Source organism: Mauremys reevesii, linkage group 2, assembly GCF_016161935.1.
Source record: "Mauremys reevesii isolate NIE-2019 linkage group 2, ASM1616193v1, whole genome shotgun sequence".
Lineage (NCBI taxonomy): Eukaryota > Metazoa > Chordata > Testudines > Geoemydidae > Mauremys > Mauremys reevesii.
The window spans coordinates 126,544,084-126,616,172 of record NC_052624.1 but is presented as its reverse complement, the minus strand read 5'-3'; positions in this window follow the sequence as shown (position 1 = coordinate 126,616,172).

Sequence of the window (72,089 nt, the reverse complement as noted above, 5' to 3'; positions counted from 1 at the left end):
GCCTCTCTGCTGTTCGCTGCTCAGCTGGTTCGCAGCTGACTGCCTTTTTATAACAGTCAGGCCCAGCTGGAACAAAGCACTCCCAAATCAAACTGGTCAAACAAGCAATCAAACAATCAAGCACACAGTCAAACTGCCAAACTGCACCCCCAACAGACACTCAGATACTCACCAGCGCAGTCCCCCATCTGCAGCACTTAGCGTACCTCTGCTCAGAGGGATCCCAGGCAAACTCCTTCTGTTTGCCTCTCTGCTGTTCGCTGCTCAGCTGGTTCGCAGCTGACTTAGTGAAAGAAGGTGCAGTAAAATGAACTCTGCAGAATAAGACAACCAGAAGCAACAAAATAAAACTGGTAATGAGTTACATGGCAGGCTAAATAAGCAATTGGCTGAGTAAATCAGATGACAGCAAAGGCTCAGTTATAGTTACCCCTAATTAAATAAGCCAATGCTTAAAAACAGTAAAACGTGGAACTAATCTGTTTGCAAAATCAATCCATTAAATGACAAATGGAATAATTAACTTAGCTCTGGTCTACACTACGAGATTAGGTCGAATTTAGCAGTCTTAGGTCGATTTAACCCTGCACCCGTCCAAACGATCAAGCCTGTTTTGTCAACTTAAAGGGCTCTTTAAATCAATTTCTTTACTCCACCTCCAGTGAGGGGATTAGCACTGAAATCAGCCTTGCTGGGTCGAATTTGGGGTAGTGTGGACGCAATTCAACGGTATTGGCCTCTGGGAACTATCCCAGCGTGCTCCATTGTGACCACTCTGGACAGTGCTCTCAACTCAGATGCACTGGTCAGGTAGACAGGAAAAGGCCTGCGAACTTTTGAATTTCATTTCCTGTTTGGCCAGCATGGCGAGCTGATCAGCACAGATGACCATGGAGTCCCAGAATCGCAAAAGAGCTCCAGCATGGACTGAATGGGAGGTACTGGATCTGATTGCTGTATGGGGAGAAGAATCCATGCAGGCAGAACTCCGTTCCAAATGATTAAACTAAAATCTCCAAGGGCATGATGGACAGAGGCTACAACAGGAACACACAGCAGTGATGCGTGAAAGTTAAGTAGCTCAGGCAAGCCTACCAAAAAACAAAGGATGCAAATGGTTGCTCTGGGTCAGAGCCCCATAATGCCGCTTCTATGATGAGCTCCATGCCATTCTAGGGGGGCCCCCTAACACTACCCCACCACTGTCTGTGGATACCTGCAAGGGGGTGTGGAGTCTCATGCAACAGGGATGAGGATTTTGTGGATGAGGAGGAGGATAGTGTACAGCAGGCAAATGGAGAATCCCTTCTCCCCAGCAGCCAGGAACTGTTCATCACCCTGGAGCCAATACCCTTCCAACCCTCCCAAGGCTGGCTCCCGGACCACGAAGCTGGAGAAGGCACCTCTGGTGAGTGTATCTTTGTAAATATAATATAGGGTTTAAAAGCAAGTGTGTTTAATGATTAATTTGCCCTGAAGACTTGGGATGCATTCGCGGCCAGTATAGCTACTGGAAAAGTCTGTTAACGTGTCTGGAGATGGAGTGGAAATCCTCCAGGAACATCTCCATGAAGCTCTCCTGGAGGTACTCTAAAAGACTTTGCAGGTTTCTGGGGAGGGCAGCCTTATTCCATCCTCCACGGTAGGACACTTTACCGTGCCAAGCCAGTAGCCAGTAGTCTGAAGTCATTGCAGAACAAAACATTGCAGCGAATGAGCCCGGGCTTTCATGGCATTCAAGCAACATCCGTTCATTATTTCTTTGTGTTAGCCTCAGGAGAGTGATATCATTCATGGTCACCTGGTTGAAATGGGGAAATTTGTTTAAGGGGACATTCTGAGGTGCCCGTTCCTGCTGGGCTGTTTGCCTTTGGCTGAAAAGAAATCATCCTCGCTGTTAGCCACGTGGTGGGGGGAGGCCCGTTCATGCTGAGCTGTTCGCATTTGACTGACAGGGATCTTCCCTGATACTAGCTATGTGGTGGGGGGGAGGGGGACTGAAGCGATCATCCCAGAGAAGTGGGTGGGTGGAGGGGTTAGATTGTGCTGCACATTCACCCTAAAACCACAGCCCCTCCTTTTAAACCACATGTTATGAAGGTTGAAGAAGCCAAAACCCTTTGCTTTACTATGGCTGCCTGCAAGCCGAATTCTGTTGCCCAGCCGAGCACGTGTAATGTCTCACACCAAACCGACAGGCACTCAGTATAAGAGGCAAAATGCAACCTTGTACCAAACGCACATGTGCTATGTAATGTGAATCGCTTGACTCAGTGTGAAATAGTCTTCCCTTTGTTCTCTAAAATGTATCTTTTTAAATAGTACTCTCCCTTTTTTCCTCCCACAGCTGCAAATGTTTCTACGCTCCTGCTTTGATCTCCGTCCCAGAGGCTAGTGCAGATTAGAAGGTGAAAAAAAACGCACTCGAGATTACATGTTCTCAGAGCTCATGTAGTCCTCCTGCACTGAAAGAGTTCAACAGAATGTATGGAGGCATACAATGGCAGAGTCCAGGAAAGCGTTAAATGAACATGATGAGAGGAGGGAGGAGCACACTGAGAGGAGGCAGGATGCAATGCTGAGGCTAATGGGGGAGCAAACTGACATGCTCAGGCATCTGGTGGAGCTGCAGGAAAGGCAGCAGGAGCACAGACTACCGCTGCAGCCCCTGTATAACCGCCTGCCCTCCTCCCCAAGTTTCATATCTTCCTCACCCAGATGCCCAAGAACTCGGGGGGGGGGGAGGAGGAGGCTACGGGCACCCAGCCACTCCACCCCAGAGGATTGTCCAAGCAACAGAAGGCTGGCATTCAATAAGTTTTGAACTGTAGTGTGGCCTTGTCCTTCCCTCCTCCCCTCATCCACCACCCCAACTGGTGCTACCCTCCTCACCCACCCCTCCCAGGCTACTTTGCAAGTTTTCCCCCTATTTGTGTGATGAATTAATAATGAATGCATGATTTTGAAACAATAATGACTTTATTGCCTCTGAAAGCGATGATCGAAGGGAGGAGGGCAGTTGGCTTACAGGGAAGTAGAGTCAACCAAGGGGGTGGGTTTTCATCAAGGAGAAACAAAGAGAACTGTCACACCGTAGCCTGGCCAGTCCTGAAACTGGTTTTCAAAGCTTCTCTGATGCGCAGGGTGCCCAGCTGTGCTCTTCTAATTGTCCTGGTGTCTGGCTGCATGTAATTAGCCTCCAGATGATTTGCCTCAACCTCCCACCCCACCATAAACGTCTCCCCCTTACTCTCATAGATATTGCTGCTTGCTGTGTGCTCCACAATAACAATGGGAATATTGGTTTCGCTGAGGTCTAACCTAGTTAGTAAACTGTGCCATTGAGCTTTTAAACATCCAAATGCACATTCTACCACCATTCTGCACTTGCTCAGCCTATAGTTGAACTGCTCCTTACTACTGTCCAGGGTGGCTGTGTATGGCTTCATGAGCCATGGCATTAAGGGGTAGCCTAGGTCCCCAAGGATAACTATAGGCATTTCAACATCCCCAACGGTAATTTTCTGGTCTGGGAAGTAAGTTCCTTCCTGCAGCTGTTCAAACAGACCAGAGTTCCTGAAGATACGAGCGTCATGCACCTTTCCAGCCATCCCAAGTTGATGTCGGTGAAACGTCCCTTGTGATCCACCAGTGCTTGCAGCACCATTGAAAAGTACCCCCTGCAGTTTATGTACTGGCTGCCAAGGTGGTCTGGTCCCAAGATAGAGATATGCCTTCTGTCTATCGCCCCACTACAGTTAGAGAACCCCATTGCAGCAAAGCCATCCACTATGACCTGCACATTTCCCAGAGTCACTACCCTTGATAGCATCAGCTCACTGATTGTGTTGTCTACTTGGATCACAACAGCCCCCACAGTAGATTCGCCCACTCCAAATTGATTACCGACTGACCGGTAGCTGTCTGGCATTGCAAGCATCCAGAGGGCTATCACCACCCGCTTTTCAGCTGTAAGGGCTGCTCTCATCTCGGTATTCTTGTGCTTCAGGGCAGGGGAAAGCAACTCATAAAGTTCCATGAAAGTGCCCTTACACATGTGAAAGTTTTGCAGCCACTGAGAATCATCCCAGACCCGCAACACTATGTGATCCCACCATTCTGTGCTTGTTTCCCAGGCCCAGAATAGCGTTCTATGGCATGAACCTGCCCTACTGCCACCAGGAAGTCCAAATTGTCAGGGCCCATGCTTTGAGAGAAGTCTGTGTCTATGTCCTCATCATTATCATGATTGCACTGTCATCGCCTCCTCACCTGCTTTTGCAGGTTCTGCACATACTGCAGGATAATGCACGAGGTGTTTACAATGCTCATGACAGCAGTGGTGAGCCGAGTGGGCTCCATGCTTGCCATGGTATGGCGTGAGAGGAGAGCAGAGTTGCAGCAGAAGTGGTGGATGAGGATGGATGCCATGAGAATAGATATTTATACAGAACGATGAGAGACCTGCAAGGTGGATTCATGGCACCAAGAGAGCAGGAGAGCAGAGTTGCAGCAGAAGCGGTGGAGGATGATGGTTAACACCACACACATTTCCCAAGGAAGAACACACGTTCCCGGAAGCACATGACAGACAACATGACAGACAAATTCACTATTGAGACAAAAGCAGCAGAGCAGAGTTGCAGCGGAAGCAGTGTATGACAATGTTTAGCAGTCCTATTTCACCGTCTGCTGATAGCAGCACCCAGGACACAATAGCGGCAGTCTCGGTGAGCTGAGCTGAGCAAAGTGGGCTGTATGCTTGCCATGGTATGGCATCTGCACAGAAAAAAGGTGCAAAATGATTGTCTGCCATTGCTTTCACGGAGGGAGGAGCGATTGGCGACATGTACCCAAACGCACCTGCGACAATGTTTTTGCCCCATCAGGCATTGGGAGGTCAACACAGCATTCCAATGGGCAATAGAGACTGTGGGAACTGTGGGATAGCTACGCACAGTGCAACACTCCGAAAGTCAATGCTAGCCACGGTACTGTGCACGCACTCCGCCGACTTAATGTGCTTAGTGGGGACACACACAATATAAAATCTGTATAAAATCGCTTCTTAAAAATCAACTTCTATAAATTCAACCTAATTTCATAGTGTAGACATACCCTTAGGAAGTAAAGGCACATTCCTAGCCATTGAAAGAGTTCTAAACTGTGCAAAGGTCAAAGAAAACTAGATGTGCTGAAGAATCTCTTTTACTGGTGAGCTGATCCAACAGTGGCGTAGTTGGCAGGATACTGTGACAATGCGGTTCTGGCGGGACCCAACTTAGAGTGCCAATTCAGGACCAATCGCTTAAACAGGGCAGTTACAGCCCTAGGCTGGGGTTTTTCATATGGTCTGTGCCTGTAGCGGGTCATGGGTAAGGGAGTGAGAGTTAGTTGCCACTGATACTGAGTGGCTGTGTGGTGATGTTTGTTGCTTGCATTTGCCCAGGTTTGAGACTTGCTGGGCCTTAAAACTGCTGAAAATACATGTTGCTAATTTAACAGGTATTAATAGCTTTATAGGTCGCCCTGTCCCATTCTGTGGCAAGAACTGCATGTATGGGGGAGAGACCTTTTCTGCACACCTTTAAAATGTGCACTTAAGAGGCTCTGCCTAAACCCTGTCCACAAGCAAACAAGGTGCTGTGTTATATTTAGCTATCATGTAATTTAAGATTCTGCAGCAAATATACTCAGCTGCACAGAGAAACTGATTAAAAATGAAACTTCTCCCATAAACATCAATTCAATAGTGATGCATATTGCCTTCAGCAGGCATCCACGGTACAGCATAAATCCTGGGGCTGTATTTCTTTTCTGTAACCTTTCAATAAGTAGAATAGCAATGAAAGGGGAAAAAGCACATGATGCCAGAAAAGCAGCATATATTGTATTTCATTATTCCTCATTAGGACTTACTTATATACCAACAATTCTGCAGCATGCTCACTTTAGATAGTACGGATACTAGTTTGTTTTATTTCAGTAGAAGTACAGCATATGCTTCATGAATCCATAACAGATGCCACAGTTTGTCAAGCCACACCAGTAGTCAGTGACCTCATCCTTTGTTTCACATACACTTGCTGCATCTCCATTTCAGTAAGGAATGGTAAGGCATACGAGCTTGCAACATAATATCCCAGCATGGTTTTCAGAACTAAAATCCTAAAAAACAATGGTATAAAAGCCATTGTACAATCCAACAAGCAGTAACTTTATAAATATAATTGTGGCTGCCACAGTTTCAGGCCCCACGTGGGTAGCTCCTATATGTTTCTTGGCAATACAAAATACACCACTAAAAGCTGCAATGGTATCAATTTTATTGCACAGACACCACTCCTTCTCAGACAATAATCCCTTGCTAGTATCTAATGCATGTGTTAATCCCAGTTGATTTCTGAATCATAGAATCATAGAATCATAGAATTCAAGATCAGAAGGGACCATTATGATCATCTAGTCTGACCTCCTGCAAGATGCAGGCCACATAAGCCGATCCACCCACTCCTTAGCAAGCGACCCCTGCCCCATGCTTCGGAGGAAGGCGAAAAACCTCCAGGGCCATTGCCAATCTTCCCTGGAGGAAAATTCCTTCCCGACCCCAAATATGGCGGTCAGCTGAACCCCGAGCATGCGGGCAAGACTCTCCAGCCAAACCCTCTGGAAAAGGTTATATCATACCATTGACCCATTGTACTATTTACCAGTGTGGCACTTAATTGACCTATTGACTAAGCCCGTTATCCTATCATACCATCCCCTCCATAAACTTATCTAGCTTAATCTTAAAGTCATGGAGGTCCTTCGCCCCCACTGTTTCCCTCGGTAGGCTGTTCCAGTATTGCACTCCCCTGATGGTTAGAAACCTTCGTCTAATTTCAAGCCTGAATTTCCTGACTGACAGTTTATATCCATTCGTCCTCGTGTCCACATTAGCACTGAGCTGAAATAATTCTTCTCCTCCCCTGGTATTTATCCCTCTGATATATTTAAAGAGTGTAATCATATCTCCTCTTATCCTTCTTTTGGTTAAGGAAAACAAACCGAGCTCCTCAAGTCTCCTTTCATACGAAAGGCCTTCCATTCCTCGGATCATTCTAGTGGCCCTTCTTTGTACCTGTTCTAGTTTGAATTCATCCTTCTTAAACATGGGAGACCAAAACTGCACACAATACTCCAAATGAGGTCTCACCAACGCCTTATATAACGGGACTAGCACCTCCTTATCACTACTAGAAATACCTCGCCTAATGCAACCCAAGACCGCATTAGCTTTTTTAACGGCCACATCACATTGCCTACTCATAGTCATCCTGCGATCAACCAGGACTCCTAGGTCCTTCTCCTCCTCCGTTACTTCCAACTGGTGCGTCCCCAGCTTATAACTAAAGTTCTTGTTAGACATCCCTAAATGCATAACCTTACACTTCTCACTATTGAATTTCATCCTGTTACTAATACTCCAGTTTACAAGGTCATCTAAATCTCCCTGGAGAATATCCCGATCTTCTTCCGAATTGACAATACCCCCCAACTTGGTGTCATCCGCAAACTTTATCAGCCCACTCCTACTCTTGGTTCCCAGGTCAGCAATAAATAGATTGAATAAAATCAGACCCAAAACCGAGCCTTGAGGAACTCCACTGGTAACCCCCCTCCAACCGGACAGTTCCCCCTTCAATACTACCCTCTGTAGTCTCCCCTTTAACCAGCTCCTTATCCACCTCTGGATTTTCATTTCGATCCCCATCTTTTCCAATTTAACCAGTAATTCTTCATGCGGTACCGTATCAAACGCCTTACTGAAATCCAGATATATTAGATCCACCGCATTTCCCTTGTCTAAAAAATCTGTTACTCTCTCAAAGAAGGAGATCAAGTTGGTTTGGCACGATCTACCTTTCGTAAATCCATGCTGTAATCTATCCCAGTTGCCATCGGCCTCATGCTCCGGAACCACTCTCTCTTTTAAGATTTTTTCCATGACTTTGCATACTACAGATGTTAGACTAACAGGCCTATAATTTCCCGGTTCACTATTTTACCCCTTCTTGAATATAGGAACGACATTAGCTAATCTCCAGTCAGTCGGTACAATCCCGAATTTAGGATTTATTAAAGATTATCGCTAACGGGCTAGCAATATCCTCGCCAAGTCCATTAATATTCTAGGATGAAGATTATCCGGGCCCCCCGATTTACTTCCGTTAAGCTGTTCAAGTTTGGCTTCTACCTCAGATACCGTAATGTCTACCCCCATATCTTCATTCCCATCTGTCCCTCTATCACTATTCCTTAGCCCTTCATTAGCCTCATTAAAGACTGAGGCAAAGTATTCGTTCAGATATTGTGCCATTCCAAGATTATCCCTAATCTCCACTCCGTTTAAAGTTTTAAGCGGTCCCACTTCTTCTTTCTTGGTTTTCTTCCTATTTATATGGCTAAAAAACCGTTTGCTATTGGTTTTAATCCCCTTCGCTAGGTCCATCTCCACTCGTCGCTTTGCCTTTCTCACAGCTTCCCTGCACCCTCTGACCTCAATAAGGTAGGTTTCCTTGCTGATCCCTCCCATTTTCCACTCCTGGTACGCTTTCTGTTTTTTCTTAATGACCCCTCTAAGACGCTTGCTCATCCAGCTCGGTCTAAAACTGCTACCTACGAGCCGTTTCCCCCTTCTCGGGATACATGCCTCTGACAACTCCTGCAACTTCAACCTGAAGTAACCCCAGGCGTCATCTGCCCTTAGATCCCTAAATATGTTAGCCCAGTCCACTTCCTAACTAGTCGCCTTAATTTAGTAAAATTAGCCCTTTTGAAATCATACACCCTAGTCTCAGATGCACTATTGATTATCCTCCCATTTATTTGGAAACGAATTAGCTCATGATCACTCGAGCCAAGGTTGTCCCCTACAACAATGTCCTCAACAAGGTCCTCGTTACTCACCAAAATCAAATCTAAAATGGCATCCCCCCTCATCGGTTCAGCAACCACTTGATGAAGGAATTCATTAGCTATCACGTCTAGGAAAAGCTGAGCCCTATTATTATTACTAGCATTTGTTTCCCAATCTATATCCGGGAAGTTAAAGTCCCCCATGATCAAGCAGTTCCTATTAGTGTTTACCTCCTTAAAAACATTAAAGAGCTCTCTATCCATCTCTAAGCTAGATCCTGGCGGTCTATAGCACACCCCAATCACTATCCCGGGTGAGGCTCTGGTAGTTTTCTTCCCCAATGTGACCATTGCCCAAACAGACTCTGTATTGTCCATTGCAGTGCTAGTTATCTCATTACATTTTACCTCATTATTGATATACAGTGCTACTCCCCCACCTTTACCTTTGCATCGGTCTTTCCTAAACAGCACATACCCTTCCATACCTGTACTCCAGTCATGGCTACCGTTCCACCATGTTTCTGTTATTCCTACGATATCTGGTTTCAATTCCCGGACCAGGAGCTCCAGTTCCTCCATTTTGTTACCTAAGCTTCTCGCATTGGTGAACAAACATCCTAATTTTTCCTGTTGGGCTCCTCTCACTCTTTTCACCCAACTCGGTAGGGACACAGTACTTCCAGTATGACTTGTAGATCTAGAATCTGTCCCCCCCCTCTTCCTTACACGTAACCGCCCCCCTCTGGCTATATCTGTTGTTATCTTGTTGTCCTCACTCCCAATGTGAAAATTTGGCGTGGAGAGCACTAGGACCTCTCCCGACCGTCTCCCCCTATGATTCTATGATTCTATGAATTTTCTTCAGAAAAAATGTAAACTAAAGCCCATTCTCACCATTTAAAGGTCTGTTCCAATGACACTTTTCAAAAAGAGTGAGAGAGAACTCCCAAGCCATAGTTAAGATTTCCTCTTAATAAAACTATATCAAAAGATATCTGTTAGCAGCTGCTGAGCACATAATGGATACTTTAATTACACAGCCACTGCACTATCAATGCATAGATCATCCTTTAAGAATAATTGTATTTACCTTAGAAGTAAAATTAGTATGGTTATCCATGCAGAATAAACACTGCAATCATAAAATGCCATAAATTACACGGAACAGACATAAAACATTATTGCATTGTATTAATGCTTATCTTATAGGTAGTGGCAACATTAGTTCCATTATGATCCTGTTTTCAGTTGCTTATAACTTTGCCAAACAAACAATTTCAGCTGAAATTTTCCATCCTGGGATCTGACTGAAGCTGAACCTTGGGGAAAAGCTTCAGCTAAAATGGTTCAGCTATTTCAGTGAATGAGGTTAGGGAAAATAGTTGGTGGTGGTTGTTTTTTGTTTATTTGGTTTTGGTTTTTTTGCCCATGTTAAAAGAACTCTTACAACTGTTTTCTTGAGAAGATCAAATGCCTTCATAATTTGGAGCAGAGACTTGAAATTTGATGGCAGGTGGCAATAGAGGGAAAGGTGTCTCCTTAGCATGAAGGAAGTGCCTTTTGCTATTGCTGTTAAAAATCATCCAAATTTGGTCAAGTCTATTTGTACATACTCCAGCAGAGACTTGTTAGAGTTTGGCAGTTCAGTTTTCTGAAGTTCCCATTTGTGTTGAACATGCTTCTTCCTCTCATCTCCTACATGTTGACCAGACTGTGTATGCTTGACTTTGCAAACTTAATGTTCTTTTAACATGTTTTATGTTCAATATCAATTACATAAAAACTAAGTGATATGGCTGATACAAGAGATCCCAACCGTATTAGATCACCAGTTTGGTAGAGGGTATCTATAGCAGAAAAAGCAATTATACTATAAATAAGTCTCTTTCCAGAGACCTGAAGTTTTTCCATTTTCTGTGTAACTGTATTTGGTTTTCTAGATCTCCAATTTACTATTTTCTGAGGATTTGGAGAGAGGGAGGGAGATGAATTGGAGGAGGATAGTGTGGAATAGCTGCCATTTTAGGGAAGTCTGTGATTTGAGGGGAGGGATAGGTCAGTGGTTTGAGCATTGGCCTGCAAAACCTAGGGTTGTGAGTTCAATCCATGAGGAGGCCATTTAAGGATCTGGGGCAAAAATTGGTCCTGCTAGTGAAGACAGGGGGCTGGACTCAATGACCTTGCAAGGTCCCTTCCAGTTCTAAGAGATTGGTATATGTCCAATTATTTTTTTTAATTTTAGCTTTTGGATATTTATCTAACTGATTACTGTATCACTTTTATTGTTGAAATCTGTACATGTGCTTAGAGTCCTGGATGGGTGGATTTAAAGCAAATTAAAACAGAGAAAATTAGTGGCTGGCCTAAGACAATACTGTAGTCAGTGTTGCCAATTCGCAGGTTTTAAATGATATTCTTGGAATATTTGGTGTTCTTCTTAATGCCCCCAGCTGCAAGAGTCATGTGATTTTCATGAGAATATCATAAAAGTATCAAGCCCTCATAGTTGCAGAGAAAAGCTGGAAAACATGAGCTCTAAAAGCTCCAAAATAAGAAGGCAAAAACTAACCCCCCAGCCAAAAAGTTATTAGTTAAACCTACCTCATAATATTTAAGCCAGTCTCATGATTTTTAAATGCTTGGGGTTGGCAGTAGTGTGTAGCACTTGGGTATTGGGTGGACAGGCTGAGTCATTAGTGTTCCATAGCTGAGTATTCTTGGACTGCTTAAGCAAAAGATTGCAGCCATCCCAAGCAAATCTTAAATCCATGAGTTGTCTTCTGTTTTTATATCGCTTTGTTATTTTTTTGTCCAATTACTTGTTTTTTACTATAAAACTTGCCGCAGTGCAAGTAACATATTCCAGCCTGACTGTGTTAGCATGCCATACTTCCCCCTAATCCTATTAAAACATCTTCTCAGAATATAATAAATAACACTGATTCTTTCTAAAGGATTAAGAGTAGAACTATTCAGAAATTTTCTGATGAAAGCGGGTTGGGTTTGATTAACTTTTGTCAAATTACAGTCAGGGTTCTGATTTGGAATGAAACCGAATTTCAAAACATCAGTATCTCATGAACCAGAAATCCTGCATTTTGGCCTGCTCTAGTTAAGAGGTTATTGCCAAAATTTTGCACAAGTCATATTAAAGCCATAATATAACTAAGGCCAGATTTACTCTACTAAGTATAATTAATGCTATGAAATGTTATTCAATCTCAGTCAAGATTTACATTTGGAGATTAGTACAATTAATCTCATTTTATAAAATTTGGATCTATTAGTGGAGAAGGAACCAGGTCTCTTACACACAAAGTCCTGATGAGGACTGCCATGGAAGGAAAAATGCACTTGTGAAATAATATTCTACCATGTTAGTTGAGAATGAAATCCACCCCACTCGCATAAAGCTTAAGTAAAACTGTCTGTGAGTGAAGTATGCCATGTGTTGGCCCCCTTACATGGGTGAACATCACCCGGAGGAAATATAAAGGACATTTTGCCTACAATCCCACACACAGCACTGAAAACTGATTAATTGTTCATTATTGGGTGGTTATTTTTATGGGTGCAAAAATCAGTCTTCTTATTTTTTTAACATCAATAAAATGCCTTTTTCTATTGTCCCTTAGTATACATGCAGTAATGAAGCACAGTGAGGCCTCAACCTTGCATACCCTTTCTTTGAAATCAGTGGGACTCTCATGATGGTAAAGTTAAGCAGGACCATAACTGTTTGCAGGACTGGGTGGCCATATACATACTAAGTACTCTTTTTACTGAGAAGATCAGTATTTAGGTGGTCACACATTATTCTGCATTGAAAGATTTTGAGTATTGCATGATAATGCTTATAACAATGACACAGAAAGAGAATTCCCATGGTAGATTATTGACCATGAATTGATTTATGCAATACAAGACTGTAGCACAGCGCACACTCACCTCTGTAGCACCTCCTGCTGGTCGTCCTTGGGAATTAGCTCTTTGACCCAGGAGCGCCCTCTGCAGGGCAGTGATCCACTTGCCGTTGGCACCCATGTCCCTCCCAGGACCCTGGTGCCCTTATCCCAGGGTTATGCCTCCTGCAGTACCCCACAGTCTTACTGGGTTTCCCCACCCCAGGGGAACCCCCACCCGTCCCCTGTCACCTCAGTCATGGCTACTGCCAGTCTCTGTTTAGCCCCCGCGCCCTGGGGCAGACTGCAGTGTATCAGCCAATCATCACCGGCAACAAGGGGTTTGGACTGGCTGCCCCTCTGCAAGCCCAATACCTAGGTGGGCCTAAAACTAGGCCCTGGAGCCTGGGGAGTTGCTGGCCTAGGGCTTCCCAGCTCCTAAGGCCTTTCCCAAGCCCTGCCTCACTCTAGGTCCCCTGGGTGAGTTCCCCAGCAGCCAGGCCTGTCTCCCTCTCCAGTCAGAGAGAGACTGCTGCTTCTAGCTTCCCTGGCCTTCTTATAAGGCCCTGTTGCTCAGTTTGGGGCATGGCCCCAGCTGCAGCCACTTCCACCAATCAGCCAGGGTTGTACCTTGCCCAGCCCCAGCCCTGTGCAGGGCTTTTCCAACCCCTCCAGGGCCGGAGCGGGTGGTCACCCTGCTACAAAGACCAATGCCATTTGAACCAATAAGAAATTTCTAAGTATCATTATCTGTAATAAACGCAACTTGCATTAGTTAAAACTTAGATTCTTCCTGAGATATACAACAGAAAATGCATTTGTTAGCATGCTTACATTTTCTATATTGTACAAATACTTTCCATCATTTTCATAAATTCATTGTTTACCACAGAAACATGAGAAGTCTCATTAGAAATATTTACCAGGTTAGGTCTTTACCATTAGCCGAGTAATGCTTTCACAATATGTTGCAGATAGGATGTATCAAACAGAACAACATATACAACATAGGAATATATGGTAGCGTTAATTGAACACATTAGGATCAATAAGACTTCTTGGCACAATGTGGAAAGAGTCAAAAGTAATGTGTAGTAAAGTATATAGATTTTTAGAAATCAATGACCAAGAACTCAGTAAATATGAGTACCTGATATGAATGGACATTGGTATGGTCTAAACTTACTTCATTATTAAATGGGGCTGTTTATTTTCTCTTCTAAATTTTCTAAGCTTCGTCTGTATCATCCTCCACAGATCCATGTGTGTAGGGAAGGCTCTATGTGCAACTAATACCAATTCTGCAGGGAAAGGGTTGGGGCTCAGCTACCTCTGTGGCATCATTCGCCCAATTTTGGGCCCCATGAGGCCTCTCTGAGGGACCTAGAGTCTGCATGGTGGTAGGGGATGGTGGCCCAGAATATAGGAGTGCCTGGATTGGAAAAGGGAGTGGGGGAGGGGGGTGGGGTGAGCAGAAAGGTGTGCTAACATGTACACTCTCCTCCTCTGGCTCCAAGAATATGGTAGAAGAGAAGACAAACAGTCTGAGATTGCATTACTGTCTCTACAGAGCCTGCCTTTTGGAGACTGCATTGCAGGGCCGCCCAGAGGATTCAGGGGGCCTGGGGCAAAGCGGGGGAGCCGCAGCGCTTGTACTCACCCGGTGGCGGTCTGGGTCTTTGGCGGCATTTCAGCAGCGGGGGGGCCCTTCAGTCGCTCTGCATCTTCGGCAGCACTGATGGCCCCCCCGCCGCCGAAATGCCAGCCAAAGACCCAGGCTGCCACTGGGCTAGGGCTCATGGGGCCCCTGAGGGGTCCGGGGCCTGGGGCAAATTGCCCCACTTGCCCCCCCCGGGCGGCCCTGCTGCACTGACCGGAGGGTGTCCTTAGTAGTTCTGCTTAACAGTACAGTGCTAAAAGGAAGAACCAGAGGCACCATACAGATACCCCTGGCATCTCACAGATGGTGGGGGTGAGGGCAAGAAACCTGTCAGGTATGGGAGGCAGGCTGACAGCTTTTCCTTCAGGGAAGCAAATCATATCCAACAACTGGACACTGTGGGAAAATCTCTGTGAGGGGATCCATGTGATATTTCCTCCCCAGGGATCCCCTTCCATTGGAGAAAATGATGCGGAGCCCTGTGTGGATACTGCTATTTGATTTCATTAATTTGCAGATATGTCCTAGATATGAAATGAAAAATAAGCAGGGAGAAACAGTGCAAAACTTGTGAGAATTCAAACTTGTATTTATAATATTAATTCAGAAAATCAAACTATTCTAAACCATAGTTTGTCTCAAGGGTACCTAAAAATCAACTAGTATGAGTCATTCAAGGTAATACATTTATCATTATCAGAAAATACCAGAGCTTAGAGACAATATCAATATTGGTGAACTGAACTCCCATCTAAAACCCATGTTATTTGGCACCATTTAGGATGTAAAAAATATGATCTACATAAGATTTTTGTACAGTGTTGCACATTGACCACTGATAACACTTAAAAAGAAAAACAACAAATCTGAGAAAGAACTGCACATGAAAACATTGACAACATGTCTGATCCAATTCATCCTCTGCCTGACAATGATCCAACAAGAGATAAATGTTGATGCCTATTAAGTGAGAAATGTTTCCGACAACCTTCTTAGTGTTTAGGAAAAAAATATCACTTGAGGCTCTCCATTTTACTGACTCTCTAAAGAAGCAAGCACAGAAACAGAAGGCAGGGAAGTATGAATAACAAAAAGTATTACTATATTGGATGTCTCTGTTCAACAGACCCAAGATTTAGAGAAAAACACAATAGTTATTCCTTTGATAGGGTCAAAGAATTGAGTACCTGTCAGGAAAAATAGGTCATCCTGTGACATTAAGCTCCATTTTGTAAATGTTATAGCTTAGTTAAGACTGTTGATTGTTGGGGTCTGGAGAAGAGGAGGGAAGCAAGAGTCATGATGTTAGTTTTAAAAAGCCATGGACTGCAATATTTTAATTATGATTGTATTTATTCTCCATTATCAAAGTGTTAATCAGCTGTCACTAGTTTAAGTATATAAAAAGTGAGCAAAACACCAAAGATAATAAGCAAGTTATAAATGTGTATGAATTCAAGGAAGCATCTTATTCAGTAGAAGCAACCTGGGCTGAAAAGGACCAGGACTATTCATGAAAAAAACCCTACAAGTCAAAATTCTTGTGATGGAAATCATAGTGATGACAAAAACCTATAGTATTAACTATTAGATAAAATAGCAATTAAAAACAGTCACTAGGAGATAATTAGGAAAACATTTTTGCCAATATGAAAGAAAAAAGGGAGCACTAGTGTAGATAAAACTGTACAATTCAGCATATGCTGACTCACTATGGGGTTCCTGCATTGTTTCTTACCCTGAGTTGTGCTGAATATAGCTCAGAGGAGATTTTACATTTGCTAAGATGGGCCAGCTCAGATATCAGTGCTGTAGACTGTTAAACACCTGGGGTGAGATTCTGTGCTAGAGGTGCAGCACAATTTTTTTTGCAGCCCAGGGGAGGGGAGGCTAAGGTGACTTTAAATCATCCTTATGCCCTCCCATTCCTGGGCTGCTCTGGGGACTGAAGAGTCCCCTAGAATACTGAGATAGCCCTGGGGCCTATTAATTTATGGCAGCTTCCCGGACCAACTTCTAGCATGCCCCCTGCACCAGGGCTTGTGAATGGGTTCTCTGAGAACCCCCTCTACCCCTACCCCCCCACGCCTATGTTCCATAGTGCTTCTGCCAGGGGAATCCTCCCCTGGCTGGATATGGGACTGTGACCGGGGTCCTAGTGTGGAGCCAGCTGTGGTCACTCAATTAGGGTGAACTGCAAAGAATGGGGCAGACAATCCTCATAAAGTTGGTGGATATTCCAATGCTTAGATTTACCAAGCCAACATAGAACAGCTTCTTTATTACCTTACTGGCTACTCAGAAGTCCAAACAACACAGTTCCATTAAAGTGGTCCAGCCTCAGGCCTCCATCCAGGTACCCACATCAAATATGATGAAAATTTCTATAAATCTTATTTCATCATATAAAAGAAAAGGTTCTACCAATCCTAAAGGATCAGACACATTACCTCCCAGGTTAATGAATATTTCAGATCTTACCCAAATACATGCTACAGCCAATTCTTATTAACTAAACTAAAATTTATTAAAAAACAAAAGAGAGAGAGAGAGAGTATAGTTAAAATATCAATATACATACAGACATGAGTTCAATTAATTGAGGTGCAGATTCATAGCAGAGATGGTGAGCTTCGTAGTTCCAAAGAGTTCCTTTAGAATTCAGTTCATAGGTTATAGCCCAATGTCCAAATCTCATATTCAGGGCGTACCAGCATAACTGGGATCTCAGTCTTGCAACTCAAACTTCCTCTGATGAAGTCCGAGCAGATCTGAGATGACAGAGTTTAGGACCCAAGGATCTTGTGTACAATTTCATGTCTTCTGGCAAGTTGGAATTCCTCAGGGAACAAAAGGTAATAGAAGGAGGTCCATCACCAGTACTTAGCTATACGAATTAACATAAGGCCATTTGCTTGTTCCTCCGCCATTCACAGTACATTTCAAAGAGAGATGAATATGGAGATATCCCATGTTTACGATTCATTTGCATGATATCTATGCTATCAGAATATAGCATAGACAGGGACTGTTGATTACACTGTCTACCCTACTCAGATATATGTAAATGCACAAAAACATAAACATTATCTCCCCACATGTCTTTTGAGGGTTATTTATTTTGCAGGATGTTTAACCCTTTCTAGCCATGCTGCTTTATGCTGCTCTGGCCATGTTACGCAGTGTAAAGGGGCTGGAGCAGAGGTGAGTATCTGGCTGCTGGAGAAATATGCTTGTTGAAAGCCATCTGGATTTTTTCACCATCAGAAATGCTCCTTTTCCTGTTGTCTAATTATTGGCCTGTAGGAGAAGAAAATCATTATCCCTGTAGGGTAGAAAGTACACCACATATCTATGTGTTTGATGTGGTGAAAAATGTACCTTGCAGTGTGAAAATACCTGGGAAGAAGATAGAGAAATATGAATTGCTACTTCTTCTTCTCTACAAAATGAATGTAAGAGTGTTACCCTCACTACATTTGGACAATCATTCCAAAAAAAATACTTGTGACACACTGTCAAAGAGCTATTAATAGTAAAAATACTACATGAGATGCTGGATTTCCTTGCAAAATTTTCTACTATTAGACAGCACTTAAAGACAAAATCAATGAAACAAGTATATGATCTCCAATGCACTACCAAAGAGACTTTTATACAAATGACTATAACCCAGTTATCTTCTTGGATTGGCACTCCGACACTGATCCCCTTTTTGTAGCTGATAATACATTAGCATTGGCAAGTTACACAGCTTTGTACTGAACATAATCCAATATAAAATCTGTGGAAAGAAATGTCTACTCAACTAACTGTTGCAAGTAGACTTTGGACTACTGGTTTACAAACAATCTTATTGAGACTGTGGAGTGTATGAGGCAGCTAATCATCTCACTATAACCAGTCTCTATGGAAAACTAGAAGGGCAAGGGTTTATTAAAATACATTTCAAACAAGATACACAGTTTTAACATCAGAGGTAGAAATCTTTACAGAAGCTAATCCATCACAGTACAAATTTATTAACAAACTTTCTGGGCACATACCATGCAAACAGACCAGATAATATGGAAAATATGTACTTATATGAAATAGCTGAGTGATATGGCAAGAAAGGTTGTATGGAACACAGTCCCCCACAAAAGTATAAAACGAACAGCCACAGGTGAGGCTAATTAACAATAAAAAACATCACAGCTTAAAAGGAGACAAGATTAAACTGAAATCTATATCATTCTCCTTTTCCTATTAAAACCAGGGAGGAATAAAAATTAATAAAGGATACTGAAAGGAAATTTTTTTAAAAGGACATGTTAAGCTTATCACAATAGATGGTTACAACCTGACCCCAAAAGTACTCAAAGCTAAAAACTTTCATGTACAGCCGGACTTGAAACTCTTCTGAAAGCTGCACTAAATTGCAGAGTAAATCTATGACAAAATAGCCTTATAGAATGTAATAATGAATGGTATAAGTTAGAATTCCAATCTAAAAAAAAAGGGGATGTGAATCTTTTTCACATTAGATAATGTAGATACTTCACAACTGCTCCAGAGAAATATGACATTTCAATGGATCAGTGATGTATGCATAAAGAGAAAGTAGCAACCATTAATTGAAATTTTTGTTGAAAGATGAAACTTTTTTCACACATAATTGGTGATGATTGAAATGAAATAATCTCATCTTTGAAAATGCATAGGACAGTGTTTCTCAAACTGGGGTCGCTGCTTATGTAGGGAAAGCCCCTGGCAGGTCTGGCTGGTTTGTTTACCTGCCCAGTCCGCAGGTCCGGCTGATCGTGGCTCCCACTGGCCGTGGTTCGCCGCTGCCGGCCAATGGGAGCTGCTGGAAGTGGCAGCCAGTAGGTTCCTCAGCACACGCCACTTCCGGCAGCTCCCATTGGCCCGGAGCAGCGAACAGCAGCCAGTGGGAGCCGTGATCGGCCAGACCTGCGGATGGGGCAGGTAAATCATAGAATCATAGAACATCAGGGTTGGAAGGGACCTCAGGAGGTCATCTAGTCCAACCCTCTGCTCAAAGTAGGATCAATTCCCAACTAAATCATCCCAGCCATGGCTTTGTCAAGCCTGACCTTAAAAACTTCTAAGGAAGGAGATTCCACCACCTCCCTAGGTAACCCATTCCAGTGCTTCACCACTCTCTGAGTGAAAAAGTTTTTCCTAATATCCAACCTAAACCTCCCCCACTGCAACTTGAGACCATTACTCCTTGTTCTGTCATCTGCTACCACTGAGAACAGTCTAGATCCATCCTCTTTGGAACCCCCTTTCAGGTAGTTGAAAGCAGCTATCAAATCCCCCCTCATTCTTCTCTTTTCCAGACTAAACAATCCCAGTTCCCTCAGCCTCTCCTCATAAGTCATGTGCTCCAGCCCCCTAATCATTTTTGTTGCCCTCCGCTGGACTCTTTCCAATTTTTCCACATCCTTCTTGTAGTGTGGGACCCAAAACTGGACACAGTACTCCAGATGAGGCCTCAGCAATGTCGAATAGAGGGGAATGAGCATGTCCCTCGATCTCCTGGCAATGCACCCACTTATACAGCCCAAAATGCCGTTAGCCTTCTTGGCAACAAGGGCACACTGTTGACTCATATCCAGCTTCTTGTCCACTGTAACCCCTAGGTCCTTTTCTGCAGAACTGCTTCCTAGCCATTCGGTCCCTAGTCTGTAACAGTGAATGGGATTCTTCCATCCTAAGTGCAGGACTCTACACTTGTCCTTGTTGAATCTTATCAGGTTTCTTTTGGCCCAATCCTCTAATTTGTGTAGGTCCCTCTGTATCCTATCCCTACCCTCCAGTGTATCTACCACTCCTCCCAGTTTAGTGTCATCTGCAAACTTGATGAGAGTGCCGTCCACACCATCCTCCAGATCATTAATGAAGTTATTGAACAAAACTGGCCTCAGGACTGACCCTTGGGGCACTCTGCTTCAAAATGGCCCGGCCCGCCAGGGGCTTTCCCTACACAAGCGGCGACCCCAGTTTGAGAAACACTGGCATAGGACTTTGAGGGGGAGAGGGGGAGGCATGGCTCAGGCATGTTTAACCTAGGCTAATATTCTTAGTCCTCAGTGGAGCAGGTTTTTGAGAACTTTTTCAAGACATGTTAATGAACAACACGTGCTGGGTCATCCTCCAAGACTGCTACAACATGAAATATATGGCAGAATATGGGTAAAACAGAACAGGAGGCATACAATTCTCCCTCAAGGAGTTCAGTCACAAATTTAATTAACACACTGTTTTTTTAATGAGCCTCATCAGCATGGAAACATGTCCTCTGGAATGGTGGTTGAAGCATGAAGGGGCATGTGAATTTTTAGCATATCTGGCATGTAAATACCTTGCAACGCTGGCTACAAAAGTGCCATGTGAATGCCATGTTCTCACTTTCAAGTGACATTGTAAATAAGAAGCAGGCAGCAGTATCTGCCATAAATGTATACAAACTTGTATGTCTTAGCAATTGGCTGAACAAGAAGTAGGACTGAGTGGACTTGTAGGCTCTAAAGTTTTACATTGTTTTGTTTTTGAGTGCAGTTATGTAACAAAAAAAATCTACATTTGGAAGTTACACTTACACAATAAAGATATTGCACTACAGCACTTGTATGAGATGAATTGAAAAATACTATTTCTTTTGTTTATAATTTTTACAGTGCAAATATTTGTAATAAAAATAATAATATAAAGCAAGCACTGTACACTTTGTATTCTGTGTTGTAATAGAAATCATATATTTGAAAATGTAGAAAAACATCCAAAATATTTAATAAATTTCAATTGGTATTCTATTGTTTAACAGTGTGATTAATTGTGATTATTTTTTTAATTGAGATTAATTTTTTGAGTTAATCATTTGAGTTAACTGCAACTAATCAACAGCCCTAGTTAAAACCATAATCTACCTCTGTTGAGTTATAATTATGAGTTTTAAAAGTGAAATATATTGAATATTTTAGCTGTAAAAATACACTAAATTTTTCCTCTTGTTTTCTACATAGCTATATAAACCTTAAAAAGGTGCAATTCTGATTTTGTTCTTTGAGTTCTAACTATATTTGAGTTCTTTTTTAGCATATTTTAGTCCAAAGGGAAATTTCAAGATGTTGAGTTATAGATTTCTGAAAGATCAATTGCAGTCCTTTTGGGTAATGCTGTAATTCATATCCTTTTATTTCTCACAATTAGGCTGTAGAATGTTGTCATCAAAAGCCTCCATCATTCATCATTCATGAAGCCTCATTTGTTATCCATTGGCTTTGTAATGATAGTCTGAAGGTTTTACATGTTTATTCTCCAACACCATAAGTCAACCTTGTCAGCAGTTGTTAAGCTTGATTTCTCATCATGTTTGTCTTTTTATCAGGAAATATTTCTTTTGTGCTCAGTTAGGATATTAATCAATTTACATTCAGGACTGAACAGTGTGTCCTGTGTCTCCCTGTTTATTTTTTCCCTAAGCATTGTGAAAATTTATTAACAATAAAAACTAAGGGTGAATGTTTTTAAGTATATAATTGCAACCTGTCCTGCTGGAATTTCTGTCCTCACTCCTGGGATTTTTGCAAAAGGCTTTAGATTCTCAAGCACCAAAATAAGAAAAATCACCAGAAAAGTAAGAGTAACAGCTAACATTTAAGTGCATTATATAAAGTGCCACAGAGAAAAGAAATGGTTAAATATGAGCTAATTGGAAAATAAAGTCTAATTACCAGTAGAAATATTTCGAAGGGTTGGGTGGAAATTGAAATTCTGTTCCCACAATATAAGTTTCCTGATCTAACAGGTTTTGGGTGTTGTTTAATATACATGATAATTACAATGTACAGAAAGGGGCACCTATTGATTTTTAAAACATGAATCCTTGCATGGATGGGAAAGAACATTGAAGGGGAAGAAGCATTACAAATACTGCTTGAGATAGTGTAGATTCATAAAGACTCTTGTTTACATTTCTTATCAGGTATATACTAAAAGAAGGTCCTAGCCTGAAAAACTTTACTTACATAGTTAGCCCTTACTTACATGAGAAGAGCCATTATTTCCAATGAGATTATTCTTGTAAAGACTATATGTGTAAGTGAAAGTTTCCAGGACTGGACCGTGAATCTCTAAGTTATTCCTCCTTCCCAGGCAGTTATTTAAATATACCACAGAATAGTGTGGCTCGGAATCTCCTTAGATCAAAGTCTTGTGGCTAGTGGGGTCTGATCAGTTTGCCTGATAGAGAGCATCTAATATTGCAATGCTGATTAGTATCTTCAGCTGCCCAAATAAGCTTCTTCCCTGCTGAGAGACAGCAGAATAACTATTCATCCTGTAGGCTGAGTTTTACTACTCTGCAATATTCAGTAGAAATAGGAGAAAAATGAACATGACATTTTAAATGGGCTCGACAACGTATGCGTCAAATTCTCTGCTGGTGTGAAAGGGCAGGACTCCATTACACACCTACTACACTTCCCACAACCATATTTCTCTGTTATTCTCCATTGTTTGTATAATAACCATATCAATTTGAAAATGAGAGAATTTATTCTGCAGACATAATTCAGGCAAAGCTCCCACTTGACTTTGGGCCCAAATGTCAATTTACATTTGGCAGACATTGATTTCCCCTTGCACTCGCCATTTCATCCTATTGGAATGGAAACTATCAGTGCTATTTCTTTGCTTACTCATTTGTGCATCAGCATCAGCACAGCTGCAGGTATAGTGTTTATGTGTTACATGCTGTTGCAGAGGGAAAATTATATAAATTCCTCCTACTACTTTTATCAAATCACCAAAAAACTAACTAAACACAACTAAACTAACTTAACACATATAAATCAATAGAGAAAATTATTGTGAATGACCATGGCAAAATGAACTGTCTCCTCTGTACCCTTACCATGAGAAAAAACAAGGTTTGATGTAAACTCATTTCAAGTTGGGGAATTAATTTTAGCTCAACACTGCGGCCTCTCCATTTCCATCAGTGTAAGCAGAATGAAGGCAAGATACTCAAGTCAGATGTAAAAGCATGTGATAATAGTAAGGGCCCTTCTAAATATTTCAGTCCTATATTATGGTAGTCTTCTTAATCTAAGACGGAATGATACTCAAATATATGAGCAGAGCCAACTGCCATATGAAAAGTTCATTTGTATTCTGCTATAGAGGAACCAGGTAACTACATTGCACAAGAGGATGTGAATAAATTAAAATGTAAAGGATATCTAGCTTCTGAAAAGACAATGATGTGAGAACAGACAACCTATGGTATAGCACTGTAATATAGAATGCCACTTTGCCAATTTAGATGCTAGGTTTTCTTAGGGCTACTGGAAACCTCAGTATAACAACTGGTGCTGCTGCTCCATGTATGTTGGTAAGCCATCTGAATAATTAATTCTTTGTAAGAACAGTATGTCTGTTTCCATTTTATTCTGTAGTGGTATTAAAACACACATACATTTCTGTGAACTATTCTGTGTGAAATCCTGTGGCACTTATTTCAGTAGCTAAAGTTTTAACAACTTGACTTGCTGCTCCCAAAGACAGACTGGTTCTAAATGCCAAGGTTTCCCATCAAATGGAGAAAGTACCACAATGCATCTGATTTGCCGTGGCAAATGTCAAGGACAGCTGCTAAGCAGAAATGAACAAATGGTTTTGAGTGCTAACAAAGAGACTGAGTTTCCCTTCCCTGACTGGAGGTTTCACTCATGAAACAGCTGTAGGATCAGGCCCCCTTCCCAAGAGGATAGACTCAGCTCAGCTGTTATCTGTGATGGGAAAGGTTACCTTGAAAATTATGTGATAAAACTAGCACAAGGAAGGCCAATAAAAGAGCGGCAGTGGATAATATATGAGATAGTAAACATGGTCAAGGTAAACTGAGTAGCTGAGATGGCTTTTCAATGAAAGTGTGTCAACTGAGTGAAAGATTCCTGAAAGATACAACAGGTGGTGGAATAAGTTATGCAGAGATTCATCCAGGAATGGTGTCTGGAATTTCAGCAGCCAAGTGACAGGGGGACTATACTGAAGTAACTTTTCATTTGTTTAATAATTTTTATTTTTAAATCCCCCAAACATTCCCTTCATTCTTCAGTGTCGGGAAATGAGTAAGTAAGTAATTGCTGGGGAAAATGTTGTGACAAAGTATGAGTCAAAAAGAGAACTCATATTCCACTATGGTAAGATAATCATCTTCACAAGAGAACTTCAAGCTTATGTGGGAAGAGATTTAAAACTACAGTAAACAAATAACTCAGGCTGGGAAAGGCAGTTGGATTACAGATGAGTTATTAAAAGAGGTTGATGATTGTATGAATAATGCCCATTGTAGAGTTTCATAAGGTGGGAGAAAATGGGTTTATGGTTACAAAACTGGTTCACTTTAGTCTACTTCACATTAGATAGAAAATAAATTGAGAGTATATAAGAACTGAAGATCAGTATTGTTAATCTTTAGAGCTGTGCAGGAACTGGATTTCTTTGTTTTGGGCAAATTTAACAATTTGAAATGTCTTCCATTCCAGAATAGAATAAAAACAATCTCAAAAATTTCCTGCATACTGAATTCTGAAAAAAAAGCAATTTAGGTTGATCTAAATGTTTTATTTTGACAAAATCAAAAAGTTGTATTCCCATTTTAACATTTTCATTTTATATGATACTTTATAATATGACATTTAAAACATTGAAACAAAAAGTCATTTTGAAACAGCAAATTAAAATGTTCCATTGCAAAAAGTTTGATATGGAATGTTTCAGCCTTATCAAAATGCTTCCCCCCCCCCCCCGCCAATATTTGTTTTTTAAGCAAATTTTAATCACAATATCTTTCCATGAAACATTTTCACCTTTGATGAATTATTTTCCAATGGAAAAATATTTAATCAGAAAATATCCAACCATTTCTATTAACCATGGATATTGCTGTTGCTTTCTGAAGGAAGAGGGATACCAAGCAGGCAGTTAGACAAAATTTCTAAGGGTATGTCTACACTACAAGAGTAGTTCGATTCAACTTAAGTCGAATTTGTGGAATCGACCTTACAAAGTCGAGTTTGTGTATCCACACTAAGGACACTAATTCGACGTTGTGAGTCCACACTAACGGGGCAAGCGTCGACTTTGGAAGCGGTGCACTGTGGGCAGCTATCCCACAGTTCCCGCAGTCCCCGCTGCCCATTGGAATGCTGGGTAGAGCCCCCAATGCCTGCTGGGGGAAAAAATGTGTCGAGGGTGGTTTTGGGTAACTGTCATCATTCAACCGTCACTCCCGCCCTCCCTCCCTGAAAGCGCCGGCGGGAAATCTGTTGGCACACTTTTCTGGTCAGTGACAGCGCGGACGCCACAGCACTGCGAGCATGGAGCCCGCTGCGATCATCGCTGCACTTATGGCCGTTGTCAACTCCTCGCACCTTATCGTCCACCTTTTCCACAGTCAGCTGCTGAGAAATCAGGCGAGGAGGCTCCAGCAGCACGGTGAGGACATGAAGTCTCAGAGTGGCACAGACCTCTCAGAAAGAACGGGATCCCGTGCCGTGGAGATCATGGTGGCAATGGGTCATGTTCATGCTGCGGAACGGCGATTCTGGGCCCGGGAAACAAGCACGGACTGGTGGGACCGCATAGTGCTGCAGGTCTGGGATGAATCACAGTGGCTGCGAAACTTCAGGATGCGTAAGGGCACTTTCCTTGAACTGTGTGACTTGCTGTCCCCTGCCCTGAAGCGCAAGGACACCCGGATGCGAGCAGCCCTGACTGTGCAGAAGCGAGTGGCCATAGCCCTCTGGAAACTTGCAATGCCAGACAGCTACCGGTCAGTAGCGAACCACTTTGGCGTAGGCAAATCTACCGTGGGGGTTGCTATGATGCAAGTAGCCCACGCAATCGTTGAGCTCCTGCTCTCAAAGGTAGTGACCCTGGGAAACGTCCAGGTCGTCATAGATGGCTTCGCCGCGATGGGATTCCCAAACTGCGGTGGGGCTATAGATGGAACTCACATCCCTATCCTGGCACCGGACCACCAGGCCAGCCAGTATATTAACTGAAAGGGCTACTTTTCAATGGTGCTGCAAGCACTGGTGGACCATAGGGGACGTTTTACCAACATCAACGTCGGGTGGCCGGGCAAGGTTCATGACGCGCGTGTTTTCAGGAACTCTGGTCTGTTTAGATTCCTGCAGGAAGGTAGTTTCTTCCCGGACCACAAAATAACTGTTGGGGATGTGCAGATGCCTATAGTGATCCTCGGGGACCCAGCCTACCCGCTAATGCCCTGGCTCATGAAGCCCTATACAGGCGCCTTGGACAGTGACAAGGAACTCTTCAACTACCGGCTGAGCAAGTGCAGAATGGTGGTGGAGTGTGCTTTCAGACGTCTCAAGGGGAGATGGTGAAGCTTACTGACTCGCTCGGATCTCAGCGAAACCAATATCCCCATTGTTATTGCAGCTTGCTGTGTGCTCCACAATCTCTGTGAGAACAAGGGGGAGACCTTTATGGCGGGATGGGAGGTTGAGGCAAATCGCCTGGCTGCTGATTACACTCAGCCAGACACTCGTGCGATTAGAAGAGCCCAGCGGGAAGCGCTGTGCATCCGGGAGGCTTTGAAAGCTAGGTTCCTCAGCGAGCAGCATGACCTGTGACTGTTCAGTTTCTTTACAGAGAAGCTGAACCTGCCCCTGTTTCTTTGCCCAGTTACTGTTGACTATCCTCTGCAGTTACATACCCCGTTCACCCCGTTTCCCCCCTTCCAACACACGTGTAAAAATAAAATACATGTTCCATTGTTACTTAACAAAGGTTTCTTTATTAATGACTTTGCGTTAAAGGGTTGAAACTGGGACGCTGACTGTGCTGGGTAGGGTGTGCAGTGATGTAAAGACTGCCTCTAAACTCGAGGAATGACAGGCGGTCCGCAGTGCCGGACTGATTGTTTCAACGGAGCCTACCATCCCTCCTTTTTGGGACTCTGTGTGCGGGGGCTATGTGACCTTGTTGCGGAGGAGGACGGATACAGATTCCCCTGCTGCGTGGCTCTGTGGTCCAGGACAAGGACCGCTGCATAAGATCTGTAACTGCCCTCCCCCGCTACAAAGTCACGTACCCCTCCACCCACACAGAACCTGGAAACCCCCTCCCATACCGACCAGGGTGCCTACTGACTGCACTGTGTGTGTGACCTGCTGCTGATCCTGCCCTCGTGTCTGTACCCTGGTAAAGGTGACTGTCCTATGCAATTACCAGCCCCCTTCCCCCCCCCCCGCTTCAAACACAGTCTTCTGTACAAAAACATGACGGAAACAGTAATTAACAGCAAAGTATTTTTAATAATCAACTAGACAGTTAGGGGATGAAACTGGGATTGGGGCTTGGGTGAGTCAGGAAGGGAAGGACTTCTCAAAATTTAGGGAATGGGAGCTTTTTGGTACTTGAGCACTCTGCTGGGGTGCGGTGACAGTTTTCACGGCCCCTGGCGCCCCTCCTTCTTGTTATTTTGGGTGAAGGGGGTATGGGACTTTGTGGCGGGGGAGGGTGGTTGCAGATACACTGCAGGGGGGCTCTGTCCTCCTGCCTGCGGTCCTGCAGAACATCCACAAGGCGCCAGAGCATGTCTTTTTGCTCCCTCATTAGTCCAAGCAGCGTTTGAGTCGCCTGCTTGTCTTTCTCACGCCACCTCTCCTCCCGTTCGCTGTGTGAGCGCTGGTACTGAGAGAGGTTCTCCCTCCACTGGCTCTGCTGGGATGCTTCGGCTCGGGAGCAGCCCATAAGTTCAGCGAACATCTTGTCCCGTGTCTTTTTCTTTCGCCACCTAATCTGCGCCAGCCTCTGTGAGGGGGGTGCTGGGGCAGGTCTGGAGACAGTCGAAGCTGTGTGATGGGAAAAAGGGAGTGAATTCCTTGCAAAGATACATTTTTGCGAACAATGAACACAGTCTAGTCTGTCTCTGTGAACAAGACCATGCACAGCACCTATCTCATTCGCACTCCTGCTGCAGGCAATCCGGAAAGCATAAACTCTGCCCCTGTTCCACCCCCTCACAGTCTCCCCCGCCCCTTGGAATTTGGGGTTGAGATCCCAGTGCCTGATGGGGCAAAAATCATTGTTGCGGGTGGTTCTGGGTAAATGTTGTCAGTCATTCCTTCCTCCGGGAAAGCAACGGCAGACAATCATTTCGTGCCCTTTTTCCCTGGATTGCCCTGGCAGACGCCATAGTGTGGCAACCATGGAGCCTGTTTTGCCTTTTGTCACTGTCACCGTATGTGTACTAGATGCCGCGGACAAAGGCGATTCAGCAGTGCTACACAGCAGCATTCATTTGCTTTTGCATGACAGCAGAGATGGTTAGCAGCCGTTCTGTACCATCTACCATGCCATTGTAAATTGGCAATGAGATGACGGTTACCAGTCCTATTGCACTATACCTTCTGCTGCTGTCATAGGTGCCCCTGGCTGAGATCAGCGAGGGGCGCAAAAGAAAAAACTGGGAATGACTCCCCGAGTCAATTCCTCCTTTATGGTATCTAAAAATAGAATCAGTCCTGCCTAGAATATGGGGCAAGTGTACTAGAGATCCAGTGTATCAGAGAACCAGAGAGCACAGCTGCTCCGTGTCAGATCCTGCAGAAATGATGAGCTGCATGCCATTCACAAGGGATGCTCCTGCAACAACCCCACCTGTTGCTTCCCTCCTCCCCCAGCCTTCCTGGGCTACCGTTGCAGTGTCCCCCCATTTGTGTGCTGAAGTAATAAAGAATGCAGGAATAAGAAACAGTGACTTGTTAGTGAAATGAAATGAGGGGAAGGCAGCCTCCAGCTGCTATGATAGTCCAGACAGGACATTAAGCAGTGTGGGGGAGAGGAGACCAGAATCCTGCTGCTATGATAGTCCAGGCAGTACAGAATCTTTTCTTTACACATGAAGGGTGGGGGCTGATGGAGCTCAGCCCCCTGTTGCTATGATGAAGACGGTTACCAGCCGTTCTGTACCGTCTACTGGGAAGCAGTAGCACTCATGGGCTGATGAGGAGGATGGATAGCGGTCGTATTGCACTACACCATCTGCCACAAGGCTGATGATGACAACGGATATCAGCCATATTGTACCGTCAGCCACCAAGGAGGGGGGCGAGGATGCTACAGTACAGTGCCACAGCATCACGTCTACCAGCAGCATTCAGTACACATAGGGTGACATTTAAAAGAGTCAAGAGACGATTTTTTTCCCTTTTACTTCTGGGGCTGGAGGGTGGGGGTACTTTGACGAGCTATGTCCTGAACCACCACGGACAATGTGTTTGACCCTACAGGTATTGGGAGCTCAGCCAAGAATGCAAATGCTTTTCGGAGACTGCAGGAACTGTGGGATAGCTTGCGTCCTCAGTCCCCCCTCCCTCCCTCCATGAGCGTCCATTTGATTCTTTGGCTTTCCGTTACGCTTGTCACGCAGTGGCGTGCTGACTCTCTGCTATGGCGTCTGTCTGGAGATTTTTTAAAAATACTTTGGACCAGGCCTAACATTATACTAATTCCCCTAATTAGATGCAGGAGTCGCCGAGCAAGATCACCCTGAGGAGGGTCACTGAAGGAGATAGAGAGCGCATGCTGCATGAAAGCCAGCACAAACCAGGGGCCTACACTGCCATGCTCGTGGAGGCAATGCTCCCAGAATACCTCATGAAAGCCTGGCGCGGAAAAGTGTGCTACCACGGAGCACCCAATAAGGCAGCTGTCCCCAGGAACCTCATACGGAGGCTTTTTGATTACCTCCAGGAGAGCTTCGTGGAGATCTCCCAGGAGTATTTCTGTTCTATCCCCATATATATAGACCTCCTTTTCACATAGTTCAGATTCCTGTTACATTAATAATAAAAGTTTACATGTTTAAAGCACTTACCGACTGATCCTTCCCCTGATTCAGGGTCCGGGGTAACTGCTGGGGAGGGTTGGTAGAGGATCTCCGTGAGGGTGATGAAGAGATCCTGGCTGTCAGGGAAAACAGCGTTGTAAGCGCTGTTGACTGCCTCCTCCTCCTCATCTCCTTCCTCATCTTCCCTGTCCGCGAACATCGCCGAGGAACTGGCTGTCGACACTATCCCATCGTCGGAGTCCACGGACACTGGTGGGGCAGTTGTGGCAGACCCACCGAGAATGGCATGCAGTGCCTCGTAGAAGCGGCATGTCTGGGGCTGGGCTCCGGAGCGTCCGTTTGCCGCTTTGATTTTTTGGTAGCCTTGTCTCAGGTCCTTGATTTTCACACAGCACTGCGTTGCATCCCGGCTGTATCCTCTGTCTCTCATGGCTTTGGAGACCTTCTCGTAGATCTTTGCATTCCATTTTTTGTAGCGCAGCTCCGAAAGCACAGACTCATCGCCCCACACAGCGATCAGATCCAAGACTTCCCGGTCAGTCCATGCTGGGGCCCTCTTTCTATTCTGAGATTGCCTGGACTCCTCTGCTGGAGAGCTCTGCATCGTTGCCGGTGCTGCTGAGCTCGCCACAATGTCCAAACAGGAAATGAGATTCAAACTGGCCAGACAGGAAAAGGAATTCAAATTTTCCCAGGGCTTTTCCTGTGTGGCTGGTCAGAGCATCCAAGCTCGGACTGCTGTCCAGAGCGTCAACAGAGTGGTGCACTGTGGGATAGCTCCCGGAGCTACTAAGGTCGATTTCCGTCCACACATAGCCATGTCGAATTTAGCGCTACTCCCCTCGTCGGGGAGGAGTACAGAATTCGAACTAAAGAGCCCTGTACGTCGAACTAATTAGCTTCCTGGTGTGGACGGGTGCACGGTTAAGTCGAATTAACACTGCTAAATTCGACATAAACTCCTAGTGTAGACCAGGCCTAAGTCTCCTAGGTTTCACCTTTTGAATAGTACCCCCATCTCCTACATAAGTTGTGCCAAAATACCTGTAGGGAGAGGATATGCATCAAAACCAGGGCACAAGGTAACACCTACTATAGTTTCTAATTGTGTTTTGTAAGACTAGTAACTAGCCAGAAGCAAGTTCTGGCTAATGGAGCATACCATTCCTGTACAGGAACAGGGTGGTTGCTGCCACTTTTGCAAAACCAGATGCAACATTAGAGGGCACACAACAGCAACCCCAACAGATGTTTTTAGCACTAGTAGACAATCCCACTACTAATAAATCCAGGTCACTGGAAGGAGAATGTACAATGGGTACCTATGAAAATTGCCTGTTTTCTGTGTCTCTTTTCATATCATTCACAGTGTATCTGATTCACTGTAACAAAGTTCTTGTGTTGCACTGAAATCTGCTGCTGCCATACCATTGATGGCATTTATTGGATGTCATCCAAGCTAGTGCCCACACAGCGCTTGGTAATAGATGATCTCTGACTGCTTTTGCTGTATGATGCATTCTGACCTCATCCTTAGCATAAGTCTCTCTGGATGTGCACATACACAACAACCCAGATGAGCTTTGGTTCTTCTCTAGGTTGATGTGCTTTGCACTGGGGTTTGTGCTAGTACTTCTTTTTTCTTCAGGTCAGCTCTGTGGGTTGTCTACGGGTTGTCTTTGTTTCTCATCTTGCATCAGCCCTTATTCTCTGATGGTTGTACAGGTTTGGACTGGGTCTTGCTGGCTGTGGGCAATCAGTCTTTGTCCCTGAACTGTACTCCCCTGGATTGGTGTGCTTCTCATTGGGGCCATACTAACAAGACCACTGTTTTCCTCTAACTAATATTGCTTTGCTCTTAGCCCCAAAGTGGTGCATAACAAAATGTAGTTTAGCTGAGTCAGCTTTACATTATGCTTTTGCTGCACATTTTATGAGTATGTGCTGTGTGCAAACTGGAGTGGCTATATAGTTCTCCTTATGTTATTTTGCTTCCCTTATCAATTGTCTACAATTCCTAGCTTCTAATTTATATTCATTACTATCAGCTTCCCCTTTTCCTATTTATTTACATATTTTTAGATTTGTATAGCTGCCTTTACTTCCTGTCTGTAATCATCTTGGTTTGTAGCCAATACAACCTTCTTCCTTGATTGTGTCTTTTGGTGCATCTAGTAAAGTATTTGTAAACAGTTCACAGTTATCATTCAAATTTTTATGATTAAATTCTTCCAAATTAGCTGTTTGCCTCTTAATTGTTTTCAGCTTTATGAAATTGGCCCTTTAACAGCACCAAGTAAATATATCATTGGACTGGACTTCATTCTGTTTGCATATTATAAATGTGATCAAGTCATGATCATTTGTTCTAAGGATATGGCTATGCTGCAAAAAAACACTGCAGCAGTGAGTCTCCAAGCCTGGATGAACCTACAGAGTTATTTTTAGCACCATAGTTCAAGCCCTGTGAGTCAGATGAGCTGAGATCTGAGATTCGCTTAGGGTGACCAGATGTCCCAATTTTATAGGGACAGTCCCGATGTTTGGGTCTTTTTCTTATATAGGCTCATATTATCCCCCCCTCCCAGTCCCGATTTTTCACATTTGCTGTCTGGTCATCCTAGATTCGCTGTTGTACAGTTGTTTTTTGTTTGTTTTTTTGTAGGGTAGACGTGCCCTTGGTTACCATTCATTGTTAGCTCTGGGATCAGTTTCTCTTTATTTGTCAAGATAAGAATGCCTTCATGTGGGATACAATGCTTTCTGAATTTGGAAATTGTCATGTATAATACTTAGAAATTCCAAGGATGTTTTAGTACTGGCAGCATGTGCCCTTCAGCATATGTCACTCTAATTGAAGTCCCCCATGATCATGCAAAAATTTTTCCTACACATTATAGGAAGGTGCATAAGGAGGTAGTCATCCTGTTTCCTAGTGTGATTTTGTGGTCTGTAGTAGGTCTTCAAATTCCCTCCCTTTTAACTGGGTTTGCAGTTTTTGTATTTCTCTCTCAGATATACAGAACAGGAAAACATCCTCTTTCCTTAGTTTTCTAATACTGGGGTTTTCTTTTCAGTTTCATTGCCTTTCCTTTTATGCTCCTCCATTGTCTTTCCCTGGGTTGTATAATGCTAGTTGATTGTGGTGAGTTTTGTGTAAACAGTTAGCCTATGAGGTGACTCTCCCTGCTTGATTGCTTCCCTACCTGCTGTGAGGTGATGCTGTAGTTGCACCCTGGTTACACATATACACATGCATATATTCTTAACCATAACCTGGATACATATCTCCTATTCACCATCAAGTTCAGAACCTTACATGCTTTCATAAAAGACCTTACATGACATATGTTTATACACTGTAACAAATGTACACAATCAGTTGATTTAATTGCTTTTGCTTTGGGTTCAGAGCCGCTGTTCTCCCCTTGGGATGTGACAGTTAGGATCCAGACAAGTGCCATGCCTGTTCCCCCTTTGCCCACTCTTACTACTCATTCTCTTGTCACTTCTTTGTCTCCCATTGTAATGAAAGCCTTATGCAGAAATACATCAACCTTTCTTAATTTCTAATTGGCAATGTGCTCAGCTCTCATTCTCTCATATACATATGAGTGACCATATGGTTAAGGAATAGCTTCTGATTGGCTAAGAGGGGTGTGGCAAACTCCCAGAACCAGAGTTGTTGCCTTTTGGCTTGTGACACTCAGTGGTGTGAGCTACTTTTCTTTTCTATCAGCCTTTCCCCACTGCCTTTATATACTTTTAAAAAGTATCTTGGACATCTCTGAAAGGAGGCTGTAGAACAACTGTACCCTGTACATGTGTAACTTACTTTGTTATATTTTCTCTAACATTAATACCTTTCAGCCTTTGTGCAATTATTTACCTGAATATTAGAATTGTACTAGCTGCATACAAGAATATTTGTCTCTCAAATGAGGGAAACTATATATACGTATAAAATATATGTATATAGAACTTCCCAACACAAGTAAAGATACACCCTGAGTAAGGAAGAAAAGAGAGAAATTGGAATCAAGCTAAGAAAAGTTACAACAAAAGCAAAAGATTTTACCTTTAAAATATTATCTAATTTGAAAATGCATACTACTCTCAGTACCCCTGTCAATAGCAGACATCTATTAGTTGGACCGGACTCCTGGCAACCCTAGGAGGAGGAGCAGCTGCAGAGGAAGGAGACAGCACAGAGGTCCTACTTCTACATATTGTGATGGGCCCTACAAATCCTAGCTGCAGCTCTGTGGAGGTTCCATCTTTAACACAATTTTTAAATTTTATATATAATTTGTATATTTTTAAACTGGTCCTGAGCACAAGTTCTTATGGGCGACCAAGAACATGCTAAGTTTGAACACTCTGTAGCAAACCCTGTGGTACTAAGTTATGAGTAGATGGACAAAGGTTAACACACATTTCCAAAACTGGAAGAAACCTAGCAATTTCCTAACTCTCATACCCCAAAAAGGCTTGTTTTATTGAGTTTAAACTCTCAAAAAAATATATAACTTTTCCACTTGCCTGAGCCAAAGCATGGGAAATTTCAGGCATAGAATGGGTACTTTCCTTTAGCCTTAATTACAAGCACTACAATCATTATTTTTTTTAAAATGAAGACAATGTTAGGAATGGGATAATAAAAGGACAGTTCTCTAATCTATTGGATAATGATACAGCAGTGGATATTCAGTTTCCCATGGAGTAAATGTTATCTTAATCATAAATTTGTACATTGACCTAATTTCACTGACCTAATTCCACTTTACTGAGGTAGAACAAATTTGAGCATTGCACTCTTTTATATAATGAATCATCTGTTTCTCAACCTTCTGAACTGGGAGGTTTTCTGATCTGTGCATTTGAAGGGCATTTTGTTTGTAATCTTGTGGAGCAATTTTCTGAACTGTGACTCTCTCTCATCACAGCAGCTTCTGTTATCTCACAGGGAATAAGCAAAGCAAGAGAAGCTTGCTGTGTGATCTTAAAAACCAATTCAAAACTGCATGATATGTGGCCCATCAATGAAACTTAAGAAATAGTATTGGAGGGAGAAAGCTTATTCCACAGATAGGAACCGCCTACCTCAGCATAATTGCACACATACACAATGACAGCTACAGGACTGTCACCTAACAATGATACACAGAAGTGCAAGGCCATTCTTCAGTATGTGTTGTTTTTTGTTTGTTTGTTTGTTTGTTCTTTGTTTATTTGTTTGTTTAAAGTATAGGGTAGAGATGTTCCCGTATAGAAGCCTTGGATCAGAAACCCACCCTTTCAGGTTCTAGGGCTGGAGGCTCAGAATCACAATAATGGGCCAAAACTTTAGAGGTGTTTGAAATCTGGCTCTCTGTTTTAGAATTTTAGCCCATCTCTAGAATTACAGCCAATCTGCACAATATGCAACTTCCCTATTTCTTCTTCTGCCGCTGCCTAGAACAAGTACTTCATTCTTTGGAGTGACCAAAAAAATGTTGTCCTCTGGTCTGACTTGGTTGTTAGTTTTAGATTCTCATTGCCTGTTCTTCTCATTTCCCTGAAGATCTGATTTTATTGTTGATCTCAGTTTTTCATTCCCAGGAGACTAGACAAAATAATAACTTGGAAAAATATAGTGTCTTATCTTCACTCTCTGCTGCTGAGTTTACCCTGATTCAACAAACAGTTTCTAATCTTCAGGCTTTCTGATGGTTGAAGCCACAGAAGTGATTGACTCTAAATTCTACAAAACAGTCGCCCAACTATGTCTGAAACATCACTAAAGATCATAACTTTGAATGCCTTTGTCTAGCTGTTGAAACAACTACACAGGAAGATGACTTTTGACAGACAAGCATGAAAGAGTTAACATTATACACCTCTCAGAGACTAATTGGCACTGATCTTTTCATGAATTTACAGGCTTTCACAGACATAAATTATAATAGAGAGACAAGGTGGGTGAAGTAATATCTGTTATTGGACCAATGTCTGCTGGTGAGAGAAACAAGCTTTTGAGATTACACAGAGCTCTTCTTCATTTCTGGGAAAAGACCCACCTTGTCTCTCTAATATCCTGATACTGACACAGCTACAACAACACTGCAGACATAAATCGGAATATGCTTAATGAAAAAATCCAGAAATACCTTTGTAAAAGCTGAGGAATTTGGCATAGTTTTTGAATTTCTCCATTCTTGCCAGATCTTTAAGAGATATTGAATGGTTGATCAAGCAATTACCAGCCTCCTATTGCCCTCATGAGAACTGACCCAGTTCTTATTTATTATAAAGCAGATGCAATTGAAGCTATTTTATCTGCAGTTAAACTGTTCCATGATAACTCTACAAACAATACTTGCTGCAATCTCATAATTGCTTTCTTTCATATACTGTGCTGTGTACATGAGGATGAAGGAGGAAGAAGCAAAAATAGAGTCCAGAGGACAATGAAATGTGTGAAGAGTCCTTGGTGCCTTATGGAGCTCAGAAAATTAGTGGTAACTTAGTTACAAGCGATCATGACTTGAACACATTTGTGATATGCAAACAGAATAAAGTCCAAATCAGTTATATAGATATATACATACACACACACTCTTATTGCTTTTAAAGGGCTAATGTCACAAAGCTGAAAACAATTATGAGCCAAATCAGCTGGGAGGAAGAAATTAAACAGAAAATCTGAATGTTCAAAAGCACTTTACTAGATGCCCAAAAATCCACAATTGTTCAATCAAGAGAGAAGGCTGTACTGGTTAAAAATACAACCTGGCTTAGAGGGGAAGTGAAGGCAATTATTTAAAAAAAAATGAAAAAGGGAAAATTGATAGCAATAAATATAAATCAGAAGCTAGGAATTGCAAAAAATTGTTAAATGAAAAAAAAGGGACACAAGGAGAAATGTATGGCCAGCAGAGTAAAGGACAATAAGAAGCCATTTTAATGTATATTAGGAACAAAAAGAATCCTAACAGTGATACTGGTCCATTGCTAGATACAAATTGTAGAATTATAAATAATAATGCAGAAAAAGCAGAAATGGTCAATAAATATTTCTGTTCTGTATTTAGGAAAAAACAGGTGATGTAGTCATCCATATGATAACACTCTTTTCATTCCACCATCATCTCAGGAGCATGTTAAACAGCAGCTACTAAAATGAGACATTTTTCAATCAGCAGGTCCAGATAACTTGCATCCAAGAGTTTTAAAAGAGCTGGTTGAGGTCTCTGGATGTTAATGTTGATTTTCGTTAAGTTTTGGCCACTGGGGAAGTTCAAGAATAAAGCTAATACATCCATATTTAAAAAGGGTAAATGGGATGACCCAGTAATTACAGGCCTTGTGACGGCGTGTGTGTCCCTGCTGTTGTTGGCCACCCTAGGAACCGATGAGACTCTCCTTTCAGTATCCATTCTGTATAATTTATTTAAGTCATCTCCACCAATACCTATCATTGTACACAACAGTTCTAATCCTTATGACCTTTAGCTCCTATTCATCTGGGCCCTGGGACGAAAAAAGATCCATTTTCCTTGGGATCTCCTTCAATATGGGCACAGCTAGACATGTCCTCCACCTCCCATTATTTTCTTCCTGCCTGTTATTAAGCTAGTAATTTGATACACCAAATAATTCCTTAACTCAGGGAGACTGGGTATTTGATTAGATAAATCCTCCGTATTTTCCCAATCAGCCACCACTGGGGAAACTAATTGATCCTACAGTGCTTAGAGTGCTGACTCATCTGTCAGGCCTTAGCATTCTGTCACAGACCTGTCAGTCTAACATCGATCCTGGGCAAGATAATGGAGCAGCTGACATGGGACTTTATTAATAAAGAATTAATGGAGAGTAATGTAATTAATGCCAATCAACATGGGTTTATGGAAAAATAGATCCTGTCAGATTAATTTGATTTTTTCCCCCCATGAGATTACAAGTTTGGCTGATAAATGTAATAGTGTTGATGTAATATATTTAGACTTCTGTAAGGCATTTGACTTGGTAGCATGACATTTTGATTTTTAAAAAAAATCCTGGAACAATATAAAATTAACATGTCACACGTATTAAAAGCTGGCTAACTGATAGATCTCAAAATGTAATTGGAAATGGGGAATCATCGAGAGTGTGTGTTTTAGTGGGGTTCTGCCAGGACTGGTTCTTGGCACTGTACTATTTAATATTTTTTCAATAACCTGGAAGAAAATATAAATACAATACTGATTAAGCTTGCAGATGACACAAACATTGGGGGTGTGGTATATAATGACGAGGACAGGTCACTAATGAGAGTGATCTGGATCATTTGGTAAACTGGGAAAAAATAATATGCATACTGGGAAGCAGAGACTCTGAAAAAAGACTCAGAAGTCATGGTGAACATGAGCTCCCAGTGTAGTGCTGAGGCCAAAAGGGCTAATGCAACTCTTGGATGCATAAATTAGGGGCATCTCAAGTAGGATTAGAGAGGATATATTGTGTCCAGTTCTGGTGTCCACAATTCAAGAAGGATGTTGATAAATTTGAAAAGGTTCAAAGAAGAGTCCCAAGAATGATTAAAGGAGTAGAAAAAATGTCTGATAGTGACAGACTTAAGGAGATCCATTTATTTAGCTTAATAAAGAGAAGCTTAAGGGTAACTTGATTACAGTCTATAAGTGCCCAAATGGGGAATAAATATTTAATGATAAATACATACAAACATAAGAATGGCCATAGTGGATTAGACCAATGGGCCATTGAGCCCAGTATCCTATCTTCTGACAGTGGCCAGTGCCAGACGCTTCAGAGGGAATGAACAGAACAGGACAATTATCAAATGATCCATCCCCCATTGTCCTGTCCCAGCTTCAGGCAGTCAGAGGTTTAAAAACGCCCAGATCATGGGATTGTCTCTCTGGGCTTGGCTACACTCAAAACGCCAAAGCGCTGCCACAAAGTGTGGAGTGTGGTCGCGGCGCCAGCTCTGGGAGAGAGCTCTCCCAGCGCTGCAGGTACTTCACCTCCTCGTGGGGATTATCTTACAGCGCTGGGGCACTGTTTACACTGGCGCTTTACAGCGCTGCAACTTTCTCGCTCAGGGGTGTGGGCATGAATTTGGATATTGGAATTATGATATTTTCTGTTTTATTTTCTATCCCTTTCCTAATGGTTCCTGACATTCTGTTAGCTTTGTAGACTGCTGCTGCACATTGAGCAGATGTTTTCAGAGAACTATCCACAATGATAGTGGTAACAGCTAATTTAGAGCCCATCATTTTGTATGCATAATTGGGATTATGTTCTCCAATTTTCATTGCTTTGCATTTATCAAGATTGAATTTCATCAGCTATTTTGTTGACTAGTTTAAGGAGATCCCTTTGTAACTCTGAGTCAGCTTTGGACTTTTCAGTCTTGAATAATTTTGTAACATCTGCAAATTTTGCCACATCACTTCTCACCCCATTTCCAGATTGTTTATGAATGTTAAATAGCACAGGACCCAGTACAGATCTTTGGAGGATGCCACTATTTACCTTTCTCCACTGTGAAAACTGACTCTCTATTCCTAATGAAATCGTCAATCTAGCAGAGAAAACCATAACATGATCCAATGGCTGGAAGTTGAAGCTAGATAACTTCACACTGGAAATCAGGCATAAATTTTTAACAGTGAAAGTAATTAACCATTGCAACAACTTTCGGCTTATGGTGGATTCCCCATCACTGGCAATTTTAAAAGCAAGATTGGATGTTTTTCCTCAAATCCATGCTCTCGGGATTACTTTGGGGAAGTTCTATGGCCTGTGCTATTGTAGGATATCAGACTAGATGATCACAATGGTTCCTTCTAGCCTTAGAATCAATTAACCTATGAAAATACTTTCTTTTGTATGTAACCCATAAGCTTAACATATTTATTTATTGTTTAAATAGAGTGATGAGGCTTTACTTGAATTTTCTCAAGATCTGGTAGGAGGGCTGACAAATTTTGGCAATTTATTTAGTATTTTACAGAATTATGTTTGAGCCTTGCAAAAATGGTTTTAAAATTGAATACATATAATCGAAATAGACTAAAGGAGAAGTCAAATTCAAGATTGCAGTTATTCCCCGTAATCCTCCCAATAATGTGAACTATTGGAATTAATAATATGGAGGTTGTGAAATAATTGTATTTTAAAGTTTTTTGTTTTTCTCTCTTTCTAGTGCGAATGGACAACAGGGAAATTCAGAATGTTGTAACTACTGCTGATAACCCCCAAAACAGTTATTAATAACACTGTGACTCTGAAATATCTGTATTTTAAAGGGTTTTTTAATTATCAATAGACCAATTCAGCATTCTGATTCAAGGCAATCTACTTCTCCCTGATAATCTTCAAATCAGCAAGTATTATTACTATTAATAATTTGTGATAAAAGGCTCTGTGCAGTAACATAATATGAGGTAGAGATTAAATGGTATTAAAACTCTTACTTTTACCAGCGTTCTGTGAGTGAGCTTTTGGTTTTGCTTACACAGTAGTTTTCGGAAGTGGTTATGTTGAATAGTTTCTGAAATAATTGTATTTTAAAGTTTGTTTTTAATTTAAATATATTCAAGAGTTAAAATGCATTAAAATGTGTTGCCATTACTAGTGACAGGTTATATATGTGTTAAAATATGGTGTTTTGGATACTGTAAAGCAATATTATTTAATTCTTGAGGGCCAGATTATGTAATCAGTGAACTCTTTTTAGGAGAGACAAAAAATTTCAGAGAAGATGGCTCCATTCACCCCCACAACTCCAAAGCTAAACAGCTTATTTTATATCTCACTCAGATATTATTTTTAAATAAACATGACAGTACTTGTAGTTTTATAAAGATTCTTTACATGTTATTTTTAAAAGCATGTGTTAGTTGATCATTATAATTCTGATCAACCCAGCACTACTAGGACATTCATCAAGCATAAACCCGAGACCCAGACCCTCTGTAACATTACAGCATCTAAAGAGTTAAATATTTTTGACTCTGCAACAGGTGCAAGCTTTGAAGCAACAATTTAGAAAATGGGCAGTTTTCCTCTTGATAGTTGAAAGGAGTCGGTCAAGATATTAGTAATAGAGAAAAAGATTAATCTAATTTTTGATATGTTTAAAAAATTAAAGGAATTATGTCCCTTGGGGATTATTTAGGGGGATCTGACCAGCAAGATCACATCAGATGGACATTCAGTAGAGTTTGTATCTGCAGATCCTACCACATATGGGTACAAACTAGTAGGTGGCAGTATGACTTTTCTGAAGGTAAAAGAGATCATGCTCAACTCAGGGAATAGAGATTAAAAATCAATTTGAGAGTTTAAAAATTTATCTCGGACTCCTGTTTAAGACCAAAAGAGGATGACCCAAAACAGATTGGGGTACAACAGTCAGGGATCATGAGTGTGAAAAACCATTGCGTGACACATATAAAAACCCTTAAAAGCTCTAGAAAGTTGAGAAAATAATTCTCAAGGTAGATATTAAAACTCTGCCCATGTGGGTACCAAATATTAGGCAAAGCCATACCCAGTTTGTGCATCCTTTTTCCTGTTTGCTTCATGATCTTTCAAATTCAGGAACATACTTTATTAAGCAATTGTTAGAAAATAGAAATGGACAGTTATTGTGCATGTCTGAAAATATTGTTGGTGCTATAGCTGTTGGGAGCAGTTATATAAAGAGTTCTTACATACATTTATTTGTATCAAATTTATGGAAGGTTTATCTGATACACATTCGTTGGTAAATGTATTTCCTAGTAATAAAATGAATATGGTTATTGTAGATGACTTGATAGAGTCTTCCTCCAAAAGTGGTGAAATTGAGAGTCTTTTCTAAATATATATTATATATATCTCCTAGGAATCTGAATATAATGTGCATTGTACAGAATGCATTGACATGCATCCGACGAAGTGGGTATTCACCCACAAAAGCTCATGCTCCAATACATTTGTTAGTCTATAAGGTGCCACAGAAATTCTTTGCTGATTGTACAGAATGTGTTTTGACTGGGGAAAAAGAACTGTGCAATTAATTTAAATGCCAAATATATGGCTCTTTTTAAAAACTGCCGAGATAAACTACAACAAATGTACCCAGGTAAGATGCAGTTCTTTATACAGGCTTTTGAAGACACTACCAAAAACTCTGTGGTTACTGGTCCTGTTCGTGCAATTAAACTCTTCAATGCCCAAAGCTTACAAGTTGAGAATGGGGCTTCCCTCGACTGGCCATTTGTATATCTCTGTATAAAAAAGCCATAAAAATAATTGTTTTGGTAAGCCTCATCCTTTCAAGAAAGCTCATTTCCTACACTTCTGATCAGGGCATGCACAGGTATTAAATTTTACTGTTTTTTGGGGAGGGGACATTAAACCAAAACACACACATGCACACACAGCATATACAAAGAAATAAACAGCAGTATATTCAACATTTTAATGAAAATCCATGTGTCGTGGAATCATCTGAATAAATGTATCCACAGCCTCCTCCATGTTAAATTAACACTGTTGGTTAAGTCACTCTCTACTGCAAGAATTAAGAGTTACTGAAGATGAGCTTCTGTCAGTCTGCTGCGAACTCTAATAAGGATGTGCTTTTTAGCACTAAAAAGTCTGTCTGCCGTTGCAACTGTAACAGGTAGCATTGCCAAAAGCACCAATAAGTAAAATACATCAGGATACAAAAGCTCCAGGTCATGTTCTTTACAGACCTTCATGAGTTTTGGAAAAGATATTGCACTGTCCAATCCCTGAGTGTTTAAAATAGGCTCAATGTGGTGTATATACAATCATACTGCATTTCAGGAACTCTGCACTGAAATTTTTCATTCCATTTCACAAGTGCTTCTTTTCCTTTTCGTATATTAACGGTTTTCAGATTTTTTGCAGTGAGATAGGATTCAGCTTTGAGTATTACAGTACTTTTCTGATTAAATTGTCTGTCCATTTCCCTGCACTTGATGCTGCAATAAATGAAAAGAAATATAAAGTCAATTTCTCTTTTCTAAAGATTCAAAAAAGTAGGATTCTGTGCAACTCCCATAAAAATGACCAAGAGTTTCTGTTTTTTCCCCATAAGTTGGCATTTGCAGATTCAGATCAGTAGCCCAACGTTCAGCTTTTACAAAGTATTCATGGAACTCTTCATCCATCCTCAGGTTGCACAAAACTTTTTAACTCCTCTTCATTTAACTTTGCTTTACTGCACAGGCAAAAATCAGTGTTTTCCTGCTGCAAGAAAGTGGTAGTATAATCAGGGGCGGCTCTAGACATTTTGCCGCCCCAAGCACGGCGTCATGTCGTGGGGGGTGCTCTGCCGCTCGCCGGTCCCGCAGCTCCGGTGGGCCTCCCACAGGCGTGCCTGCGGAGGGTCCTCTGGTCCCGGCGACAGGCAGAGCGCCCCCCCGCAGCATGCCACCCCAAGCCTGGAGCCGCCCCTGAGTATAATGCATGCAGTTTAACACATCCAAAAATACCAAAAAGGAGATTGTGAATTCGAAATACATCTCTACCATAAGCCCCTTTGCTTCTGCTGACCAACTTGCTTTGGTGGCATTCTACTGAATATTGTCTAAAGTTTCTCTAAGAACAGAAAACTGTTCATCTATGACCTACAAAGCTTGGCAGTGTGAACCCCAGTGCACTTCGTGAAGAGCCTGAAGAGGTATCTCTCGACCACTGTATTCGTTGCCACTGACATTTGAAGTCACTTCTGTCTGTGTTATGGTGTCCTTCTGTATTTTTAAAAAAATGGTGTTGCAGTGACTGCTGGTGTGGATAAATGTATACAGGTTCTGAACAAGTCCAAAAAAGTTCTTTGAGATGGTACTAGAGCTCACAGTATCAACCACAACTAAATTTAGACAATGTGCATAGCAATGCGTGTAAACAGCACTTGGTTGTTTTTTCTGAACAAGAGTTTATAACCCTGATACATGACCGCTTACACTTTTTGCCCCATCATAGTACTGTCCTCTTAACTTGTCAAAAGACAGATTCATTTTAATAAGAGTATTCTCTAAAATATGAAAAAGTTTTTCAGCTGTTGTACTTGATATATCTTGCAGATTTACGATCGTCTCAATTTCATAGTCACTATCGCTTACATACTGAATGCAACTGCTACTTGTTCCCTACCAGCAAAATCAAGAGTTTCATTTAGTATGACACTGAAATATCTGGCAGTGGCCAGTTCATTTCTGATCTTATTCTATACAGCGGTAGTGAAAGCAGATACTATATAATTTTGAGAATGGTTTGATAAGTAGGTGGCATTTTTTTGCACGAGTCATTCTTTCTTGCATAAAGGGATCCCAGTGCTTAAGACAAAAAAATCTCTAAGAAAAGTCCCCTATTCTTTGAATTTGCATGTTCATCATGTCACCGAAGTGGTAAGCCAATCTTCTCCAATGTACAACACAGATCTAACAGACATGCAATATTTTCCATTTTTTGTTTTGGGTGCTGTGCTTGCATTGCTTCGCTTAACATCAAATCCACATATAACTTTATGTTTAAAATGGCCGTTACATTCAACTGCTGTGTTCTGTGTTGGCTAGTTTTTGCATGCTCTTTAATTTTTTCAGGTCCTTTTTTCCAGTTGCAACAGTCATATGATATCCAAACTGGGTCATTTTTGCTTGTTAAATTGCATGAAAACAATTCACATACAAAACAAAACATTCTGCCATTCTGAATATTCAGCCAAGAGTCTGCTTTTGGTATTTTATACCATGTTGCATTAAATGAGTGTAATTTATTTCCAAACATGTATTGGGGATAGCTATTCAGCACAGGCCCTTGCTTTACAATGCATAAGAGTTCTATATCATTATACAAAAAGGGCAGCCCATGATGAGAATTACTAGAGTACTCATATTTAGAGAAGCCTTCAGCTCCTGTAATTAATGTTGTTTCAGTCACTATACGTTCAGTTCTCACGCTGAAGCTGCTAGTTGAAGCACGGCCTTCTGCTGAAACATGTGCGTGACAGTCTTGGTTTTCTTTGCTGGAAGTTGAGGAAGGTCTAGACTCTTGATAATCAGACCGCTGAACCTCAGATGTTGTGGACATGTTTTAAAAGACTTTTCTTATGTCCATCGTGGTGATTTTTTTCTTTAAAAAACTGCTGTTTTGCTTCCTATTCTAACACTACCTCTGAACTGTAGCTTTAATCCACCTTGAACACAGGCTCCTTAACATGGGGGGGAGGGGGAACATGTGCAAACCAGACCATGTGCAAACCAGACCATGTCCAGCACACATGCTGCAGAGGGGAGAGTGAGCTCCTAGAGCCTGGGGGCCCCCATGAAGAGTGCAGAACTCCCCTGACTCCAGGGATGTGGTGGGGAGAGAGGACTCCCCCAGCTCCAAGGCTGCGGCTCTGTCTCCGCCAAACCCCAGGGCAGGGGAAGTCCTCTCTCCCTGCCTCAGCCCTCGAGCTGGGGGGAGTATTGCGTCCCTCACTGATTATTGGAGTGGGGGCTGTGCTCCTGCTCGTCCCCCCTTGCGCACGCCCCTGTCCCTGATATCTGGATGTGGAAAAACTGGACCCTTTTAAAACTGCTCATCAAATCCACCCTGCAGAAGGGGAAGGCTATCTTGTGCACCACCTCTGATGATTTCTCAGAAGTATATTTAACACCTTAAAAGGAAATGTTCCCTGAAACCTGACAAATAAGCTTGGTAAAAAGGAGTGATAAAAAACTGAGCAATAAAAGACTACCCCTCAAAAGAAAGATGCAAATAGTAAAGCATTCTGGGGGTGGGGAGGGTGAGATTGGCCCTTTGTCATCTCCCTGCTAATAGGACTTTTAAATAATTGATAATAGAACACACTGAAAAATGTATCTGGTTCTGAGCCACCAACTAGAACAAACAAGAGGGGGCTCTGGTTGTGAAGGAAATGTTAGAACCACAGCAATATGGTAGATGAATTCTTAAATGAAAATATTCTTCAGGGAACTGGTTTATCTGACTATGAAAGGGCTAAACTTTGTGACAGTGTACTTCAGAGATACCTGGTATTTGCCAGTCAAGGTGAGAAAAAACCCAACTAAAGTAAAGCTTCTTTCTCCCTAAACAAGATTAAAACCAGGCTCCTGAATCTGGGAGAGATTCATCTGATGCTATCAGTTGAGTGGCTGTGGAGGGTGTAAATGTGTGCTATAAGAAAAATGCAGACGTGTTAAATAAACTGAACTAGCACAGAGATGTCTCTTCTTAGGATGATAAAAGAAGCTTCTTGTGCTGGGGGAAGCTGTTGTGGTATCTAACATATTTGATTTAGTCAGTGAGGTTACCCAGGTTCATTTTCTTCTAACATGAGACAGCCTAAAGTTTGGGATGTTTTTTGTTTTTATGAAAAGGACAGCAGCATGGAACATGCTTACCTCTTCATGGGAACCTCACAGCAGTTAAGAGATTTTAGAATGTCTAGATATGGGTATAGAATCTGGAAGGGGGCAGATGTTGAAAACAGCATCATTCTTTCAGAAATGTGCCTTCTAAAAATGGTGGATGTTTAAGAGACCTGATTGGTTAACTCCATAATGCTGTAAAACAAATATCAGACCAGAAATTACATTGTATTTATTTGTTATTTTTTTAAACCTCAGATTTTGGGTGCTTTCTTGATACACACCTTTAAACGCATGACAAGACAGACAAATCTGGACATATTGTAATATGTTTGGGGTTTGTCTGAACAGGCCTAACTTTTTTTTGCTTTTACAAACTGAACTATCATCTGTCATTTTCTGGCAAATCAGTATACAATTTTAAAATCTGATCTAAAGATAATCCCTTATGATAGCTTGATTTGAAAATTATATAATGGTAGCAACAGGTAAGAGTGAGGAGGTCTTCTAATTGTCTGATCAAACTTATTATCTGAATTGTGAATTTAAAAGGTCATGCCATTCCTGACTGGCTCAACAAAAGAGATGCTTTTTTCAAACAGGCCTATGGACACTAATAACCTGTAGACAATGGCATGGACATAGACATATCCCAGTTAGATCAGGAAAAGCAATAACATAATTCTGCAAAAGGCTAAAAGATAAGCAATACATTCCAACGGGCTCAACCGACAGGGCATGGTTTGTTGCAAGCTCCCAGAACACGGGTTTCTACCATTCAACTGGGGACGCTCAGTGGGGTGAGCTGACTCTCTTCTTTCTGCTTTGTTTTCTTTATATGCTTTTTAATAAACCTTTCTTGGACAACTCTGAAAGGAGGCTCTAAACATGTGTGCCCCATCTGTATATGAGTAACTCAAAGGCTAGAGTTTCCTCTGTCACTAACATCTTGTGTATTTTGTGCAATTATTTAATTATATTTAGAATTTTACTGTCTAAATGAAAAAAAAATTCTAAAAATTAAAATGCAAAACACACTTTCCATGTATTCCTCTGTTACTATGTGTTTGTGCATGTATTTAATTTACTTAGAATTGTACTAGCAGTTTTGTGTATGCATTTAATTCAATTCTATAATTTGTACTAACAAAATATATTTTTCCTCTAAACATTAAGGATAATGCATTAAATCTATTTATTTATTTACTTTTAATGGTTCCCCTGGGGATAAACTAACTAATATTTTAAAAAGAATCCATTTTTTGAAAATGACCAAATAGCTCCATAAATATACACGTCCAAAAATTATAATTAAGAACCCTGGAAAGGGTAAGAAGAACTTCCAGAACTATGTGGCCAACTCACTGGACAAAAAGAGGGTGGGACAAAAGGATGGATGTATGTTCTAATACAGAAGTTTAACTGGCACAATATTCCAGCTGGGTGTGAAAGCCTGTCAAAATATGTGCTGGGTTATTGAGTTATTACTAATGCATAGATGAAGACAATAGCCCTTGTTTACTTTCCATTGACACAATTAATTAACATTCACCAAGATGATAATGCAATTGAGAAGAGAGATTCAAGATCTGGTTTTACGAAGGAAGAATTTATATCTGAAATAATAATAGATGTCACCATCATGGCTTGAATGATCAATATCTAACATTGAAGGGAGACTTTACTTCTCTTTGGTTCTCTGTCCATATTGAACTGGTTTAGCAAGAAGACAACAAGTTCCTCCTCAGTTTCAGCTCTAGTTACTATATCGATTGGGGGAAGGGGAAGAAAAGAAACTGAAGTTACAATACATGCCAGTTTAAGATTTTGAAAAGGAATAATAAACCCCAAACCACATTTTGTTTTATTGATTCTTTGGCTCAGTAGAATGTCTTTTTAAAAAATGCATCTAAGTCATCATCATCTATACTAGGTTTCAGTCCAATACGCAATAAAACGTTCAGTTTCAAACTTCTCAGAAATATGGAATAAGTACTAAATGACATAACTATAGTTACCAACATTAATGTAATACACTACTTGAGCAGTTTCAAATACAGGCCAAAGTGGTTAACAAAGAAAACTATGACATTTTGGGCTAGACTTCTGCCTTCTGTACACAAAGAGTAGGATCTTATTCTGCAGGTAACCATATAGCCCCATAGACTTCAAGGTATAACTTTCTGTGAGTAAAGCTGACAGAACACAGTACTTAGGGTTCTTAGTAACATATATACAAAATAATTACATGTCTTGAGATTCAATGGAGAGTAGCAGTTGAAAAACCAAACTGTTCCATTTTGCATTTGACAACTGATATAGCTCACAGATAGATTGACCTTGGACTGTGCTACCATTAAAATTTAGTATAGGTAAAAGTTCAGGCAGGGCTGCCTGGGGCGGGGGCAAGTGGGGCAATTTGCTTCAGGCCCCGGGCCCCACAGGGGCCCCCATGAGAATATAGTATTCTATAGTATTGTAACTTTTTTTTATGGAAGGGGACCCTGAAATTGCTTTGCCCCAGGCCCCCTGAATCCTCTGGGCAGCCCTGAGTTCAGGTAGATACTGAGGCCTGGTCTACACTACGCGTTTAAACCGATTTTAGCAGCGTTAAACTGATTTAATACTGCACCCGTCCACACAATAAGGCCCTTTATATCGCTATAAAGGGCTCTTTAAACTGGTTTCTGTACTCCTCCCAGACGAGAGGAGTAGCGCTGAAATCGGTACTACCATATCGGATTAGGGTTAGTGTGGCTGCAAATCGACGGGTGGTATCCCACAGTGTCCCATTGTGACCACTCTGGACAGCAATCTGAACTCGGATGCACTGGCCAGGTAGACAGGAAAAGCTCCGCGAACTTTTGAATTTCATTTCCTGTTTGCCCAGCGTGGAGCTCTGATCAGCACGGGTGGCGATGCAGTCCCAAATCCAAAAAGAGCTCCAGCATGGACCGTACGGGAGATACTGGATCTGATTGCTGTATGGGGAGGCAAATCTGTTCTATCACAGCTCTGTTACAGAAGACAAAATGCCAAAGCATTTGAAAAAATCTCCAGACAGAGGCCACAGCAGGGACTCAGCACAGTGCTGTGTGACAAGCGTAAAGGAAAGCCAAAGAATCAAATGGATGCTCATGGAGAGAGGGAGGGAGAACTGAGGACTCCAGCTATCCCACAGTCCCCGCAGTCTCCGAAAAGCATTTGCATTCTTGGCTGAGCTCCCAATGCCTGTAGGGTCAAACACATTGTCCGGGGTGGTTCAGGGTATAGCTCGTCAATTTACCCCTGCCCCCCGTGAAAGAAAAGGGAAAAAAATCGTTTCTTGACTTTTTTCAATGTCACCCTATGTCTACTGAATGCTGCTGGTAGACGCGATGCTGCGGCAGTGAACAGCAGCATCCTCTCCCCTCCCCGGTGGTAGACAATACAATATGACTGCTATCCATCGTCATCATCAGCCCGTGAGTGCTCCTGGCTGGCCTCAGGTGAGGTCGGCCGGGGGCGCCTGGGTAAAAATAGGAATGACTCCCGGTCATTTCCAGTAGATGGTACAGAATGGCTGGTAACCATCTTCATCATAGCAATTGGGGGCTGAGCTCCATCAGCCCCCCCCCTCATGTCTAAAGAAAAGATTCTGTACTGCCTGGACTATCATAGCAGCGGGATGCTGGGCTCCTCTCCCCCGCACCATTTAATGTCCTGCCTGGACTATCATAGCAGCTGGAGGCTGCCTCCCCCTCATTTTATCTCACTAACAAGTCAGTGTTTCTTATTCCTGCGTGCCGCCGTGCTTGGGGTGGTGGAAATCCTAGAGCCAGAACAGACCTGGTTATCGGAGGATTAGCAATGGCTCAGGTACCTTCAAAGCAGTTTGCACCGTCTACTGAAGCACATAAAGGGCAGGCTATGGACACGTATGCATAATCAGAGAGGGATAGAAAAGAAAAGGGCCACAATGTAGGGGGACCAGCAGGAAGGGTTGATACAGTAAATCCAACGTCTTTTCTCAAATTGAGGATTTCTAATCTGAACTGAAGCCAGATTCCCAAGATGAGGTCCTGTGCATGCTCTTGCTAAAGCATGTCATCATAGGAGTTTTATTTGTTTATAGTGAAGCAGCTGGGCATCCTATGTGTAAGTGGAATCCAAATGACAATGATACATGAGCATATTTGTACAAGTAGAACTGGTGGGCTAATTCCAGAAAGGTTATAAGTAGATTGTTTATTATGAAGGCTCACATTGACTCTAATCCCACAATTCAACTAAAATAGATATAGGTAAAGAAGACTTGACATCCTGCATGTAATAAAGGTGTTACATAACATTATAAGAGATGGGCATTTGGATTCTGGCCCTTCTCTGTTTACAAAAGGTATAAAAGTCGACACACTGTAACAATAATGATTTGCAATGAATCACATATATCCCTTCCTCCTCTGCATCTTTTTATGATTATTCACTAATACAAAATATCAACATGGTAAGCACACACAGGAATATAGAACATAAATATCCTAAAAGAGTTAATGTATTAAAATCCAATCTAATTAAAAACACAGACAGGATGACATGAGAATTAATGTCTTCAGTGGAAAACCAGCAAAATGATATGCAAATGAAAATCAAGATTCCATAATGAAGAGTAAAGCTGTACAATAAGCATAAGAATCACTGTACTAATTTAATCAAAGGGCATAGAGTAAGGTAGTACTCAGTATAAGAAAGGGTGGCAGAATCAGGCTCTCAGATCTGCCTAGTTTTGAGTCAGCTGCTGTGCTTGGGCTGGAGTGTTGAAGTCATACACTTGATGCCTTTTTTTTTTCTGGCCAGTGAAATAATGTGTCTGTTGGCATTTTTCTCTTTGAAAAGCCTTTTACCTGGGGAACACTGTCCCAGATTCACTTGCTGCATCTTATAATGCCTTTGTTGTTGAGATAGCTCCTTCCCATGGCAGCAAACACTGAAGTGAAAAAATGACTTTGAAGTTCCAACTTGTCAAGTAAAGTGTAAGTGTACTAAATTGTTTTGTATAGAAAGTTTCATTAACAGACAAACATGAAAAAATGTTTTTTCTCCCAGATAATATCTTAGGTCTTTAAAAAAAATCTATGGTATAAAATCCTGATCTTGTTTCTTAATAGGTCATTCTTTATACTTTTTAAATTATAAATGGTTTCAGCATATCTGCTATGCTTCTAAATATGGCACAGTAAGGTCATCTCAGATCCCAAAGGAACTAAGCTTAATGTGTCCTTTCTATTCTCTTTCTTTTTGTTTTTTTCTGGCATGTATACATAGGAACCTTAAAGGTAGAGAGCTAAATGATTTCATCATTCTAAAAAGTTCTCAGGCTAGTGCCTCTTATTATATCTTCTGGTTGATTTACATCACTATGGGAGGGTATTATATGCCAGAAACGGCCTCCATTTCTCCTTAAATATCAAGGAAGGCAAAGGCAACTCTCTGGCATGCATGGTTCTCCTTGGTTGACATCAGGAATAACAGGGAAGTGCTTTCCCCAGTCTTAAAATAATAGAGCCAATATTTTCAAAGTTGGGTGCCTAAAGTTAGAGATCTAACTGCATATTTGGACTCTTAGATAAATGACTTGAATATTAAAGCAGCTATCTGTCTCGGTTCTTGTAACACAGCTTATAACTGTAGTATTTGAGCATCTCCTGAAAGATAACTAACATCACCTACAGCTCCCATTGAAAGGATCTGCAGATGCTTAGTATCTCTGAAGATCAGGCTACTTGTTTAAATAGCTATGTTTAAGCACCCAGATTTGAAGGTTATGGTTTGGAAGACTATTTAAGTATGCTTAGTGGTGAGTTGACATTATTGTCAAAGCGCCATACACACACTAAGGGCCAGATTTCCAAAAATGCTAAGTACCCTTAATTGGTGTGAGATTTCTGAAAGGGCTCAGCTCCCATTCAGAAGTGGCCAGATTTGCAAAGCTGTTCAGCATTCAGCAGCTCCTGATGACTTTTGAAAATCTGTCCATTTCATTTAGGTGCCAAAATAGGAGCTGTTGAGGCCCGATTCTTTGTTGCCCTGAACTTTGTGTACGCAGAGGAGCTACACAAATGTATACCAGCCCAGAATCTTGGAAATGACACCTTAGTGCAGCTAGTGGTATTTCATTTTCTGTATTTGTAGGGTTTTCTTCTTTTTATCCTTTGACTATAAAGAATCTTTTATGGTCAATCCCCCATGTCCCTCACACAGAATTCTGAGCCTCTCTCAGAATGTCTTTCATACCTTGCTCACAGGGGCATCATTTGCTATGAGGGAAGGGAGCAACTACCACCCCCAGACCTTCATTTTGCTCCCATTCCCATATTCCACAGGGCTTGTGATACATGGTGTGTGTATTGGAGGGGGGGGGGGGAGGGAGGAAAGTAACTCCCTTTGATGAACATCCAGCCAGCCAGTTAGCTGTAAAATCCCTCTTAATGTCTGTTCTCTGCTTGCTTTACCTGTAAAGGGTTAACAAGCCCACAGGCAAAAGAAAAGGAGTGGGCACCTGACCAAAAGAGCCAATGGGAAGGTAGAACTTTTAAATTTGGGAAAGAAACTTGCCCTTTGTCTGTTGTTCTCTGGGCTGCAGCTGCAGGGACATGGAGCAGTAATGCTGTAACCAGCTTTAAGCCAGGTATGATTATAGATTATCAATTCATACCTCGAACTTACTTATCTGATATGTAAGTAAAATAAGGGAATGTCTAAAAAGACACGATTAGAGTTATTTCTTTTATTCTTATCGGCTTGTGGACTCCCCTGTGCTAACCCCAGATGTTTTTGTTTGCTTGTAGCCCCAAGAAAGCTATTTTTGGTGCTTAATTTTTGGAATTGCTCTTTTAAAATCTAGCAAAAGCCTAAGTTCCAGACATAATTTTTTATTTTGTTTTTTATAAAATTTACCTTTTTAAGAACAGGATTGGATTTTTGGTGTCCTAAAAGGTTTGTGCATATGCTGTTTGATTAGCTGATGGCAACAGCTAATTTCCTTTGTTTTCTCTCTCAGCTCTTCTCTGGAGGGGGTGGGTGTGTGATGTTGCACCCCATAATGCTTTATAGAAATATGCTTATGAGTGTAAATATGACATAACCCATATTCCAGTTACACTAGATATGCCATGTTACATGTCTTTGCAAAGGTGTTGTCCTGTAAAAAGCTGAATCGTCCATAGACATGTGACTTTCCCAGGTGGCTACAGACTCCATCTTGTTGTTGTGATTTTGCACAGAAGAACAAAGGGGTTTCCACCCACAAGAGAGAGAATATAAAAGGCCCTGAAAACCCCTCCATTTTGTCTTCAGCTAGCTCTCCCCACCCTAAAGAGATGCCTGAAAGAAACTAGAACAAAGGACAGTAACTATAGGGATGTGAGTGATTGCTGGATCCAGAATAGGAAGGAGTCTAGTCTGTCAAAGAAGCTTATTGGAACATCTGAGTGTGAGATTTACCTGCATTTAGTTTCCTATTGTATTAGGCTTAGAGTTGTATGTTTTTGTTTTATTTTGCTTGGTAATTTACTTAGTTCTGTCTGTTATTATTTGGAACCACTTAAATCCTACTTTTTATATTTAATAAAATCACTTTTTACTTATTAACCCAGAACAAGTAATTAATACCTGGGGGAGCAAACAGCTGTTCATATCTCTCTATCAGTGCTATAGAGGGTGAACAATTTATGAGTTTACCCTGTATATGCTTTATACAGAGTAAAATGGATGTATTTGGGGTTTGGACCCCATTGAGAACTGGGTATCTGGGTGCTGGAGACAGGAGCACTTCTCAAGCTGTTTTCAGTTAAGCCTGCAGCTTGTGCAGGATGTGACCTGGGTCTGTGTTTACAGCAGGCTAGTGTGTCTGGCTCACCTAGACAGGGTACTGAAGTCCCAAGCTGGCAGAGAAAATGGGCTCAGAGGTAGTCTTAGCACATCAGGTGGCAGTCCCGAGGGGGTGTCTGTGACCCAACCTGTCATAGGGGGTGAAAGTGCTTGAGGGTACCCCACAGGGAGGAATTCACAAGTGCTCTTTCCTGGGTCCAAGGGATTTTTTTTTTGCATTTGGATGGTGGCAGCGTTTAGCAAGCCAAAGTCAGAGAAAAGCTGTAACCTTGGGAGTTTAATACAAGCCTGGAGTGGCCAGTATTAATTTTTAAAATCCTTGCAGGCCCCCCACTTCCTGCACTCAGAGTGACAGAGTGGGGATTCAGCCTTAACAGGGCTATATACTGATAATGTCATCCACTTTTTGCCCCACCCCCTGACTTTGGACATGGTCATTATGAAAGCAATAATTGCCTAGTTTCTCTCATTCATTATGCTATTTGGGACTGAATTTTTCTGAAATGCTGCTCCTGCTTGCATATGCAACTGCAGTGAGACACTGCCAGTGGGGTGTCAAGGACACATGGGCTATTTAACAGAAACCAAGCCCAGAAAACAAGTTTTGGTTTCCACAAAAGTAAATGTGTTTTATTCAGTGCCTTAAAACCATGTTAAAAGTAAAATAAACTACCTACATGGCCACAAATCTCCCTCATCCAAAACAAGTAAACACCTACCATTTACTTGGCAGCTAGCCAGAAACCTAGTGGCAGTTACTGTCCTCCCCACCCAAGCAGGCAGATGGTGTTGTGTTTATGGACTTTGGGCCCCTCCCAACTCACTGGGCACTTTCTGTGCATGTATTACTTGCCAGTCATTCTAGGAACAGGCACAGGCAAAAAAATCCAAAAAAACAAATCCAAACCAGCTACTCACAGAGCCTCATTTCTGTTAATCAACAGCCTGTTTTCTTACATGTTAGAATAAGTTCCCCGTCCGCCTATGGTCTGCACCCTTGAGCTGCCTGACCCTGTACTACGTAGCTAGACTAGGCTATTAAATAACTTTGGTTGAGCAAAGAGGAGCTAGCAGTATTTGTGCTCCATACACATTTCCTTTGCAAATACAAGATGTGTAGATGGAGAAAGCAAAGCAGGCTGATGTTTTTAGCAGTAAGACTTGTTTCTGTTTACATGCCTCACTTATTTGGTGAGTGAGGGACTGGCGTGTATCAGTAATGGAAAATATGAATGGCGTATGTATGTTTTAAATATGTTTACTCAAGAAACTGCTTCCTGTTCTGATTGCATACAGAGGTGAACCAACCTTATGTGATTATAAATAAACAAGCTTAATAGCAAAGGAAGAGAAAGTATGAATGAAGCACTATTGGTGCCATTAATTTTCTAGAGATAGTACCATGTAGCTTCTGTAAAGTATCACAAATTATTTACAAGCTATTTCATATTGTATTGGGGACAAACAACTACTGTTTATATTAACTAATTCTCAATGATATATTGAGGTTTCTAATGCAGAAGCTGTCAAGCTGTGGTCAGTTCTTTCTTGTTGGTAGCCTGCAGCAAGCTGGCAGGTCACATGGTGCTGGCTCGCTTCCTTGTTTCTCGCTGCTAAATATCACTGAAGAAGTTAAAAATACATTAACTATTTTCCTACTATTATTCGTTCAGGCCAGCCAATGCTGTAATTGGCACAGAGATCTTGTGTGATTGTGAATTGAAGGGTAGCTAATTAATCAGAATCTCTCTAATAAGATATGGTGCACACTATGAAAAAATTTATTCCAATACTTGGATTTTTAAAAATGTAATGTTTTTTCCTTGTTTAAAATGATTGACTTTTTCAATTTGAACTCCAGCTTTATTTTTTTTCTTTGGGAATATACATTTAAGTAGCGTGAATATCAGGGTGATATGCACATACATGCACAGGTGCACAGAGAGAGAGAGAGAGAGAGAGAGAGAGAGTTAGTTCAGTTTGGTAACTAAGGAGCAGAGAGACAGGGAGATTTCTTTCCCCTAATTCACAGTAGGTGCTGGTTGTTCAGTGTTGCCTAGAGTTAGATGATTTCTGACAGGGTGCTGGGTGGCTGGAGGTGAAGACAAGTGAAGGTCTAGGTTGATCTGAGTTACACCTGAATATATTACCATATGTGTCCTAGTGACGCAGTTGTACTAAACCTAGCCATGCTGGACATATATTAAATTTGCAGGTATTAAAAGGACACTGCTAAAAACTGTACATTTGAAGCCCTCGGTGGTGAAAGTAGTTGAGCTATTATATCATTTCCCATGCTCAGTAAAGGGAATGTCAAACACTGTAGTAAAGTTAAATTCTGCAATGTGATAAATATCTATTTTTTAAAAAAATGCTGCTCACTGTACACTTAAATCCACTACTGCACAGATTTTTGCAGATTTTTGTTCTAAATATAAGTATAAATAATCTCCCAATCTGTATTATGTATATAAGTAACAATAAAGACAATTGATATGATTTGTTGGCCCAATATATCATTTTAAGAATACTCCGTTCTTATTTACACATAAAAAAATCATTTATTCATTTTGGATAAATGGATGTACATGTGAGATATAATACACAGTTAAAATGTATTATGGGGTCAAATTCCTGAGAAAGATGGAATGGACCCCCAAATGGGTTCACATACTCTATTCAGGTCATATATAGCATTTATGTGCACCTGTAGTGTAGCTAGCAGCAGCCCCATACACTATCTCTCCACACACAGATTAGTTTTGTTATGAGACCAAATATTCTGTGCAGAGTGTGTGGATAATTCCCACAGCGTGGCTATGGGGTATAAACACAAACATGTTGGTCATATTTTCTGACCCCCCGTTTCCTCCCTGCATACTCTTTCATGGGTCTGGTCATGAAGGACCTGCCACTGAGCCTCTCTGTGGGTTTGGGGGTTGCTCTCCTGCTGGTGACATCATGCTTTCAGTTGGGTGCTTATATGCATCTCCTGTCAATATTTGGCTGAACCTTCTTTTCCATATCTCAGATTCTTCATCATCCCAATCTCTTATAACCCTTCTGCAAGGTGAAGCCAGCAGCTACCAGTGGCAGGTTCAATATCTACAGCTTCCTTTTCAACAATACAACACAGAACTGGCTTGACACCCAGCCAGTAATCTGGGAAAATTACACACCATCCCTGAGTGCCTTTGAGAGGCAATACTTCCCCTCTCACAAGCACAGAGTCTGTGTGTAGAAAAGAAAGGAGGGGAGTCAACTAACATTAATTAGGAAAAATGCCACAAGCAGGATTCATGATCATAAAACAGTGGGCAGGACACCCACCCCAGAGAGAGTGGGGCAGTGCCGTCTGCCTCATGTTCTTGAGTACAACCAAAAGTTCCTTTACTGAGCCCCCCTATGCTCCCTCACCATAACCCACTCACAGGGGCTGTCATAATAATAAATAATAATAAATAATAATTATTATTATACCCCACTCACAGGGGGCTGTCCTTGGTCAGTGTGGATCATAAGAACATAAGAAAGGCCGTACCGGGTCAGACCAAAGGTCCATCTAGCCCAGTATCTGTCTACCGACAGTGGCCAATGCCAGGTGCCCCAGAAGGAGTGAGCCTAACAGGCAATGATCAAGTGATCTCTCTCTTGCCATCCATCTCCATCCTCTGACAAACAGAGGCTAGGGACACCATTCTTTACCCACCGTGGATAATAGCCATTTATGGACTTAGCCAGCATGAATTTATCCAGTTCCCTTTTAAACATTGTTATAGTCCTAGCCTTCACAACCTCCTCAGGTAAGGAGTTCCACAAGTTGACTGTGCGCTGCGTGAAGAAGAACTTCCTTTTATTTGTTTTAAACCTGCTGCCTATTAATTTCATTTGGTGACCCCTAGTTCTTGTATTATGGGAATAAGTAAATAACTTTTCCTTATTCACCTTCTTCACACCACTCATGATTTTATATACCTCTATCATATCCCCCCTTAGTCTCCTCTTTTCCAAGCTGAAGAGTCCTAGCCTCTTTAATCTTTCCTCGTATGGGACCCTTTCCAAACCCCTAATCATTTTAGTTGCCCTTTTCTGAACCTTTTCTAGTGCTAGAATATCTTTTTTGAGGTGAGGAGACCACATCTGTACACAGTATTCGAGATGTGGGCGTACCATGGATTTATATAAGGGCAATAATATATTCTCAGTCTTATTCTCTATCCCCTTTCTAATGATTCCTAACATCCTGTTTGCTTTTTTGACCGCCTCTGCACACTGTGTGGACATATTCAGAGAACTATCCACGATGACTCCAAGATCTTTTTCCTTACTCATTGTAGCTAAATTAGCCCCCATCATATTGTATGTATAGTTGGGGTTATTTTTTCCAATGTGCATTACTTTACATTTACTCCAGGATTCAAGGTACATCTGTGAGAGTTCATCTCCCACCCAGGGAAGAAGGGACGTTGCTTGCTCTGCCATCTGAACTCTTGCTTTGGCTGGCTGCCCCGCCAGGCGCAGCTCCTCTCCGCTTGCCCCCCTCGCCAGCCCCGGTTCCTCTCTACTTGCCACCCTGCCAGCCGCTCATTCTGCTCTGCTCGCTGCCTTGCCGGCCACTGTTCCACTTGCCAGACACTTTCTGCCAGCTGCCTCTCTGCTGTGACCTCTGCAGGTCAGTCTCTGAGGTTCCATACAACTCTAGTGATTTTCAGCTCTTAGGCTGGGCAGAAACACTATCCCACCACAAGTGATTGTAAGCTCCTTTAAGCATTTAAAATAACAAAAGGCTCCTAAGATAACCTATTTAGCTCTTTGAATAGTGGGGAGAAACAGGTTAAACCAGACCAGGGACCCTTATGGAGGTATCCTGGCTGGAATACCTATCCCTGCTCCTCTTACTTTCACAGGGGTCTGGCGTTCAAGCCCCTGGCTTAACAAGGTCCTTTCAGCTGAGGGTGATCCCCTCTTTTGGGACTGGTTAAGCATAGTTCTGCTCCCCTTTACTCATGCAATAAAGATAACAATATTTCACTACCCCTGCATTCAGCACTAAAGTGATTTGTAACACAGCACCAGGCAAAGTTGATCACCCAGGCTTCCTTCAGTCCCCACCTGTTCTTGTATCACAACTGCTGCTGCAGCCCTTCCAGGTGGAGTCCTTTCCAGATGTCTTCCTGGCTTCCAAACTCTGTCCTAGGCCTCTCTGGCTTTAGAGACTTTACAGTTAACCCTATTGTGTGTTAGCTAAGCCCTACATCTGGTGTGCTGCTAGCTGGCCAGAGTAATGCAGCCAGATTCTGGTAAATTTGTAGTGTCGGGAAAGCAAGACCCAGGATTCAAGAAGAGCACAAGAAATGAGCATGTCCATTCAAGAATCTTGGAGAGCCTGGCAGAACTGGAGAGCCACCAGACTGCCAATCTATGGCAGGAAGGAGTCATGAGCCTCAAGACTACCTACTGACAAGCCAGAGCTGACAACTGCACCTCAGGGAACTGTCCATCTGTCTGCCTCTTCCATGAGGAATTGAGCTGCAGTGCTGCATGGCAATCTTATGAGCTGGAATGGAAAACTTGTAACCCTAGAAGCAGAAGCACTGCTTGGGGACAGGCTGGAACAAACGACTGAAGCAATCGTTGTTGCTGATACTGGTCCGGGATCAGTCTGTGCTGCCAGAGCAGCTACAGCACATCCTGGGTCCATATTTGGAAGACTCAGTTTAGGGACAGCCCTGGGGAGTTGCCCACAGCTGAAGCAGCAGCAGCACAACAAGGTCTGGAGCCAGAGCTTGGTATGTTGTGGTCACTTTTTTGTTATTAATAGTCAGAATGTGGGGGGATTTCTGGATGATGCCCAGTTAAATTATTACAAGCTGTAGGATGTGGTATGTTTCTATTGAAGGTGGAAGCCACGATATTTCTGTAGGTCCCCCCGGCTTCCATCCCAACACCATGTGGGATTTAAAATAGATACTGGGAAATGAGATAAAGTTAAACAAGTGGTTAGCGTTAACTTTTTATGAGATGCAAATATACACATGGTAAAGAAATTCGAGCCTGTATGGGGATATATGACTTAAGGTGTGTTCTGGCTGAATGCACTGTCATTGTTCTATGGAGAGGAGGTAGCCCCTCCCCTCATCGGGGGGGGAAGTGACAGTGGAGGGGAATGTGACAGATTTTTGTGCGTCAGTTGATTAGGCTGATGCCTCAGGATCTTTTCAGGGGACTCCCTGAGGGAGGGGGCCATTGGGATGTGACCGGAAGAGGGGGACAGTGGCAGGCAGTGGGGAGCTTGAGAGAGAAAGATGGAGGGAGAGAGGATGGCCAGAGGGATGGTGGGAAACCGGGACTGAGAGACACTGAGTGTCAGTGGAGAGATGAAAGTTGAGCAGGACAGACAGACGTGCAGAAGAGGTTCTTCAGTTTAAAGCTGGCTGGTCAAGGCAGTCCATGTATGATGGCAAGTTCCTGGACACCCATTACTGTTTGTTCCTGTGCATCAGCTCTGAGTGTTTCCTATAATTGATTCCTGTGGTCCTAGAAATCTGGGACAGGAGAACCAATGGTCTTTTGGATCCCATTACTCTGGTCTGGTCTGTGCACCCCCACAAGCAAGCACCACTGGAGTTGAGTCCATATCTTGAGGAAGTCAGGACAGGCACTTTAAGTTCAAAGACTGACTTGGGCATTAGACAGTACTCAGTGAGATATCTGGGGAAAAGGGAACCTTGAACTAGGAGAAATAAGATGATAAACTTTGCATATAGATTAAATATGTATAATATATAATCTGTATGCAAAGGAGATATATATTTAGAGAGTTAGATTTATTTAAGTACACTTAGTAGTCAGTTATTGTGTGTTTGTGTTTAAATAAAATCTCCATTATGATGTGGGTTTTTTTGACATTCAGTTGTATTATCTTGTCTACCATTAAATAACCTTTAATCATGGCGTAACATCCCCCAGCTCTCACCTGCCAGGTAAATTATCCCACCGCTGTGACAGATCATTGCTAAATCTTGGTCAGTAGTTTTGGGCTGGGCTGATCCTCGGGTATATTTAAAATTATAACACAATCACCCTATTCCAAGAGATCTATTTACATAAGCTTTCTGGCAGAAAGATGAGTTGAGGTATTAGGCTTATGGAGCGTACATTCCTTATTCCCACAAGTACCGCACAGCTTGTAACTCAAGTCATGCTGAACCATATTCTTGGCATAACTAAAGTGTTCTGGTCTTCCTGCATTGTCAGCCCAAATGGTAGTGGACAGTGTATTTAAACCATGGCTGCCTGTATAACGAGTCTAAATGGTAGCACTGAATGTATTTGGTCCTGATCTGTACAGGAATGCAGGGGACTTGTAAGGAGGCTGCATTCTTAGGCAGTATCTTATTGATTTTTGCCATGAATTTCCATCAATTCCTAACTGAACATAAGAACATAAGACTGGCCATACTGGGTCAGACCAAAGGTCCATCCAGCCCTGTATCCTGTCTGCCGACAATGGCCAATGCCAGGTGTCCCAGAGGGAGTGAACCTAAGAGGTAACGATCAAGTGCCCACATACTCAGGGCAGATTGGCAGAAGCCCTGGGGTTTTGTTTGGTTTTTTTTTTGCCTTCCTCTGCAGCATGGGGCACGGGTCACTTGCTGGAGGATTCTCTGCACCTTAGTGGCTCATAGATTAGGGGTTGTTGCGGGAATGGGTGGTTGAGATTCTGAGGCCTGCACTGTGCATATTGGTCTTTTCTGACCTTAAAGTCTATGACTCTAAGGCTACAATGCGGAAGTGATCTCTCTCCTGCCATCCATCTCCACCCTCTGACAAACAGAGGCTAGGGACACCATTCCTTAGCCATCCTGGCTAATAACCATTAATGGACTTAACCTCCATGAATTTATCTAGTTCTCTTTTAAACCCTGTTATAGTCCTAGCCTTCACAACCTCCTCAGGCAAGGAGTGAAGAGGAACTCCCTTTTATTTGTTTTAAACCTGCTGCCCATTAATTTCATTTGGTGGCCCCTAGTTCTTATATTATGGGAACAAGTAAATAACTTTTCCTTATTCACCTTCTTCCTTATTCACCTTCTCCACTCATGATTTTATATACCTCTATCATATCCCCCCTTAGTCTCCTCTTTTCCAAGCTGAAAAGTCCTAGTCTCTTTAATCTCTCCTCATACGGGACCCGTTCCAAACCCCTAATCATTTTAGTTGTCCTTTTCTGAACCTTTTCTAATGCCAGTATATCTTTTTTGAGATGAGAAGACCACATCTGTACGCAGTATTCAAGATGTGGGTGTACCATGGATTTATATAAGGGCAATAAGATATTCTCCATCTTAGTCTCTATCCCTTTTTGAATGATTCCTAACGTCCTGTTCACTTTTTTGACTGCTGCTGCACCCTGCGTGGACATCTTCAGAGAACTATCCATGATGACTCCAAGATCTCTTTCCTGATTAGTTGTAACTAAATTAGCCCCCATCATATTGTATGTATAGTTGGGGTTATTTTTTCCAATGTGCATTACTTTACATTTATCTACATTAAATTTCATTTGCCCAATCACTTAGTTTTGTGAAATCTTTCTGAAGTTCTTCACAGTCTGCTTTGTTCTTAACTATTTTGAGCAGTTTAGTATCGTCTGCAAACTTTGCCACCTCGCTGTTTATCCCTTTCTCCAGATCATTTATGAATAAGTTGAATAGGATTAGTCCTAGGACTGACCCTTGGGGAACACCACTAGTTACCACTCTCCATTCTGAAAATTTACCATTTATTCCTACCCTTAGTTCCCTGTCTTTTAACCAGTTCTCAATTCATGAAAGGATCTTCTCTCTTATCTCATGACAACTTAATTTACATAAGAGCCTTTGGTGAGGGACCTTGTCAAAGGCTTTCTGGAAATCTAAGTACTGTATATACTCGTTCATAAACTGAATATTTTTGGTAAAAAAGTGATGCATCAAAGAGCGGGGGTCGGCTTATAAACAGGTCTGCACCAAAATGTGATTATTTTAAACTCTATGGAGCTATTGAATTGAATATCTAATACATTGTCGTTTTGTTTACCTGGAGCGTCTGCAGGCATGGAGCCCCTCAGCTCCCTGTGGCTGCGGTTCGCCGTACTCAGCCAATGAGAAACAGCAGAATTGGAATTAATTTGCAAACTGGACACAATTAAATTAGGCTTGAATAAAGACTGGGAGTGGATGGTTCATTACACAAAGTAAAACCTATTTCCTCATGCTAATTTTTCCCCCTACTGGTACTCACACCTTCTTGTCAACTGTTGGAAATGGGCCATCCTGATTATCACTACAAAAAATTTTTTTTCTCCTGCTGATAATAGCGCACCTTCACTGATTACTTTCATTATAGTTAGTATGGCAACACCCATTTTTTCATGTTCTCTGTGTATATATATCTTCCTACTGTATTTTCCACAGCATGCATCTGATGAAGTGGGTTTTAGCCCATAAAAAATCTTATGCTCAAATAAATTTGTTAGTCTCTAAGGTGCCACAAGTACTCCTAGTTCTTTTTGCTGATACAGACTAACACGACTACCACTCTGAAACCTAACTCTAGTTAGTTTCCCAGACCTGAAGAAGAGCTCTGTGTGGCTTGAAAGCTTGTATCTCTCACCCAAAGAAGTTAGTCCAATAAAAATGAGTAAGTGAAGCTAGATGACAGAATGTATTAATGTTTGTCTCATGATGGCTTTCAAACTTTGTTACAAAAATTTTGACCTTATTAGGCTACCTACAAGTGAAGGTGTTAATTTAGACATCTTTCTTTAGATTTGCACCCCCTTGTATTTAGTTAAGATCCCAAACCAGCGGTGCTTTGGCAGAGAAATTTGACCCACACCAAAGCTGCATGCATTACATGACTAGACCATACTATCATTAGAGGGAAGAATACCTTTCCTAGGTGCCACTGTGCATTACACTGCTGACTCTCCACTCATACATCCCTGACATACATAGGCTTGCAGGATTTTGCCTTATGCATGCAGAACTGTTGCAGCTCTTATCCTGTTTAGAAATCAACTTTTGCTCAGAAAATATATGAGGCTTGCTCTTGAATGGCTCTAATGTGTTATTATGTCCTCTAATTTATTTACTTTGATAACTGCATAAAGGAAATCTTAAAGACATACTTGATACCTTTGGGATATATTAGAAACAAGTCAAAACACTGTGGTCTACATTATGAAAAGCATTTGTTTGATCACATTGATATAAGCTTAATGTGATATTACTTTGTGAGTGCAGAGAAATATTTTGATATTGATCTTATTGTGACAGGTTATGCAATAATGTTTCCTTTTCAGTAAAAAAGCACTGTAACTCAATAACAAGTTTTTACACCTTGCTGCATAACTAATGTAATCACGTGATTCCTGTGAGATAAAATAATCCTAACCAAATTACCATAGTTTTATTTGCTGTTCATACCAAATTTGAACCAATTATGTTTTCTATCTCCATCTTGAGCGAGTCACTGTGATAATAAGGAATCCCTGTTTGGGGGACCTTTTGGGGTGTATGAGCTGCAAAGTGAAGTCTTGTTGCTGCACTGGCATTTTATAGGAGGGAGAAGTTGCTGGTGCTACTGTTGGGTAGGGGAGCAGGCATGCGACTCAGTCCTCTTCAAGGATCCTGAGGTGAGGTGGAGGGGCCAGCCAATCCAGAGCTGTGAGGAGCTAGACAGCAGCCTTCTAAATAGCCTGAGAGGGTTCCAGATGTCTGTCAGCTGAAGATAGGGGGAAGGATGGCAAGTCAGTAGGCTATGTACATGTTGGTTTTGTTATGAAACCACCAGTTTTGCCAGGGATTGCTCAAATTCTGTTTGGAGTTTGGGGATTAACTCAAGCCTAAAATTACCAGTGGAATTTGTGGGGCCATGGTCACAGCCATGCAAAATATGGTGACTGCTTACCTGAATAGTAGCATTACACAAAGTGTTCATGCTGATTGCTCCTTCCCAGTCCTCAGCTACTCGGGACAGTGGCAATATTTGGATGTGGACCTTCAGAAATGGATTAGAATTTAGATTACTGATAGAACACTTACGAAGTCTCTTTGAAAAGCCATTTAAGTAGCCCTCCAATATGTTTCTTTTGAAATGTGAAATGCTGACAGCCAAGTTCTTAGGTTTACCCAACAATAAAATTCAGTGCATATTACACAAAACTACACAAAAATGTGGAAGTTAGTTAAACAGAAATTAAAAGGTACAGCACCAAAAGTGAAACCTCTGCAAGCTGCGTGGAAACTTTTTAAAGATACCATTATAGAGGCTCAACTTAAATGTATACCCCAAATTAAAAAAAAACATAGTAAGAGAACCAAAAAAGAGCCCATTGGTTAAACAACAAAGTAAAAGAAGCAGTGAGAGGCACAAAGGCATCCTTTTAAAAGTGTAAGTTAAATCCTAGTGAGGAAAATAGAAAGGAGCATAAACACTGGCAAATGAAGTATAAAAATACAATTAGGAAGGCCAAAAAAGAATTTGAGGAAGAATTAGCCAAAGACTCAAAGTAATAGCAATTTTTTTAAAGTACATCAGAAGCAGGAAAGACTGCTAAACAACCAGTGGAGTCACTGGATGATTGAGGTGCTCAGGAATGATAAGGCCATTGCAGAGAAACTAAATGAATTCTTTGCACTGGTCTTCATGGCTGAGGATGTGAGGGAGATTCCCAAACCTCAGCCATTCTTTTTAGGTGACGGATCTGAGGAACTATCCCAGATTGAGGTATAATTAGAGGATGTTTTGGAAGAAATTGATAAATTAAACAGCAATAAGTTACCAGGACTAGATGGTATTCACCCAAGAGTTCTGAAGGAAATCAAATGTGAAATTGCAGAACTACTAACTGTAGTCTGTAACCTATCATTTAAATCAGCTTCTGTACCAGATGAGTGGAGGATAGTTAATGTGATGCCAATTTTTAAAAAGGGCTCCAGAAGTGATCCCAGCAATTACAGGCCTGTGAGCCTGACTTCAGTACTGGGCAAACTGGTTGAAACTATAATAAAGAACAATATTTGTCAGACATATAGATGAACATAATTTGTTGAGGTCAACATGGTTTTACTAAAGGGAAATCATGCCTCACCAATCTACTAGAATTCTCTGAGGGGGTCAACAAGCAAGTGGACTAGGGGATCCAGTGGATATAGTATACTTAGATTTTCAGAAAGCCTTTGACAAGGTCCTTCACCAAAGGCTCTTATGCAAAGTAAGCTGCCATGGGATAAGAGGGAAGGTGGTTTCATGGATTGGTAACTGGTTAAAAGATAGGAAACAAAGGGTAGGTATAAATGGTCAATTTTCAGAATGGAGAGAGGTAAATAGTGGTGTCTCCCAAGGGTCTGTTCTGGGACCAGTCCTATATAACATATCCATAAATGATCTGGGAAAAGGGGTAAACAGGGAGGTGGCAAAATTTGCAGATGATACAAAATTACAAAAGATAGTTAAGACCCAGGCAGACTGTGAAGATCTACAAAAGGATCTCTCAAAACTGGGTGACTGGGCAACAAAATGGAAGGTGAAATTTAATGTTGATAAATGCAAAATAAGGCACATTGGAAAGCATAATCCCAACTATACATATAAAATTATGGGGTCTAAATTAGCAGTTACCACTCAAGAAAAGATCATGGAGTCATTGTGAATAGTTCTCGGAAAACATCCACTCAATATGCTGCGGCAGTCAAAAAAGCAAACAGAATGCTGGAAATAATTAAGAAAGGGATAGATAATGGGACAGAAAATATCTTGTCACCTCTATATAAATCCATGATACGCCCACATCTTGAATACTGTGTGCAGATGTGGTTGCCAAATCTCAAAAAAGATATATTGGAATTGGAAAAGGTTCAGAAAAGGGCAACAAAAATGATTAGGGATATGGAACGGCTTCCGTATGAAGAGAGATTAATAAGACTGGGATTTTTTAGCTTGGAAAAGAGACGGCTATGGGGAGATATGATTGAGGTCTATAAAATCATGGACTGGTGTAGAGAAAGTAGACAAGGAAGTGTTGGTTTCTCCTCATAACACGAGAACGAGGAGTCACAAAATGAAATTAATAGGCAGCAGGTTTAAAACAAACAAAAGGAAATATTTCTTCTCAGAACACACAGTCAACCTGTGGAATTCCTTGCCAGAGGATGTTGTGAAGGCCAAGACCATAACAGAGTTCATAAAAGAACTAGATATATTCATGGAGGATAGGTCCATCAATGGCTATTAGTCAGAATGGACAGGAATGGTGTCCCTAACCTCTGTTTGCCAGAAACTGGAAATGAGCGACAGAGGATGGATCAGTTGATGATTACCTGTTCTGTTCATTCCCTTTGGGGAACCTGGCACTGACCACTGTCAGAAGACAGGATACTTGGCTAGATGGACCCTTGTTCTGACCCAGTAGGGCCATTCTTATGTCCTTAAGTATACTTCTGGAACACAGTTCAGTAGGAAAGTAGTTTGCTGCTTCAAGCTTCCAAAAAGATTATTATAGAAAGGAAAGGAAATTGAGTGCCCATTTCACTAACTGGCATTCAGTATTTTTCTTTTGCACAGAAGTTTTGTGCAGATTCCACCATGGAATTTTTTTTTCAACCACTTGAGCTTGAGAGCACAAACAAGTCTTTAGCATACTGTGTGATGTGAAATAAAGCAGATGTGTTTTTCATCAGATGAATTTCTGGTTAAACATTAAACAAGTTAACACATGGATTTTAGTCTTAGTTTCCTGTGTATGTAATCCAGATCTACTACATGCTATCATCACTTTTTAAATTGAATTGTTACCAGTGGAACTTGTGATTTTATAAATTTTTTTAAAATGTGGAGGTTGGAAGGGCTTGGATAATTTTTTTTCAACTTTTTCCTCATTTGTCTTTTTCTAATGTTCCAGTTGCTGTCCCTGTTTCCTAAATCAAACACTCTTTCCATTCATGGGTATAGCTAATTTCCATAAATTGGCTTAATCTATCATATTTGCAGCAGATATGATAGCTTTGTGTAATGTATGGGATTGCACATTACAAGGAGGAACCACCTGCTAAGTGGTAAATAGGGAGAAATGGTTAGGAGTGCATTTGGAGGACACTGTATAATATTTCTAAACAATAATGTCATGATGTGCACACATCTTAGTGGGGTTGAATATGTCTGCTTTTGCCAATTTGGAAAAGCTTATTCAAGCAAAAGACTAAAGTCTGTGTGCAATTTAAATAATGAATGTGCCAAACCATCATTGACATTTCCACATAATTCTAATCCAACTTCCTTTGACTATTACTATTGGTGTTGAAATACCTGCCAAATCTTCCACCTGAAAAATCTTTAACTTTAGATTGAGAGTTTAATGAATTCCCTTTTCATATCACCTCAGTCACAAAATCACCAACCTCCCCTCCAACCAAAGCAAACACCACCACCCCAACCCCACAAAGTGGCAAAAACTTATCTGATCATTCAATCTATTTCTCTACCAGTGATGGATTATTCCATACAGTACATTTTCTAGTATTCTGTCCATTGTAATTTCAGAAGTCTGAAGACATGGGACTTTCACCACTTCCCCTAGGAGGCTATCATACAGAGTGTCAGATTTTACCTGCCAAGAGCATTTCTGCAAAAACAAAGAGGAAAAAAAGGGAATTTTATCTATAACTAAGAAGAGCAAAGGCCATGCGAGAGAAATTAAAATACTGGTGTATTGCTGGAGGCAATGTGATCAGTAAGAATTTCTAGGTGCTAAACAAAGCAGTCCATCTACCAATCAAGCAGATATTCTTGTGTGACTTGAATGCTAGTTCCCTTTAAAAAAATGAAAACAAACAAACAAAACATGATGGATCCCAGATCATTACTTAGTTTGGGAGATTATGTCTTTTAAATCAAGAGAAGCAAAATATCCTGTTAATAATTAATTTTATTTAGCAAAGGAAAAAATGAATTCAAATATTCCACTCAATGAATGCATATCAATTCCCTGATAATCAAGATCCAGATTTGAAATTAACTTTTACTGATAGTGGAATGGTCACCCCCGGTTGCTGACAGGAGACAGAAAAGTGAAACTAAATCTTTTGTGTCATGTTCATTTTTTTGGCTTTGTAAGTGTGTCTTTCCTACTCTTAAAGATTTGTGAATATGCTAACATTTTCCTCTCTCCAGACTGAAAACTATACACTTGAAGCAGAACAGTTTATTCACAAACGGGGTAGGAAATAACAAACCAAACTACTGTTGTGTCACCCAAGGTCTAACTTTAGAAGTCAAGCCTGCTCCCTTAAAAGCCTTAAAATTACTGGGGAATTATCTTTCCTCAGATGCAATCCACCCAAACCCAGTCTGATTTGACAAGAGGCTACCTCAAATATCAGGTTTTTTAAAATACAACACTCCTGTAACTAAGTAGAAGAGATGGAGGTACTGATACGTGGAAAGTAAAACTTTGAGGGAAAAGTTAAGGGCAACAAGACAGAAAAATGGGTTAATGCTACCAAAGGGTTGGAGGCGAATAAGAAAAGTTTTACAGAAACAGCAGGGGAAAAGGTAGTGCTAGGTAGAATGACGGTTCATTAACAAATAAGGACAGGGATGTAATTCATAATGACTTAAAATGCCTGAGATGAGAAACTCCTTTTCATAATCTTTAATAAGAAAAAAAAGAAAGTTTGAACAATTAGCAAGGAGGCATGTCCTGTAAATATAACAAGAGGTACAGAGGAGTAAAGGGGATGTTTGAACATAAACATAGAAAGCAGACCAGATTATTTATTTTGGGGGATTTTAAGGGAATTAGCTAACAAACACACCACCGATAAAGATCTTAAAAAGTCATACATAACTGGGGGCATATCAAATAACTGTTGAAAAGAAAATGTGTTTGCAAGTTTTCAAAAAAGGAAAGAGTAATCTTTACTAGTACCATCCTATAAAATTAATCGATAGTCCTAGTAAAATATTGGAACACACATGAGAAGAAAAATATAATCACGTTTGGGATCAAATCTTGAGAGATGCTGGGCACCTGGAATTCCTAGTCACCTCAATGGGGTTGCTGCTGATCAGCTCTGTAGGCACTCAACAACTTTTCAGATTTGTCACTTTGGGCTGGATTCAGGAAAGCACATAAGCACATGTATGATTTAAACCATGTCCTTATCTGAAGGAGATGACTTTACTGAACTATGGCCAGAAACTTACAGAACTATGAGCAATACATTGCATCAGTTTATAGAAAATGAATCCAGCCAAACGTGAATGACTTTTTCCTTGTATACAGAATTACACAATTAATAACAAAGGACTTGTCATTTAGGTATGTTTTATTAAAGTATTTGATCCTGTTTTTTAAGAAAAAAATTATCTGAAAAAATTGGCTTGGGTAGGAAGCCTATTCTTTTGATAATTGCTATACAAAGCAAGGGCAATGATAAATGTTCTGATTTAGAGGAAGTGTGTAGTGGGGTACTGCAAAGTTATGTTAGGATCAATCTTATTTAACATTGTCATTAAAGACTTGGAAGAGGGAGTAAAAAGCATGTTAATGAAACTGGCAAATGATACTAAATGTGGAGGAATTCTGAACACTATTCAGGCAAAGAAGTAATAAAAATAAGAGAGATTAGAAAGATGGGCAGAAAACAAACAAACAAACATCAGCTTGGAAAAATGGAAACTAATGCAGTTGGGGGACTTCCCGCAAAGAAAAACAATAAAGAGCCCTATGGAGTTATAGTGGGTATCAAGTTATATCTACATGTGCAAAGCAATATTTCTGTAAAAAGGGACAATGCAGTTTGGGTTCCAAAACCAAACACCATGACGTAGATCCTCAAAGTTATTTAGATTTCCAATTCCCATGGGAGTCTCAAAGGTAACAGTCCCTTTCTATATAGCTCGTGGTCATATATACCTGGAATACAGTGTTCATTTTGGGACACTACATTTCCAGGGGAAAAAATCAAATTGGAATTAAAAACAAAAATGATTTGTAAACTGGAAAGATCAACTTAAAGAAAAAAAATAAAGAAATATACATCTATATGGCTAAGCTATTTGTTTGAATGGTTTAACATTTGTCTGTGGTACCAGAGTTAAGTCTGTTTACAAGATGACTGAGTACATGATACCATTCTATGAATATCTGAAGAGCGTGAACACCAGGGACAGAGAGGAGTATATGGGGTATGACTATAAGTAATGAGTTAACATTTAAAAGAATAAAATTTAAGCTGAATATCAGGAAAAACTCACTGGGAACTAAATGTATTCTGGCGGAGGAATAGTTTCCCAAAGGATATGGTAGAAGTCCCATCACTTGGGACTTTTACAAGTAGGCTGGACAAAATAGCAGAAAATGTATTCTAGAGATCAGTCCTGCATTGGCTAGGGGCTGGACTGGACCTAAGAAGCCT